Source organism: Rana temporaria, chromosome 1, assembly GCF_905171775.1.
Source record: "Rana temporaria chromosome 1, aRanTem1.1, whole genome shotgun sequence".
Lineage (NCBI taxonomy): Eukaryota > Metazoa > Chordata > Amphibia > Anura > Ranidae > Rana > Rana temporaria.
Window position 1 is genome coordinate 254,602,453 of NC_053489.1, and position 72,089 is coordinate 254,674,541.

At 43.9% G+C, this 72,089-nt stretch overlaps 1 protein-coding gene and 1 long non-coding RNA gene across 3 annotated transcripts; both read right to left on the minus strand.

Annotated features, from left to right (window-relative positions):
* Window positions 1-9,750: 9,750 nt before the first annotated feature.
* LOC120941051 lies at window positions 9,751-11,772 on the minus strand. The gene is made up of 2 exons (XR_005749508.1): window positions 10,660-11,772; window positions 9,751-10,509 (listed from the first exon to the last, which is right to left on the minus strand). It is a non-coding gene; the product is annotated as an uncharacterized LOC120941051 (long non-coding RNA).
* Window positions 11,773-16,837: 5,065 nt separating this feature from the next.
* REM2 (RRAD and GEM like GTPase 2) lies at window positions 16,838-40,478 on the minus strand. Of its 2 annotated transcripts, XM_040354299.1 has the most exons (7): window positions 40,344-40,478; window positions 36,995-37,054; window positions 36,290-36,382; window positions 35,389-35,715; window positions 35,225-35,298; window positions 34,880-35,087; window positions 16,838-17,428 (listed from the first exon to the last, which is right to left on the minus strand). In XM_040354299.1, exons 1-7 carry the CDS (start codon window positions 40,429-40,431, stop codon window positions 17,151-17,153), a joined length of 1,128 nt encoding a protein of 375 aa, XP_040210233.1. In that variant the 5' UTR covers window positions 40,432-40,478; the 3' UTR covers window positions 16,838-17,150. The 2 variants fall into 2 exon arrangements, with proteins under 2 accessions (XP_040210233.1, XP_040210230.1); XM_040354296.1 differs by lacking the exon at window positions 36,290-36,382 and having other exon boundaries at window positions 40,344-40,473.
* Window positions 40,479-72,089: the final 31,611 nt, after the last annotated feature.

A 72,089-nucleotide genomic window follows, 5' to 3' on the forward strand; every position in this document is an offset into this window, starting at 1 on the left:
ATACGCCTGAATTTTGCCAAGGTACGACCGACGTAAGTCTCTTACGCCGTCGTATCTTGGGTGCATATTTACGCTGGCCGCAAGGGGCGCTTCTGTTGATTTACGCGTTGAATATGTAAATGAGCTCGATACGCCGATTCACGAACGTACTTGCGCCCGTCGATCTAATCTACGTAAGGCGTTTTTCCGGCGTAAAGTTAAACCACCAAAAAGCTGGTCTAAGTCGTTTAGGGTATGGACGTCGGAAGTGCCGTCGGTTTTTACGTCGTTTACGTAAGTCGTACGTGAATGGGGCTGGGCGTAAGTGAGGTTTCACGTCGTACGCATTGAGACGTCGTATCGTGATTCTGAGCATGCGCCGTTCGTTCGGCCATGCATTCACATGGGGTCACGATTAATTTCAATACAACACACCCACTACCAGCCTACTTTGAATTACGCAGGCTTATGCCGGCCCATTTACGCTACGCCGCTGTAACTTAGGGAGTAAGTACTTTGTGAAGACTGTACTTGCCTCTCTATGTTAAGTCGGCGTTGCGCATATGAGATGCGCTACGCCCGCTTAAACATACGCCGCTCTACGTGAATCTGGCTGAGAGTGTTTATCACTGGCCAGAGCTCTGCTTTCATCTTGTCTGAGATCCTGACAGTCTGGCTACCGAAGTGAGCTCAACCGCAGGTCACAAAACACTACTTAATAGTAGTATGAACCTTCTTCATCTCCACATCCATTCGCTGTCCCCGGGTCTCTGAAAAGGATATTGCTTTTATGCTGACAGAATGACACCCCTGGCTAATCTGATGAAGCCCGTTTGGCCGGCTGCTTTTGAGGTAGAGGTAACCTTTAAACGACTTAGTTGTTTGATTAGCTTCGTACCTGAGCATTATTGAATAGAGATCCACACAGTCAGTTTGGACAGAGTTAAATCATCCACTTTTTGCTTCTGATATGCCAACTTGCAATAGCAACTTCCTAGAAGCAAGCTAAGGCTGACCCATCTAGTCTGTCTGATAAAGACTCCCTGGCCAAGTGCTTCTGAGGTAGAGGTTGCCTTTAAATAAACTCAGATGTTTGATTAGGCTTGGTATGGAACCATTAGTGACTGTAGGCCTTCTCAGTCTATGCCCATTTGCCACTATCTCTGGCCTGCAACTTGGCTTGCATTTTTGTCCGACACTCCAGTTACTACCAATTCACTGTGATTATTGTAGAAATTTCCTTAGTCTGCCTCTTCTGGCAGTTAAATACATATAGCTGGATTCAGGTAGGGCGGCTTACTTTTGAGGCGGCGTAGCTTATCGCATATACGCTACGCCGCCGTAAGTCAGAGAGGCAATTGCTGTATTCACAAAGCACTTGCCTCCTAAGTTACGGCAGCGTAGCGTAAATGGGCCGGCCTAAGCACGCCTAATTCAAATGTGGAACAGGGGGCGTGTTTTATGTTAATGACTGGTGACCCGACGTGATTGACGTTTTCAACGAACGGCGCATGCGCCGTCCGTGGACATATCCCAGTGTGCATTGCTCCAAAGTACGCCGTTTCGACGTGAACGTAAATTACGTCCAGCCCGATTCGCGTACGACTTACGCAAACAACGTAAAAAGATAGGCCTGTTCCGACGTCCATACCTTGCATGGGCTGCGCCACCTAGGGAGCAGCTTTATCTTTACGCCGACGTATCTCTAACGTAAACGGCGTAACTAATTGCGACGGGCGCACGTACGTTCGTGAATCGGCGTATCTTGCTCATTTGCATATTCAACGCTGCAAACAACGGAAGTGCCACCTAGCGGCCAGCGTAAATATACACCCTAAGATATGACGGCGTAGGAGACTTAAGCCGTTCGTATCTTAGCCTAATTTAAGCGTATCTGGTTTCCAGAATACGCTTAAATTTACGACGGCGTAGATTCAGAGTTACGACAGCGTATCTACTGATACGTCGCCGTAACTCTTTGTGAATCTAGCTAATAGTGGTTCCTTCAGGGCTAAAGAGGACATGTCCCTGTTGCAGAAGCAGGTTGATTCTCATCTTCCACCTGCCCTCAACTTATTGAACGTTGCTGGTCTCTAGGAAGGCCGATTGGTACTGGTCCACGGATGAGTTGAAAGCCTGGAGTCATGGAGTATTTGTTAAAAAAACATCAATAGTAACCACTACAAGCAGCAAACCACATATCCCTCTGGGGTGCACTACAAATAACAGAAGCAATTACACATTGCTAACAGGTAAAGGACTAAGGAAATGTAACTAAGATCCTGACTTTCATTTTAGCATCAAGGTCAGCATGTAAATGCATAGTGATAAACGCATAGCAGTCATTAGTACTGTATAGTCAATGTAATCACAGGCAAGCAGCGCAAGTTAATAGTCCTACCTTAGACACATGTACCGCAAAAGGTCCATACTACAACCAAGCATTAATACATAGTAAGGCTCAGTGCCACCTGTTATCAGCCTAAGCATTAGCAATACCCCAGACACAGACCACAACCTGTGAAGCATTAGTAATCAGAGTGGCGCTATGGACAGCCAGCAAGATTCACATATGTGATATATGCTTTCAGCAGTGCAAGCTACCAGCATACCTGCAGACAATAAGTCAAGCCTGTAGGGCCAGGCCTTGCTGAGTTAGGCCCCTTTCACACTGAGGAGTTTTTTAGGCGGTATAGCGCTAAAAATATCGCATAAATACTGCCTGAAAAACTTCTGCAAGGGCTTTCACACTGGGGCAATGCACTGGCAGGAGAGAAAAAAATCTCCTGCAAGCAGCATCTTTGGAGCGGTGAGAGTAGTGTGTATACCACTCCTTCACCGCTCCTTCCCATTTAAAACAATGGGAAACCGCGGTAATACCGCCCGCAATGCGCCTCTGCAGAGACGCATTGCAGGCGGTATTAACCCTTTTTCGGCCGCTAGCGGGGGTTAATACCGCACCGAATCCCGCGGCAATTCCGACGGTATAGCGCCGCTATTTTTAAAAACGATATACCGCCACCGCACCTCCCGCCCTAGTGTGAAAGGGGCCTTAATAGGAAGGCTTCAGCCCAGCACAGCATACCTGCTATTAGCATTATTGCAGACACAAACCACAACCTGTGAGGCAATAGTAAACAGATTGAAACTATGGACAAGCCAGAAAAGTTCACATGTGTGACCTATGCTTTCAGAGATGCAAGCTAACAACATACTTGCAGTAGTAACTGAATACTATGGATTTGTGCACCGTGTGGTGCATTACCACCTGCACACTTCATGGCCAAATAGGAAGTCCACTGAATGTCCATCCACAGAGTCATTATGAATGAGCAATCTCTAGAGACCAGATGCCCTCACCCCCCTCATCCTGGATCCTGAGAGGGGTGGCAGAGACTAATGAACAAATTCTACTACCAAGTCTGTGGCAGAGACTTGTCTTTAGATCAAGCTTCACACCGGCTGTTAGGACAGTGAGAGTGGGCCTATCCGGTGGTTGCTGAGTCCAGCGTGGAGACAGCTGTTCCTCTGGACCTAGGAGAATATTTGTGACCTGCAAGTAAAATACCTGAGTCCTCCCCATCCCTCTATACCTCTGTTGGAAAGTTTGTTCAATAAAACCCTTGAAAGAGACTTGTGTTGGTGCAGACATTTCTTCCAGATAACTCTTCAAGGAGATCCCCTGAGACAAACGCAAGGAACAGTAAGGTAACGGTAGGCCCCAATCTAAGCCAGCAGCTCCTTCTGGGGTAGTGCTACACTAATATAAGGGGGAAACCTTTATATCAGTGCCCCCTTACATTATTGTATTCACTCCCCTCCATAATCAGTGACCCCCCCTCAGACTGGCCTGGCGGCGCTGTCACTGGCCTCCTCTCAGGTGCACTGTGCAGGGCTCAGTCAGACGTCTCCAGCTTGGTGGCTCTGATCTCCTCTCCACAGTCCACACGTGTGTTTCTTCCCGTAACCCCCATCCCGGCACTCCCACTCTTGACTCCTTTCTAGGATCCCCTCAGAGACTGCAGACATGATAAAAGACAGGAAATGGTCAGAGGCTGCCGACAGAATACAGGAAGTGGACAGAGGCTGCAGACATACTGCAGGAGGTGGACAGAGGCTGCGGACATACTGCAGGAGGTGGACAGAGGCTGCAGACATACTGCAGGAGGTGGAAAGAGGCTGCGGACATACTGCAGGAGGTGGACAGAGGCTGCAGACATACTGCAGGAGGTGGAAAGAGGCTGCGGTCTGCAGACATACTGCAGGTGGTGGAAAGAGGCTGCGGACATACTGCAGGAGGTGGAAAGAGGCTGCGGACATACTGCAGGAGGTGTAAAGAGGCTGCGGACATACTGCAGGAGGTGGAAAGAGGCTGCGGTCTGCGGACATACTGCAGGAGGTGGAAAGAGACTGCAGACATACTGCAGGAGGTGGAAAGAGGCTGCGGTCTGCGGACCTACTGAAGGAGGTGGAAAGAGGCTGCAGGCATACTGTAGGAGGTGGAAAGAGGCTGCGGTCTGCGGAAATACTGCAGGAGGTGGAAAGAGGCTGCACATATACTGCAGGAGGTGAACAGAGGCTGCGGTCTGCAGACATACTGCAGGAGGTGGAAAAAGGCTGCGGTCTGCGGACATACTGCAGGAGGTGGAAAGAGGCTGCGGATATACTGCAGGAGGTGGACAGAGGCTGCGGACATACTGCAGGAGGTGGACAAAGGCTGCAGACATACTGCAGGAGGTGGACAGAGGCTGCAGTCTGCGGACATACTGCAGAAGGTGGAAAGAGGCTGCGGTCTGCGGACATACTGCAGGAGGTGGAAAGAGGCTGCGGATATACTGCAGGAGGTGGACAGAGGCTGCGGACATACTGCAGGAGGTGGACAGAGGCTGCGGTCTGCAGACATACTGAAGGAGGTGGAAAGAGGCTGCAGATATACTGCAGGAGGTGGGCAGAGGCTGCGGACATACTGCGGGAGGTGGACAGAGGCTGCGGTCTGCGAACATACTGCAGGGGGTGGAAAGAGGCTGCGGTCTGCGGACATACTGCAGGAGGTGGAAAGAGGCTGCGGACATACTGCAGGAGGTGGGCAGAGGCTGTGGACATACTGCAGGAGGTGGACAGAGGCTGCGAATATGATAGTGTCCTCCTTAACCCCTCACAATAGCCTCCTCCTCTGTCCACCATCATATTACTTCTCCACATCATCAGTATGCTGTATCCTCCTCCTGTGCCCCTTTCACTTCTCCACAGGTCAGGGCAGCACAATGACCAGGGACTACCATAGTGTCCAGTGTCCCGAAGTCCCAAACGTCTATTCAAAAATGGCACCGGGTGGCGCCATTACGTTACTGCGCTTGCACCACCCGGCCAAGTGCATATGAGCTTTCCCAAGCCTGGCCGGCTTCGGAACGGCGCATGCGCCGTTGCATGGTCGGCTCGTGGTCATCTTTTTTTTGGGCACCCGATGCCTGTAACAGACACCCCGAAAAGGGGGTTAAATTTTTGGGCTGCCTGTAAATTTACGGATGGTTGGCAACACTGGTGTGGAGCAAAGCGCCGCAGCAAAAGTTGGGTGTGATTTTCATTGTGCTGTAATTCCACAAACTGTCACCTGATTGTGGTTTTCCCAATCAGAGTGAAATCCCTTCTTTCTGAGATTGGTAGTGGCAACCAAACGAGTCAGCTTCCTCCAGGTGGTGGACGGGGCTAGCAGGACTGTGATTGGTTTATCAATAGCCAATGACAGTCCTCCTCCTAGAAACAGGGACCACCCCCCCCCATATCAGAACTGCACCCAATCTCTTCCCCATCACAAAAGCTGACGATCGCAGCTACAGCAAAGTTAGAGAACCAAACAATGTTTCCCATCTTTTACAATGTGTGTGGGCACAGTGCCTCCCCCTCAGTGCAGGTGCGGTGAACTCTGAAATTGGAATGCATTAGTCTCACTGACACTTCCCTGTGCTGCTCTGCTGATGGGGAGGGAGTTGAATGCCGGCAAAAGAGGCTTTGAGTGCCGCTTTCAATCATGAAACCTAATGTGAAGGCTTGGCTTGATTTGATATTGTCAATTGCAAAGGGTTAACATGCTGCACAAAGAACTGTGGTCTCAGCTGTCCCATTACTTTAAAGGGGAGTTCCACCCAAAAATGTAACTTTCGGTTTTCCGGTTCCTCCCCCCCTCCAGTATCACATTTGGCACCTTTCAGGGGGGAGGGGAGAGGGGAGAGCAGATCCAACAGATTCTGCGGCGATCTACGCCATGTCCGGCCCCCCTCCGCTGTCTTCTGGGAGACACACAGGTCCCAGAAGACAGCAGGGACCAGTAAGGACGTGCAGCGTGACTCGCGCATGCGCAGTAGGGAACTTCCTGATTCCCTTGCTGAAGATGCCGGCGCTTGCACCCGGGAGCCGAGGGACAGATCAGCTTCGGGGGAGGACATAATATTAAAAGTCAGCAGCTGTAGTATTTGTAGCTGCTGATTTTTTTTTTAGGCGGAACTCCGCTTTAAGTGAAGTTGGATCTTCGTATGATGATGTGGGCGTTAGCAAGTCCTTCAATTGGGCTTTCATGCTATGTTTGTGTGTATATATACCATGTTACTATATTCATGATTTAGCTATGATTAAGCACCAGTGAGAGCGGTGTAAAACGTGTTAGCAGTTTGCATTTTATCCAGTTTTTTTATGGACTGAGTCTTCAATAAAGGAATTTTCTTGGTGTGCGGCTATCCGGATCCATAGATACTGAGCTGGCACCCTTTGGCAGGGAAGGTGATATCTAGGAAAAGACACCTGAAGGGGGTTTTCTCCTTACCCGCCCCAAAGATGCTGCTTGCAGGACTTTTCTGAATGTCCCGCAAGCGCACCACCCGGGTGTGAAAGCACCTATTGAGAAGAATGGGAGGCAGTTTTTAGGCGCTTTGCAGGCGCTATTTCTAGGGCTGAAAACTGCCTCAGTGTGAAAGGGGTCTAAAGGGATGCAGGCCCAGCAGCTTTCCTCATTAGTGCTTTGCAGGTGCACAGCTGATTGATAATTATGAAACCACTCCTATTAGACTCACTGTGCACATGGACACAGACAAATGAACAGGGATTTCTTCAGAATAACAAAGGAACCTGCAACAAAGTTTGATAAAATCCTTACAGTGTACATAGATCACCCAGAGGGGAATGTAATGTTTTTTTCTCAATAAAAGTGGAGCTACACTTTAATGTCTAGATATAGCTAATGAAGTGGCAATTCAGAGTACTTAGGGCCTAATCCACAAAGCAGATGCGCCGACTTAACTCGAGATACGCGGCGTAATTAAAATTTACACGGCGCGTATCTTTGCGCCTGATCCTCAAAACGAGATACGCCTTAAAATCATGTTTTTCCGTCCTACCTAAAATAATTACACCGGCGCTTTTTCGTGCGCAAATTAGGCTAGACACGCCGCTGTTTTGATAGGCAAAGATGCAAATGAGGGAGATAGGGCGATCCACAAAATTAAGTGTGTGCGCCGTAGATTACGCCCTGTGCGCTTCTGTTAGTTTCAATGTGTAAATTTACACTTTATAAAAGCAGCCCTAATTTTACACATGCCGTGTAAAGGTCTGCTAAAGCAACACCATTAAGGAAGAGCTGAGCACACACACTTGCTGGACTACAATCTGTATGCCAACATGCCAGGGGAATCCATGCGCATAGCTAGACTAGTGACTTCAGTGACAGAGGGTACCCCCTCTTCTGAGGGAACAGCAGCCAGGAGACGCCTCGCAGAATGCATCTTTGCACAGTAAACACACACATTAATTATGTCACAATGAGAATGCATGAATGCACACCCACTGTGGTCCCTAGCACAGACACATCACATGCACATCTAATTGGATTAGATCCAAGTACCCCCCCCCCCATTGGTACTTGGGAGCAGTAACGCCACGCCACGGCTCCAATTCTGTTACTGTGCATTCATACACCATTCAGGGACCTGGGATCACTTCTCCCTGGTCCTGGGGATCCCTTCTCCACCAAAACTGAGGGTGACACCCTTATTTAATCAGGAATGCCACCCCCCCACATTAACACATCATTCACACACATAAACCAAATCATAAGTACAGTATAATAAACAAAATCATAAAAATATAAAAAAAAATCATAAAAATAAAAAATAAAAAGTACCCCTGCAAATTAATTGCGGCGGTGATTGCTCCGTCTGGGCTGCCCACGGGCACGGACACTGCCACGGCCACGACCAACCGGAGGATCTTCATGGGGGGGAGTGTTAGCAGGGGAGGGAGTATCTTCGTGGGGGGGGGTGTTAGCAGGGGAGGGAGTATCTTCATGGGGGGGGTGTGAGCAGGGGAAGGAGGAGCCTCTCCTGGTGACTGTCCTCTTGCTGGCCTGCCCTCCAAGGCCACTGCTATCCTTGTCAGACAGAGAGTGAGGGCAGCCGTATTGGCCTGGCCAGCCCTGGTATTGTCCTGCACAGCCTGGTTCAGGGCAGTGACCTCCTGGGCCACGCCTGTTGTGGCGGTCTGCAGCTCACACAAACATGTGATGACCGCCAATGAGTTGGTGGCCACATCACCGAGTGACTCCTTCATTGCAACCAGGCTGTGCTCCATCTGGGTCAGAGTCTCTTTTATCTGACCCAGATGGCGGGTCTGCCGGGCATTATCCTTCTGCAGATTGGCTGGCAGATGCTCGGCCACCCCCCTGGTCTCGCTGTAGCGTTGGACCTGCACAGCTGTAAGCTTTCACCTCAGAGTGCACGCCGACGCACAGTGCTTAAGGAAGCCTGCCAAATAAAATCAAATGCCAGGCTTCCCCTGTGCTGCAAGTTTGGGCACATAGCAGCACAGACTCCTGGAAACGCAGGTGGGTGCCGCCTTCAGCACCAGGCCCATAATACCCTTAATCCAGCCCTGTCTTCGGGCCTCTTCATTGGCGAGCGCAGGATGGCGTAACTCCTGCACATGTGCAGGAGCCAGTCCTCCCGTCACTCAGAAACCTGCACAATGCTGTAAGCTGAGCTACGTATGCACGGTTCAGTTTACAGCACTTGACATGACAGCGAGCAGACACGTAGAGGCATTTTATGGCAGAAGATACGTTGCAAGTCTCTTCTGCTATAAAAGCCTGCCTGCTCACTGTTTATTTTTACAGCGGAACTTTAATTTGGCTTTAATATATTCATGTAAAATGACATTGTATAGTATATGTTTGCTATCAGTAAACATGTGGCACTAATTCCCCCAGATGCTTTATAACAGGTCCTTGATTCTGTGCGCTTTCAGAAAGAGCTTCATCGCCTTTCCTGCAACATAATCTGATAACGTACATGAGCCAGCAACACAAGGCCTTGAGATGACTGCTTACAGAGTAATTTGGTTATTTGTGTTCCTCTCACTCTTATCACAATAGCCTTCTCTGTGGTATGGGGTGCCGTGTATGAGTCTCCATGGCAACGTCTCCCCCAGATACAGGGGGAGCTATGGAATATAGTTGGTTTGTAGTCTCCATGGTAACAAAGCCTGTTCGGATGAATTTCTCCTTTTAAGGTTGGAAGACAGGAAAATTGCTTTGGGGAGGGGGTAGGAGTAAGGTAATTCTCAGAGGAAAAGGTAGTATGAAGACAGGGTGACAGAGAGGTGGGTGAAGAAAAGCCATAAATATAATCTATTTTATGTTGTCTATTCCGATAGTTAGGTCCTGTCAGTTTATGCAGAATCTCTTACTGTACACCATGCTGGTAAAGCATTTCTTTTACACACACTTGCTGATGTGAAATGTGTTTATTCGTTGCTTTAACATTACATTACCATCATTCTCAAGGCATGCTAGAACACACCAAACTGTTCCAATTTTCGGCAAAGCCACAAAAAAGAAAACAAGAAAACAGCCATCCCTCCCGTCCTAAGTGCTCTTTTCACCTTTACCAGAGATGACATTGTAACCTACATTACCATTATTCTCACGGCATGCTAAAACACACCTTGAAAAGCCAAATCTGTTCAGATTTTTAGGATAGCCCAAAAAAAAAAAAAAAACACCATCCCTCCCTCCCGTCCTAAGTGCTCTTTTCACCTTTACCAGAAATGACATACATTACCATTATTCTCAGGGCATGCTAAAACACACCTTGAAAAGCCAAATCTGTTCAGATTTTTGGCATAGCCCAAAACAAATAAAACTACCATCCCTCCCTCCCGTCCTAAGTGCTCTTTTCACCTTTACCAGAGATGACATTGTTATCTACATTACCATTATTCTCAGGGCATGCTAAAAACACACCTTGACACACCAAATCTGTTCAGATTTTCGGAATAGCCAAAAAAAATTTAATAAACAGCCACCCCTCCCGTCCTAAGTGCTCTTTTCACCTTTACCAGAGATGACATTGTTATCTACCGTACATTACCATCATTCTCAGGGCATGCTAAAAACACACCTTGACACCAAATCTGTTCAGATTTTCGGCATAGCCAAAAAAAATAAAAATAAACAGCCATCCCTCCCGTCCTAAGTGCTCTTTTCACCTTTTCCAGAGATTACATTGTTATCTACATTACCATCATTCTCAGGGCATGCTATAAACACACCTTGACACCAAATCTGTTCAGATTTTCGGCATAGCCAAAAAAATAAAAATAAACAGCCTTCCCTCCCGTCCTAAGTGCTCTTTTCACCTTTACCAGAGATGACATTGTTATCTACCGTACATTACCATCATTCTCAGGGCATGCTAAAAACACACCTTGACACACCAAATCTGTTTAGATTTTCGGCATAGCCAAAAAAATAGAAAAATAAACAGCCATCCCTCCCGTCCTAAGTGCTCTTTTCACCTTTACCAGAGATGACATTGAATGTCTTGGAAGTATTGAATCATAAAAAGACAAATGACAACGGTTGCTGTCATTTCTTTTACGTTTCGTTTTATACTGCTTTCCTAACATACAAGTCTAAATGGCGCCACTTTTGTGTGACTGAACAACACGGTCCTTTCTATCCCGCTGCCAAACCATTCTATGTAAGCATTATGAGTCATGTTCTGTGAGTTTATGTTGTGTCTGGTGCAATGACTGAAATGTAGGCAGAATGCAGTAATAGAGCAATAAATAGGTACAAGCTGGTGGTTGTTTGAAAGGCATCTGGTTGAAGCCCATGGAATATGAAAAAGCTCAGCACTGGCCACATGATCTGTGTGTAGCACTACCATATATTCAGGCCTAAATCATGCCTTACTGATTCATGGCTCATTCCTGAAGTCAGTGCTGTCTTTAACACAGGGCAAAAGGGCAGCTGCCCCGGATCCAGTCATTGTTGTGGGGCCCCAAGCAGCTGCCCCTTGAGACCCCCTTCCTACCAATAGTTGATAAGTAGATTCAGGAAGGCCCAAGAAAATGTTTACCCAGGGTCCAATAAATATTAAAGACAGCCCTGCCTGAAGTTAGGTCTTTGACACAGTGGTGACCTAACTGATAAGAAATGGAGCTTGACAATGAACAATTCTAATGGCATATTTAACTTTCTCTTATAGCATATAGAGAACACCTGTCTTTTACACGGATCACTGAGCAGAATAGTATAAGATGCTGTAGATGGCTTTTTTTTATTTTATTATAAAGACATACCTGCCAGTTTAAAAAGTGTGTTAAACACATTATGGTTGGCCAAGGAAAACTGGATTAGAAGAATAAAGCTACAATAAAGTCCTGTCTGAGTGGTTAACACTCTTCCCTTGTAGTGCTTGTTCCTTGGTTCAACTTCCTTTTGGGATACAGCATGAAGTTTGGACGTCTTATGCCTCGTACACACGGGCAAACATGTACGATGAAAACGGTCCGCCGGACCGTTTTCAGCGGACATGCCCGCCCGGAGATTTCTGTATGATGGCTGTACACACCATCATACAGAAATGAGAGACAATCCGCGCGGACAGACAGCGCGGTGACGTGTTCACGCCGTCGCCGCGGCGACGTGCACGACGCTGAAAGGTCAATGCTTCCACGCATGCGTCAAAGTCATTCGACGCATGCGAGGGATGGCGGCCGCTCGGACATGTACGGTAAGTCTGTACAGACGACCGAACATGTCCGACGGACAGGATTCCAGCGGGCATGTTTCTAAGCAAGTTTAGAAACATTTGTCCGCTCGAAAACGGTCTGGCGGGCAAATGTATACTGGAATCCTGTCCGATCGGCCGTACACACGACCGAACATGTCTGCTGAAACTGGTCCGCGGACCAGTTTCAGCAGACATGTTCGGTCGTGTGTACGGGGCATGCCCGCCCGGAGATTTCTGTATGATGGCTGTACACACCATCATACAGAAATGAGAGACAATCCGCGCGGACAGACAGCGCGGTGACGTGTTCACGCCGTCGCCGCGGCGACGTGAACGACGCTGAAAGGTCAATGCTTCCACGCATGCGTCGAAGTCATTCGACGCATGCGAGGGATGGCGGCCGCTCGGACATGTACGGTAAGTCTGTACAGACGACCGAACATGTCCGACTGACAGGATTCCAGCGGGCATGTTTCTAAGCAAGTTTAGAAACATTTGTCCGCTCGAAAACGGTCTGGCGGGCAAATGTATACTGGAATCCTGTCCGATCGGCCGTACACGCGACCGAACATGTCTGCTGAAACTGGTCCGCGGACCAGTTTCAGCAGACATGTTCGGTCGTGTGTACGGGGCCTTATTTGTTGTTTGCTTCACACAGCCCAAAAACATGGTGGGGTTAACTGGGATTTGGGCAAATCGGAATATCCTACTCAATTACAGCTCATCAGAAGCCTATGAGCTGGCCATACACTGTGAGATTTCTCGGGTAGGGTTGCCACCTCATCCCTTTAAACACAAACACATATAAATTACACGGGTTCTGAGGCTAATTTATTGCAGGTAAGGCACCAAGTAGGTTTAATTACCACTTTAATCAGCCACAGAACCCATGTAATTAATATGTGTTCAGGTTTAATGGGATGAGGTGGCAACCCTACTTATGGGCCAAACAAGTGAAATCTTATGATTCCCTTATCCATCCTAAACAGCATGAAAGGATGAATCTCCCCTGCCGGCGATTGTATTCTGACAGCCAGCAGAATACCCCAACAGCGGCTGCACCTGATTGGATACAGCTGCTGTTCAGCCAACCATTTTCCATCTGGATCCTTTGATTTTTAGATCGAAGGATGGAGGGGGTTGCCGATAGGACCACCCACATCAGTCCGGCTAAACTTCACTCTGTGTATGGCCAGCTTTATTTGGAAAGCAGGAGGTTGAGTGCTGAGCTAGCAACTTGGGCCATAAAAACCAATAACCACTAAAGAAACAGCCCAACCCAAGCCTTGTGTACCCAGCAGCATAAACAAAACCAATACATATTTGATTTTTCTTTCTCTATGATCTCAAAATATGGTTAATTAAATATCAGAAAACATGTTATTTGTACTGGACATATAAGTTCATGTATAGCTGTAACATATACATAAAAAGCCTTATCAAGGGCCTTCCCTTATGTAATGGCATTGTTTTATTCACATTCTCATATGTGGTGACTGCATTTTTTTTTTTTTCATCTGATGATCCAAACTTTAAGGCCACTTTCACACTGAGGCGTTTTTGCGCTAAAATTAGCAGCTGAAAAGCGCCTGTAAACTGCCTCTTCTGCAGCCATAGTGTGAAAGCCCGAGTGCTTCCACACTGGGGCGGTGCACTTGCAGGACAGAAAAAAAAAATCCTGCAAGCAGCATCTTTTGGGCAGTTTAGAAGCGGTGTATACATCACTCCCAAAATGCCCCTACCATTGAATTCAATGGCCAGTGCTGCTGAAGCACCTGCAAAGCGCTTTGGCAGCGGCACTTTGCGGGCACTTTTAACCCTTTTCCAGCCACTAGCGGGGGGGTTAAAAGCGCCCCGCTAGTGGCCCGAAAATCACTGCTAAAATGATGGTAAAGCGCAGCTAAAACTAGCGGCGCTTTACCATCAACGCAGCCAGCGCCTCAGTGTGAAAGTGGCCTACCACACTTCCTGTGTTAGGGTAGCTACATTCAGCCCTCCACTGTATTTATGGAGGAGCACAGTAGTCACAGTGGTCAACATGTGGAGAGGGTAGTGTTCAATGAACTAATACATTTGTATGAACGTTAGATGAGTGACTAACCAATTAACTTTGAACTCCAGCTAACATATTTTTGGCAGTTACAATTTAGGCCAGTCCTACACTGTGCGAATTTCTTTCCTCCAACTACGGGTTGCAGGAAAGAAAGGTGAAGAATCCCTCCTGCTGAGCAATTGTATGCTCCCAGTGGTGGAAGTTGTCCCCGCCGGGAGAAGACACGGATTATCGCTAGCGGCTATAGCAGCAGCTAGCAATAGTCGCAAGAGGATCCTGCAGGCTGGTTGTACCCAAGTTGATCGATTGATCAATTTGGTACATTCAGCCTGCCTATTAACGATTCAAATCCTGGCCGGTACCTGCTGAACTGGCCAAGATTCAAACCATGTATGGCCGGCCTTCGTTTCTGCTTTTGGGATAAGGGTTTTAAATAAATTGATAAAAGCTGGCCATTGTAAGCACCCCTGTCAGTGGTAAATGCCTTGTCTTAATGCTCTTTAACTCACTAACATCCACTTTTTTCTAGACAGCTTGGTCTGTTAAAGGATGTAAAAATAAATAAATAAATAACCGACTTACTGGCCAGATCACAGGTAATAAAACGACGTTGCAGGGTGGACACAGGAAAACAAACACTGCTGTGCTAATGCCTTTGATAGATTGCATCATATATGTGTATTTTGATTTTTCCCATTGTTCTGCTTTAAAGTGGTTGTAAACCTCAGACATGAAATCCCAGAAAGAATGTATTTCTATAGTGTTTACTTGCCTCTCTCCAAAGCACTAATTGTCATTTCTTTCTGCTGTCTAGTTCCTCTGTTATCTGCTTTGGACTAATTTCCTGACACCAAGAGAAAAAAGGTGACAAGGGAGGAAGCTTATTCACTTCCATACCGCCGAACGTCATAGGACGTCCTCGGCTTTCAGTGGTGATATCTGAATAATGCTTGCAGCTACATGCATCCTTCAGGTATCATTTTTTTCAGCCGGCAATTCGCTTCACTGTAACAACAATTATAGCGGCTGTTCAGTGGCATGATCGTTCTTACAGGCGGCAGGAGGGAAGCCCCCCCCCCTTCGGTGCTTCTCTGGGCTCGCCAGTGCAATCGGCGAGCCGAAGCAGGAATCCGCCGACACCTGAAGAAAGTCATAAACAAATCCGAGGGACAGATGCTTCCTGGCAATCTCTATGACTCTTGGAGGCTCAGGCGTGACCTAAAGACATCACGTCTGGGCGGCGGAAGTAAGCAATGCCGGGCATTTGGCAGGAAAGCCTGAGATCATTCTTTTTTTTTTTATCTCAGCCTTTCCTGCCTGGAGGAGAGATGTGGGGTCTTATAGACCCCACATCTCTCCATAAAGATGACCTGTCACGCACTATTCCTATTACAAGGGATGTTTACATAGGAATAAAAGTGATGAAAAAAATTTTAAATGGAAAGTGTAAATGTTTTTTTTAATAAAATAAACATAAAAAAAAATGTAAGCGTCCTTGTCCCCGCGTGCTCGCACACAGAAGCGAACGCATACGTAGGTTGCGCACACTAATGTAATCAACGTTTAAACCACACTTGTGAGCTATCACCGCGAACATTAGAGCGAGAGCAATAATTCTAGTCCCAGACCTCCTCTGCAACTCTAAACATGTAACCTGTAAAAAAAACTAAGCGTCGCCTATTGAGATCTTTAAATACCTAAGTTTGGCGCCATATCGCGAGTGTGCGCAATTTTAAACATGACATGTGAGGTATCTTTTTACTCAGCGTACCATCATCTTCCACATTATACAAAACAATTGGGCTAACTTTAATGTTTTTTTTTTTCTTTATTCATGAAAGTGTTTTTTTTTCCCAAAAAATTGCTGCGCAAATACCACGAGACGTAAAAAGTTCCAATGGCCGCCATTTTAATCCGTAGGGTCTCTGCTAAAAATATATATATAATGTTTGAGGGTATTTTGAGTAATTTTCTAGCAAAAATATTATGATTTTTACAGTAGGAGAGGAGTGCTGGAATTTGCGCAATATGGAAGTGGCTATGCAGATTAACAGTCTCAACTCTGTTCCTGTGTGCTGTGTGAAGGGGCGTGTCCCCTTTTCATCCAATCAGCTCTCAGAGCTCTTGTACCTGCAGCTGCAGCTCTCTGCCCCCTGCTATGAAAAATCATTTTCCTCTCTGAGTTTTACAAGGATGTTAAGGACAAATGAATGCAGCTAAACAGGTACAACTAGGAGGATTTGTTTTACCTCTGTGTATCACCTATAGTCACGTCACTAGGTATAGTGAAGAGTTTACAACCACTTTAAGCCCTCCTTTGGAACACAAGTATTCTTTACTTGTATTCTTGTGGACATATTGTTACAGTCTTGGTAAACATACAGTAAAAGGCTCCATTCACACTAATGCTTTTTTTTTTGCATTTTGCAGTAATGCAAGGAATTTTTTTAACATTGGTTTCTATGGAACATGTTCACATCAATGCTTTTTTGTGCCTCTGCATTTTTGGAAAGGGTCAGGGACTTTTTTTTTCAGCAAAAAGCAGCGTTTTGCATGCAATAGAATTCAATGGACCTGCATCCAAAACAAATTTTGCCGCGATTCACGTTTTGCGTTTTTTTTTAAAAACCTGTTCATAGCTGGTTGTTAAAGGAAATGTAAAAAAATAAAAATTACTGGCTAAAAAAAAAAAAAACGCAAAACGCAAATCTCGATAAAAAGTAAAAAAATGCAGCAAGCACCGCAAAAAGCATTGCAAAAACGCTCATAAGCAACATGCATAGGTGTGAATCGAGCCTAAGAGCCTTTGGAGATTTTATACATCATTTTTCAATAGGGTTATACCAGGTAGTGTGCTTCATCTATAAGTTTTCTTATAGTGTTGCTGTTATTTTGTCTCAGATTGGGGTTCATAGAAATATCATTTTAATGCGGACCATGTTCTGTTCATATGGTTCCATATAAGATAGTCAAAAGTTTTGCGACTTCTGTGGCAGGCACAAGTTCATGTGGCCAGTCCGAGTTCCTTATGGCACATGGACAAGATAGTTCACTAGTCACAGGACAGAAAGGTCATGGCATGATTTCGACCTCTGCTTGAAGAAACCTTTATGTTTTCCCATAATCCCCTGCAAAACACGCCTTGCTCTTTTGGTCAGACTCTCTCTGCGACCTGGTGGTAGGAGGGTGGCTGGCTGGGGATTGTGTTGTACGTCATCTTTTCGAAGGCGAATCTGTCTGACAACCCCCTCAAGCAACTCCTGTGTGTTATGGTGAAGGGCAGCAGATGTCTCTGTGTACTTACAGCTTAGCATGCCTGCCAGGGAGCGTCCCTCTGAAAGAAAAAAAGAGAATACAGTGTACACAACGGCATCAAACAAAGTTGGAGTATGGCACAATATGAGCTGACTCTCTAATGTCCATGGTGACAGATTAAATAGGAGCCCAATTCGTCTGAATATGCCTTTTTTTTATTTCTGTAAGCAGGCGTAAGATATTCATATAAGAACCTCATCGAAAGACTATACTCTTCAGCTCTGGAAATATTTAAATCTATTCCAGCTGTAGTCAAGCCGAGAACACAGCTGTGCTCATTTCATTTGCACCAAAATTGTTACATATATATTTATATTGTTACCTATATTGTGCAAGCCCATTTATTATGTATGCCAGCATCTAACGGCTACTTTCTCTTTAACCACTTGACCTCTGGAAGATTTACCCCCCTTCATGATCAGACCATTTTTTGCGATACAGAACTGCGATACTTTAACTGAAAATTGCGCTGTCGTGCGTCAATGTACCCCAAAAAAATTGATGTCCTTTTTTTTTCCACAATTAGAACTTTCTTTTGTTGGTATTTGATCACCATATTTGTTTGCGCTATAAACAAAAAAGACCGACAATTTTTTAAAAAATAATTTTTTTAATTTCTTCATAAATTTAGGCCAATATGTATTCTGCTACATGTTTTTGGTAAAGAAATACCAATAATTGTATATTGATTGGTTTACAAGAACATTATAGCATCTACAAACTATGGGATATTTTATGGAATTTTTTTTTATACTCGTAATGGCAGCGATCAGCGACTTATTGCGGGACTGCGATATTGTGGCGGACATTGACACTAACTGACACTTTTGACACTTTGTCTGGAACCAGTGCTAAAAATACTGTATGCGCGGTACTTATCACACTGGCTAGGAAGGGGTTAACATCTAGGCCGATCAAGGGGTTAACTGTGTGCCTAGCCAGTGTTTGTGTGCTAACTGTGTGCTGCTTTTACTAGGGGAAGTAATGGATTTGTATCTGTTTGCAGGAGCATAGAATCTATTCTTCCCCCACTGTCAGAACTGAGATATGCCTTGTTTACATATGGCATATGTACATATATGTACATACATAAGGCATATCCCAATTCCCTGTGTATTGCCGACGATTGGTGGGTGCCGGAGGACATCGAACACCCGGCACCTGCAGATCGGCTTTTGCTGTGAACTATTATAGCAGAAGCAGCCCGCTGGTGCCGCGTACGCGTCTGTGCTGGCGGAAGTCCCCAATCACGTATATATACTGTACGTGATCCGGCGCACAGCTGCCACCCAATAGCAGTTTTACTATAGGGCAAGTCGACAAGCGGTTAAAGAGAGGAGAAAATACAAGAGCATTTTTAAACTAAGCTTTGTTTTTGCAATAGTTGATTACTTAGATTAGTGCACTGTGCTGCTGTGCGGTGACATTAACAAAGTGTCACTATGTGCATTTCAAATAAAGTTGGCATGAAAAAAAAATGAACCGTGTAATGTGCTGAAATGCGCATCACACCTCCCCCCACCGCTGACTCGCTGCTGCCTGGAGCGGACAGCTGCCTGCATACTAAACCGCTGCTGTTTAGTGTGCAGGCATATGAATGGGCCCTTAAACATGACAGGTGAATGCTGCAGAGGTTCTCATAAGCCATTGTTTACACCGGAACATGGGCGTCCACTCCATAGGGCAAGGGGGGTCGTTTGCCCCCCCTGGAATCGCCAGGGAGAGCCAGGAGCAGGGCCGAACTGGCCCTGGGGCCGATTTAAGCGGTGACTGCATCGCTACCCTCCCCTCTAGTTGTCCCTTATTTAGAGTGCCTGTCCCTCTTCTGGAATCAAATCCATTTGTCCCTCATTCCAAAAGGTTCCTCTTTTAGACCTGAAATAAATATACTGTCAATATAGTGTAGTGTTTCAGTCAAGGGAAAGGGGGGGGTGCTGTGTAATGTAAAGGGGTCCAGAGGTGAAGGGTGCTGTGTAATGTAAAGGGGGCCAGTGATGCAGGGTGCTGTGTAATGTAAAGGGGGCCAGAGCTATGGGATGCTGTGTAATGTAAAGGGGTCCAGAGCTGTGGGGTGCTGTGTAATGTAAAGGGGTCCAGAGGTGCAGTTGTGGAGAGGGGGTACACAGTAGTGACAAAGAGATATTGAAAGATGCAGGGGGCACAGTGGGGTGTTTTTACATTTTAACGTGGGGGGGGGCGCTTTTAACCCCCGCTGGCGGTCAAAGAAAGGGTAAAATGCGACTGTGTATCGCCGCTGCCGAAGCGCCCCCCTCTGGAAAAATTTCAGCGGATGCCCATGCATCGGAATTGCTTTTCTTGCAAAAGTAACTCAAGCAAACCAAGAAGTAACACAAAAGGCCAGCAAATTAGAAGTCAAATTAATTTAGAAATACCTGAAAGTTAATTGATTTTGACCTGCTTGTGAGTCTGATGCAAAGATAAATGAGAACACCTCTACTTGGGCTATTTCTTCCTCAACAATTCAGGCTTATTAGTTATTGTAAGTAATGTAAGTTCATTACTCTTGTCAAACAAACTTAGATATTAATAAAATATTGTGTGAACATGCTGTCATTGTTTTTAATCGCCTACTACAATGCAAGCAATTTGTATTATACTTGGAATACACCGTATCATACTAGTTAAAGTGTTTGTAACAGTTTATTTTTTATTTTTATGGATCCTGTTCCTTTAAAGCATGTTATACAGCACAGTGCTTGTGCTGTGTGATTTGGCCCCCTGTATCACCTGAAATATCTGGCTGACCCTGCCTGGTTCGGCTCTCCCCCCTCTAAACTGACCACGGTTTATCATGGCTGCTGAGCCGTGTCACTGTGGTCAGTTTACGCGCCTCTGTCATCCGCAGCTCTCCTCTGTTCTCTCTTCCTCCTCTTACCTGCCTGTCAGCTAATGACAGCGCCCACCCCTCCCATCCTGCTGCTATCGTATCTGTGTCATATGTTTTAAAAAAAAATAAGCCACTGCATACCTTTTTCATAGCACCGTTCGGCGTTAACGTGACCGCCCGCTTCTCCCCTCCTCTCCTCTCCTTCTCCCAACTGACGTTAGTGGGGGGTTTTCAGCCCCTCCTGCTATAGCTGTCAGATTGGGAGAGGGAGCAGCGAGCAGTCACGTGAGCGCCAATCGACGCTACAAAATAAGGTAGAAATTGGCATATTTTTTTACAAAGAATATACACTGGAGCATAGAACGTTATCTAACAGAGGGGATTTTTTGTACTTTACAAAGTGGTTTTACAACCACTTAAAGTACAATTTACTGGTAAACTAGAATCTGATTTGATAAAAGTTTCCATTCATTATAGTGAAGTGTAAACTTGAACTCAAGTTTACAAATATATAAACTGGTGTTTTATAGCATTTTATCAACACAGAGTGTATCCATGGCACTCAGTTTACAAAGCATGCTGAACGTGCAATACTTTCATGATTGTTGTGTAAAATTGACTGAGACAGATGTTCTATCTCTGCTAGGATAAATAAAATAGGCTATAGTTAGCTGTACTCTAGCTTGGAGCTCTCTACCATGGGGCTAGTATGTGATAAGTATTAAATATTCATATTTAATATATGCCAGATTAAAAAGAAACAACACAATATGCTTTAACAATTTTTTAGTACAGTACTGAAACATAGTAATTTATTTTAAAAAAAGGATCTATACTTACTACCTCTGAGTCATTAAAAAGCTTCCTTTCGTAAAGCCATCCTCTGTTGTAAATTAAACGCATAGGTAAACCCCAAAAATAAACTTCTCTTGTTTTCTCCCATTTGGTCTGTTAAAGGCAAATACCATTGACAGTGTATTGTGGATTATTTTTTATAACTGAAAAAAAAAAATCCCAATGGTCCTGACAAAAATCTACAAGACACCATCCTGCTATATTATAGAGAGGATAGGGGTAGAGGGGTAGGTGTTATTCAGTCCTAATAGACTTTCTCTCTTACGGTGACAATACTCCACCTCCAGTCCACCATAGAACAATGAGTGAGAACTGTCATTCTAGGACAGGAAGTGTGTTAATGGCAGAATCACCAGCTAAAAATAAAGCAAAAAATAAAAAATAAATAAAATTAATGCAGCCAACAAATCCAAGGACTGGTACGCAACAATATACACTGATCAGACATACAGTATATCACAAAAGCGAGTATCTTTTCATGTGACAACACTGAAGAAATAACACTTTGCTACAATGTAAAGTAGTGAGGGTACAGCTTGTATAACAGTGTAAATTTGCTGTCCCCTCAAAATAACACAACATACCTACAGCTAGCTATCAATGTCCAAGTTGGGCCCAATTAGCCATTTTCCCTCCCCAGTGTCATGTGCTCTCTCTCTGCTCTCTCACTCTCTCATACTTGCCACTGGAAGTTCAACATGGCACCTCAAGAACTCTCTGAGGATCTGAAAAAAAGACTGTTCTACATAAAGATGGCCTAGGCTATAAGAATATTGCCAAGACCCTGAAACTGAGCTGCAGCACGGTGGCCAAGACCATACAGCGGTTTAACAGGAGGAGTTCCACTCAGAACAGGCCTTGCCATGGTCGATCAAAGAAGTTGAGTGCACGTGCTCAGCGTCATATCCAGAGGATGTTTTTGGGAAATAGACGTATGAGTGCTGCCAGCATTGCTGCAGAGGTTGAAGAGGTAGGGGGTAAGCCTGTCAGTGCTCAGACCATATGCTGCACACTGCATCAAATTGGTCTGCATGGCTGTCGTCTCAGAATGAAGCCTCTTCTAAAAATGATGCACAATAAAAGCCCCCAAACAGTTTGCTGAAGACAAGCAAGCAGCAAACATGGATTACCGGAACCATGTTCTGTGGTCTGATGAGACCAAGATAAACGTATTTGGTTCAGATGGTGTCAAGCGTGTGTGGTGGCAACCAGGTGAGGAGTACAAAGACAAGTGTGTACAAAGTCAAGCATGGTGGTGGGAGTGTCATGGTCTGGGACTGTATGAGTGCTGCCGGTGATTTGACGATATGGTTCCTCCCATCGAGATGGTTCCTGTCTTGACTGTGCAGGCACAATCCTTGCTGGCGGAAATCACCGAACCTCCAGGGCGACGTGGAATTTGAGGTAAGTGGCCGGTCGGCCTCATGTCCTCGCTTCGCTCGGACAGCTCGCTGCACTCGCTCGGCCTCCTGGCTCTTTTTTTTAACATCCTCCAATCCACGGGGATATTAAGGAATGAGCCTGGATGCCGCCCGAGGTTCGGAGATTTCCTTGGGCTTTGTCTGCAGCTGTGCAGTCAGGCACGGAACCATCTCGATAGGGGAACCATATCTACAAGACACCAGCACTGGGGAGCTACAGCTCATTGAGGGAACCACGAATGCCAACATGTACTGTGACATACTGCAGCAAAGCATGATTATTATTATTATTATACACGATTTATATAGCGCCAACAGTTTACGCAGCGCTTTACAATGTAGAGGGGGGGAAAGCACAATTACAGTACAGTTCACTACAGAAGGTACAGGAGGGCTCTGCTCGTAGAGCTTACATTCTAAAGGGAGGGGGTGGTGGTACAAAAGGTAATAGCTGCAGAGAATGATTTGATGGAAGTGTCTCAGGGACAGTTGTTAGGTGGGTGTGGGATAGGCTTCCCTGAATAAATTTGTTTTCCGCGATAGAGGTTAGGGGCTGATCGGACATACCAAGGCATGATCCCCTCCCTTCGGAGACTGGGCCACAGGGCAGTATTCCAACATGATAACGACCCCAAACGCACCTCCAAGATGACCACTGCCTTGCTAAAGAAGCCGAGGGTAAAGGTGATGGACTGGCTAAGCATGTCTCCAGACCTAAACTCTATTGAGCATCTGTGGGGCATTTTCAAATGGAAGGTGGAGGAGCGCAAGGTCTCTAACATCAACTATCTCTGTAATGTCGTCATGGAGGAGTGGAAGAGGACTCCGGTGGCAACCTGTGAAGCTCTGATGAACTCCATGGCCAAGAGGCCAGTGCTGAAAAATAATGGTGGCCACAGAAAATATTGACACTGTGGGCCCAATTTTGACATTTTCACTTAGGGGTGTACTCACTTTTGTTGCCAGCGGTTTAGACATGAATGGCTGTGTGTTGAGTTATTGAGTGGACAGCAAATGTACACTGTTATACAAGCTGTACACCCACTAGTTTACATTGTAGCAAAGTGTAATTTCTTCAGTTTTGTCACATGAAAAGATATATTAAAATATTTACAAAAATGTGAGGGGTGTACTCACTTTTGTGAGATACTGTAACTCGTTGACCACCCACTTTATATTGAGTTGGTCCCCCTTTTGTCGCCGAAAAAGCCATTACCCATCGAGGCATATATACCACAAGACCTCTGAAGGTATGCTGTGGTATATGGCACCATGATGTCAGTATTAGATCCTTCAGCACATCCCACAGATACTTGATTATAATGAGATCTGCAGAATCAGGAGGCCAGGTCAACAACTTATACTCATTTTGTGTCCCTCAAACTATTCTTGAACCATTTTTGTAGTGTGGCAGGGCACATTCTCCTGTTGAAAGAGGACACTACCATCACAGAATATTGTTTTCTTAAAGTGGTGTGCTTGATTAGCAACAGTGTTTTGGTAGGTGGTGTGTGTCAAAGTAGCATCTACATGAATGACTAGACCAAGGTTTCCTAGCAGAACATTGCCCAAAGCATCACACTGCCTCCTCTTATGCAGTATCCTGGTGCAATTTCTTGAAGAAAACATGATTCATTAGACCAGGCCACCTAATTCCATTGCTCTGTAGTCCAGTTCTGATGCTCACGTTCCCATTGTAGGTGCTTTTGGCTGTGTACACGGGTCAGCATAGGCACCCTGACTGGTCTATAATGAAATATGCAGTCCCATACACAACAAACTGCGATGTACTGTGTATTCTGACGCCTTTCTATCGGATCCAGCATTCACTTTTTCAGCAATTTGAGCTACAGTAGCTCCTTTGTTGGATTGGACTAGACGGGCCAGTTTTCGCTCTCCACGTGGTCGGCCATGACCCTGTCACTGGTTCAATGGTTTTCCTTCCTTGGACCACTTTTGATAGGTCCTGACCAATGTAGACTGGGAACATCCTAAAAGAGCTGCAGTTTGGGAGTTGCTCTGACCCAGTCCTCTTGCCATTACAATTTGACCCTTGTCAAACTCATTAAAATCCTTATTTGAACTTTCTGTGAAAAAAAAATCCTTATTTGAAAATTATTATTTGGTCCCCTGCAGATTTTGTAAGTTTACCCACTTACAAAGAAATGAAGGGTCTATGATGTTTATCATAGGTGTATTTTAAATGATAGAGACGGAATATCAACCAAAAATCCAGAAATACACATGTTACAAATGTTATAAATTGAGATGCAGTTCAGTGAGTAAAATAAGTATTTGATCCCCAAGCAAAAGATGACTTAGTACTTGGTGGAGAAACCCTTGCAGGCAACCACAGAGGTAAGACGTTTCTTGTAGTTAAAGACCAGGTTTGCACACATCTTAGGAGGGATTTTGGTGCACAGATCTTTACAGATCTTCTCTAAATCCTTAAGGTTTCTTGGCTGTCGCTTGGTAACTCGAAGTTTCAGCTCGCTCCATAAATTTTCTATTGGATCAAGGTCTGGAGACTGGCTAGGCCACTCCATGACCTTAATGTGCTTCTTCTTGAGTTACTCCTTTGTTGCCTTGGCAGTATGTTTTGGGTCAATGTCATGCTGAAAGACCCATCCATGACCCATCTTCAGTGTTCTGGCTGAGGGAAGAAGGTTGCAGCAAAGTTGGTCTGTACCTTTAGCAGAGAAACCGCCCCAAATCATAATGTTTCCACCTCCATGCTTGACTGTAAGGATAATGGGCCAGATTCAGGTACATTAGGGCCGGTGTAACGTAAGCCGTTTACGTTACACCGCCGCAAGTTTTCAGTTTTAGTGCCCGATCCACAAAGCACTTACCTGGAAACTTGCGGCGGTGTATCGTAAATACGTCCGGCGCAAGGCGGTCCAAATCGAATGGGCGGGTAACATTTAAATTAGGCGCGCTCACGCGCAGGACCTACTGCGCATGCTCCGTTTCGTTACTCCCACCGTGCTTTGCGCGAAGTGACGTAATTTTTTCGAACGGCGACGCGCGTAGCGTACTTCCGTATTCCCGGACGTGTTACGCAAACGACGTGCAATTTTAAATTTCGACGTGGGAACGACGGCCATACTTTAGACAGCAATACGTTTGCTGACTAAAGTTAGGGCACCAAAAACGACGACTAACTTTGCGACGGGAAACTAGACTAGCGGCGACGTAGCGAACGCAAAAAAACGTGGATCGCCGTAACTCCTAATTTGCATACCCGACGCTGGTTTACGACGCAAACTCCCCCCAGCGGCCTAAGATCCGACAGTGTAAAACAATTACACCTGTCGGATCTTAGGGATATCTATGCGTAACTGGTTCTATGAATCAGTCGCATAGATACTCTGAGAGATACGACGGAGTATCTGAGATACTCCGTCGTATCTCCTTTGTGAATCTGGGCCATTGTTCTTAGGCTCATAGTCAGCATTTTTCTTCCTCCAAACACGGCGAGTCCCCATCCTCAAGAAGGCACATGAACAGTCATGCCAATGAACATTTAAATGATTCAGAGAAGGATTGGGAGAAAGTGCTGTGGTCAGATGAGACCAAAATTGAGCTCTTTGGCATTAACTCGACTCGCCGTGTTTGGAGGAAGTAAAATGCTGACTATGACCCTAAGAACACCATCCCTAAAGTCAAGCACGGAGGTGGAAACATTATGCTTTGGAGCTGTTTTTCTGCTAAAGGTACAGGCTGACTTTTCCGCATTAAGGGGCCAATGGATGGGGCCATGTATTGTAAAATCTTTGATGAGAACCTTCTTCCCTCAGCTAGAACACTTAAGATGGGTCATGGATGGGTCTTCCAGAATGACAATGACCCAAAACATACCGCCAAGGCAACAAAAGGAGTGGCTCAAGAAGAAGCATATTGATCATGGAGTGGCCTAGTGAGTCTCCAGACCTTAATCCTATAGAACATGTATGGAGGGAGCTAAAACTTCGAGTTGTCAAGAGACAGCCAAGAAACCCTAAGGATTTAGAGAAGATCTGTAAAGAAGAGTGGACCAAAATCCCTCCTGAGATTTGTGCAAACCTGATCACCAACTAAAAGAAATGTCTTACCTCTGTGCTTGCCAACAAGGGTTTCTCCACCAAGTACTAAGTCATGTTTTTCTTGGGGATCAAATACTTATTTTACTCACTGAACTACAACATAATTTATAACATTTGTTGTATGTGTTTTTTCAGGATTTTTGGTTGATATTATGTCTCTATTTAAAATACACCTCTGATAAAAATATAGGGCCATATTCTCATACATTTCAGGCGGCGGAACGTATGTACTTTACGTTACGCCGCCGCAAGTTTAAGTGGCAAGTGCCGGATTCCCAAACCACTTACCTGTGAACTTGCGGCGACATCGCGTAAAGTCCACCCGCGTAAGCCATCCTAATTCAAATGATCCAGGCAGGGGGCGTGGATCATTTAAATTAGGCGCGCTCCCGCGCCGATCGTAATGCACATGCTCCGTCGGGTAAATTACCCGACTTGCATTGCGCTAAATGACGTCTCACGGACGTCATTTGTTTAGACTGTAACGTAAATGGCGTCCAGCGCCATTCACGGACGACTTACGTAAACGACGTTCAATTTTGAAATTTCGATGCGGGATCGACGGCCATACTTAACATTGAGTACGCCACCTAGGGGGCATCTTTATCTTTACGCCGCGTATCGCTTACGGAAACGACGTTAAAACACTACGGCGGGCAAGCGTACGTTCGAGAATCGGCGTGACTAGTCATTTGCATATTCTACGCTGACCGCCACCTAGCGGTCAGCGTAAATATTGCAGCCTAAGATACAACGGCGCAGGCTGACGTATCTTAGGCATGTTTAAGTGTATCTCAGTTTGAGAATACACTTAAACATAGGAAACGGACTTACGTAGGCGTATCTGTTGATACGCCTACGTAACTTGTTTGAGAATATGGCCCATAGACCCTTCATTTCTTTGTGGGTAAACTTATAAAATCTTCAGGGGATCAAATAATAATTTTCCCCACTGTAGCTACACCCAGTGCCCTCTCTGTCAAGTGTAACCACCAGTTGGGCTTTTATCCTGTCGTTGTGTCTACACTGTGTGAAGGACTAAACCCATCCATGTCAATGTAATATCATGGTAAATCTTTATATTGTCATTGATAGGCTGCTATATTGGCTTTGTTCCGTGATGTTCAGTGACCTTGCTATCCCCAAGAACTATGTTATGTTACATGTAGAACCTGAAACATCATATGTATATACTATATATGTATATATAATTTCAGTCATTTTTGACTCTTGGTGATTCTATTGACCAACTTCCGAGCACTATGACTGTATTGCCGCGTACACACGATCATTTTTCGGGTTGTAAAAAACAACGTTTTTCAGGCTCTAGAAAAAACGAAGTTTTTTTCAACTTCATCATTAAAACGGCCTTGCCTACACACGATCGTGAAAACAAAAATTCTCTAGCAAAGTGCGGTGACGTACGACGGCACTATAAAGGGGAAGTTCCATTCGGATTGCGCCACCCTTTGGGCTGCTTTAGCTGATTTCGTGTTAGTAAAATACGATTCACGCTTTTCTGTCTGTTACAGTGTGATGAATGTGTTTACTCCATTACGAACGGTAGTTTTACCAGAACGAGCGCTCCCATCTCATAACTTGCTTCTGAGCATGTGCGGATTTTGCACGTCATTAAGGCCCACACACAACCATTTTTTACAACCCGAAAAACGACAACGTTTAAAACGCTGTGAAAAAATAGAGCATGTTAGAAAAAAAATTTGCCCGTTTTTCAGAACCGGAAAAATGCTCTAAAACCCACACACGATCGTTTTTAATGACATAAAAAAAAACATAATTTTTTTACAACCCGAGAAATGATCGTGTGTACGCGGCATTACGCTTGAAAGCATTTTTTCCATAGAATTTGCTTATTGTGACCTGCAGGGTAGATCACAATATCTTTCCTCAACCCTTCCCAATTGCTTGGGATTGGAACTGGCATAAAGACCCAATTTGAACATATATATCAGGGGTATGTAGGATATGTAGGAACCAATTAACATACTATCATTACTTTAGAGTGTGGGAGGCACACTCTAAAAACCATAATGTTGATATGGCCCGTGTTAAAATTGAGTTTGATACCCCTGATCTAGAAGATGCCCCACTTTTTTTATATTTAACCTTGTTTTTGTACCGAGAAACAGCTTTTAGAATAACCTATGACATCATCGCCAGGCTTCAAAATTTCTTGCTGGGGCAGCTGCTTTGAACTAAGTTCTTAATGGCATAGGCACACCCCTAGAACTAGATCGCTCACAAGCCCTTTTCTTACACATAGGTTGATTTACTAAAGGCAACTAGGCTGTTCACTTAGTGAATGAGGTGAAGCTATGCTGACTTTCATCATCCAGTCATGTGCAAACAAAAATAATATATTTTTTTCCTTGCATAATGATTCTTTCTAAACTGAACTTTCACCACATTCACCACATTCACAAAGCTAAGGAAAAATTCCCTTGCAAGCTTACAAATAAGTCAGTATTATCATCTCTCTACAGAAATGTAGAAGCTACTTGACTTCTTGCAGATCAACAAGCATTTGTAGAGGGATAAAACATGGGAAACGTGCATGTACTATACATTTAATGTACACTAGAGCTGCACGATTAATCGTTATTGCAATTTCTTTCCCCCTTGCGAACTTGACAAAGTATTTCCCGATTCTTTCTATGCTAAGAATTCTCTGCTCTGCTGAAGTCGACAGCCGTCTAAAACAAACAAAAAAAAAAACGGGGCAGTCTGCCAAGTATCACAAAATTCTTCAGTAGGGGAACTAAGTATAAACATTGTAACGATTTGTCCTCTAGATCAGCCTTCAAAAAATCCACTCGCCTGCTCGCATTTTGCAAGTGGATTTTAAGGGCTGGCGAGTGTGGGCTGCCTGGGGATGAGACAGGGGGGGGGGGGGGGGCGAGCACCGCCAGCAGCCTGAGTTTGTAGGGGAAGGGAGAGAAAAGGAGAGCTGCCGCCGCTGCTGCTGTCTGGTTTATCAGCGCACGGGGAACATAACAGCTTTCCTTTCATTAGCTGTGTGTTCTCACCTTCACTTACAGACCCTCCCCCTTGTCCGTGCACTTTGATAGACAGATTACCCATCCCAGGAATGGACGGGTGATCTGTCTATCAAAGTACCCGGACAAGGGGGAGAGTCTGTATATGACGGTGAGCGGCAGGGAACACACAGCTATTGAAATGAAAGCTGTTATGTTCCCTGTGCGCTGATAAACCAGACAGCAGCGGCTCTCCTCTCCTCTCTCTTCCCCTACATAGTACACAGAGCTTCATTGGGGACACAGAGCTTCATGGGGGACACGGTGCTTCATGGAGGACACGGTGCTTCATGGAGGACACAGTGCTGCATTGGGGACACAGAGCTGCATTGGGGACACAGAGCTGCATTGGGGACACAGCGCTGCATTGGGGACACGGGGCTGCAATGGGGACACATGGCTGCAATGGCGTGCACAGGGCTGCATTGGGGACACAGGGCTGCACTGGCGGACACAGGGCTGCACTGGCGGACACAAGGCTGCACTGGCGGACACAGGGCTTCACTGGCGGACACAGGGCTGCACTGGCAGACACATAGCTGCATCGGGGACACAGATAATTGTTAATATTTATTTATATAACTTAAAGCTGAATAAAACATTTAAGTGTCATTTCATGAGATAATTTATGAGGGCGTGTTTAGGGGTGGGATTAGGGGTGGGGCATGGTAGGGGTTGGGCGGGGCAACTGGTGGCGAGTAACCCTTGAGACCTGGGTAGTAGCTTAGGACTTGAAATTTTGAGCCCTGCTCTAGATCAAAAGGAATAGACTTCTGTGTGTAAATGAGGGAAGTTTACCCACTTAAACACATAGGCCGGGATTCACATACATCGGTGCATCTTTCTGCCGGCGTAGCGCATCTCATATGCGCTACGCCGACGTAACACAGAGAGGCAAGCACAGTATTCACAAAGCACTTGCTCCCAACGTTGCGCCGGCGTAACGTAATTTCGTAGGCGTAAGCCAGCCTAATTCAAAGTAGGTGGAAGTGGGGGTGATACATTTAAATGAAGCGTGACCCCATGCAAATGATGGGCCGAACGAATGGCGCATGCGCCGTCCCGTGGACGTATCCCAGTGCGCATGCTCAGAATCACGTTGAATATACTCCCTAAGATACGACGGCTCAATGCCTACGACGTGAACGTAACCTACGCCCAGCCCTATTCACGTACTACTACGTAAACGACGTAAAATACGACGGCTGTTCCCTGGTCCATACCTTAACATGACTTACACCTGCTTTATGAGGCTTAACATTACGCCGGACGTATGACTTACGTAAACCACGTATATTAATGCGCCGGGCGCAAGTACGTTCGTGAATCGGCGTATCTCACTCATTCGCATATTTGCAATGAGGCGGCCAGCGTAAATATGCTCCCAAGATACGCCGGCGTAGGAAAGTTACGTCGGTTGGAGGAAGCCTATTTTCAGGCGTATCTAGGTCTATGGGTACAGCGCATAGATACGACGGCGCACATTTACACTTACGCGGCATATCTCGAGATACGTTGGCGTAAGTGCTATGTGAATCCGGGTATAAACCTTTTTATGACATTTGTTGGTTTCAAGTTAAAATCATTATTTTTTGCTAGAAAATTACTTAGAACCCCCAAACATTAAGGGCCAGATTCACGTACGAGCGCGTAACTTTGTGCGAGCGTATCCTATTTACGCTACGTCTCTGCAACTATTCACAAAGCACTTGCTCCGCAAGTTGCGGCTGCGTAGCGTAAATTGGCCGGGCCTAAGCCCACCTAATTCAAAATAGGCTGGTAGGGGGCGTGTTGTATGTAAATGAATCGTGACCCCACGTAAATGACGCGCCTAATGAACGGCGCATGTGCGCGCATGCTCAGTATCACGTCAAATTTACTCCATAAGATAGGCCCAGTGCCTGTGACGTGAACATAACCTACGCACAGCCCCATTCACGTACGACTTCCGTAAACTACGTAAAAAGATACATCCATACTTTGCATTACCTACGCCTCATATAGCAGGGTTAACTTTACGCCGGACGTAAGCCTTACGTAAATGGCGTAGCGGCCGCAAGTACGTTCGTGAATCGGCGTATCTACCTAATTTACATATTCGACACGTAAATCTACGGAAGCGCCCCTTGCGGCCAGCGTAAATATTGCACCCAAGATATGACGGCGTAGGAGACTTACGCCGCTCGTATCTTGGCCAAATCTATGCGTAACTGATTCTAAGAATCAGGCGCATAGATATGACGGCTCACATTCGGACTTACGACGGCGTATGTGGAGATACGCCGTCGTAAGTCCGCTGGGAATCTGGCCCTATATATATATATATTTATATTTAGCAGAGACCCTAGAGAATAAAATAGTGGTTGTTGCAATATTTTATGTTGCACTGTATTTGCACAGCAGTCTTTCAAATGCAATTTTTTGGAAAAAAAATACACTTTAATGAGTAAAAAAATAAAAAATAAAAGTTAACGTTAGCCCAATTTTTTTTGTATAATGTGAAAGATGTTACGCCGCGAGAATCTTGGGAGAATCGTGATCTTTATTCTATTCAAAAAAATTGTGATTCTCATTTTGCCCAGAATCGTGCAGCTCTAATGTATATAATAACTTTTATTTTGCCCAAACATACCCTTTAAAGCGGTGGTTCACCCTCAGTGACACGATTTTACCATCGAGACAGGCATAGTAGCGCGAGCTACAGTATGCCTGTCCCGATTTTTTTACCCCCGTACTCACAGTGTAATCGTACATTATAGATTTCGGCTCCCGCGGGGAATGGGCATGCCTATGGAGAGGGAGGATGATTGAAGGCCGGCCCTGGCACGTCACTCTCCCCGAAGACAGCCGGAGTAGGTCTCGGCTCTTCACGGCGCCTGCGCACAGGCTATGCGCAGGCGCCGTGAAGAGCCAAGCCTATTTCGGCTATTTCCGGAGAAGCGTGACGCGCCAGAGCCGGCCGTCAATCATCCTCCGTCTCCATAGGCACGCCCATTCCCCGAGGGGAGTCGGTATCTTCGATGTACGAGTACACGGTGAGTACGGGGATAAAAAAATCGGGACAGGCATACTGTAGCTCGCACTACAATGCCTGATTTTATGGTAGAAGAAAACATTTTTTTTTTTTTTGGGTTTATAGGGTGAACCCCCGCTTTAAGTAATTGGCATTCTAAACTTCACAAGCTGTTTAACATCAACAAGGTCCACTTTCCCCCCTAATGTACAAATAAAAACATTCAATTCATGCATGTTCTGTACACTTTTTATACAAAATAGCTCTGATCTTTTTTTAATCTGTTTTTTTTTCTTTATCTGTTAATGTTGGAGGTTGCTATCATATTTTCTTACCAGTAAATGGCCCTGCTATCATCCAAACTTGTTGATGTTAAAGGTATCAGATAGTCATCGTTACATGTATTTTATTTTAGCAAATACAGAGGATCTTTACATTCTGATGGTAAGGCTAGTTTTGCATTAATTAGGGGTGCCCATTGTCTTTGCAGCCAGATGAACCAAATGTACTGTTTTGGTTTCTTATGTGACTGTGAAACTGAACTGCCAGATCACTAATCTCAGCCATACTCTGGGAGCTGGTACTGATGCTGCACGGCCCTGGGAATTTTTTGTTTACTAGGGAGTGTTGGAGCACTACTATATAATGTATTTAGAACCACCAGGAACCATACTGATATTTTTTAAAACTCCCTTATTGTACCCACATGTTCTTTCCTAGGCTAACGGGTATTTATGTTTAAAGCCTCGTACACACGCTCGGTTTTCTCAGCAAGAAAGCTCTGACAGCAGTTTTCTTGCTGGTTCTTGCCGAGTAAACTGAGCGTGTGTACGAGGCTTTCAGGTTTCTCGTCTGGAAATCTGTCCAGAATCTCGACGAGAAAAATAGCTAACATGCTCTCTATTTTCTCGTTGAGATTCTTGTCGGCCTGTTTCCCGACGAGAAACCCGAGAGTGTGTATACTTACCTGTCGCCGTGGAATCCCGCGCATGCTCAAAAATTACTTTGACGCATGCGCGGTAGCTTCCACGGCATAGGTAGGGTGAAGCAAGATGGCGGCGACGGAATCGAATGTGACGAGGGCATGCTCGTCGTACACGATGATGTCACCGCGTTCTGGCCTTTCAAGAGAACCGCGGTTCTTTTGAAAGGTCTGTGTTTACACTCGGGCGGCAAGAGATTATTGCCAAGAATCTCGTCGGGAAAAACTACGTTTTTTTCCTGGCGAGATTCTTGTCCGTGTGTACGAGGCCTAAGTGTCAATAAATCCATACTATGAAAAACTCTCATTACATGCTTTTCATGCTATGTTCATACTCACAAGGCCACTAAAGCATTCGTTTTGTGTAGAGTGAAAAATACCTGGTTGATCCTGCCTTTAGCTGTCCCTCCCATATTCCCTGTGTCCCCACTGCAGGTTTAGCTGGTGTCCTCTACTGAATATGCTCAGGTTCAGTTCCCTCATTTCCTCCTTTTTCATATCTGTGCAGCCCACATAACTACAGAGTCACACATGTGGGCGTATACACGGTAATAAATGACACTCCCCTCCCTCTCTCCTCCTCCATGTCCTTCTATTGATAAACACTATTGGTGTGGAATATAGAATGCTGATTAATTACATTCAGTAAGAAACTCACAAAAAAAGCTTAGTTTTTATATAGATCAGTATTAAATATATTTAATGTAATTGCTAATACCTCTAAAGAAAAAAAGAGCCTTGGATGCAGATGCCGTCTGAACAAAATGAAAGCTAGTGGCAATCATCTCCGACTCCGTCTACACCATATTAATGCACAAACAATACACATTTGATGTTCAATAAAGATTTTTTTGGGAGCTATAAATCAGCTATTTTACATTTATAATCTAATTTAAATTGCTCTTCTGAAAAAAATATATATATTTGTGATGCGACTGGCACAGCACCGACCATGGCTGGCCAGACACAAAGTCACACTGTAGAGAGCATTTATCAGCAGAGTAGAAGCCCCCCACAAGGATCTTTCCCTTCAGAATCCAAAGAAACGGGAAAGATCATGTGACCACATAATAGTGCTGCAGAAATAAGGTACTTGGAGGATTTAACAAAAAAACGAAATACAGTGCCATGATATACATGATTTATGTGAATGAATTATGGCAATTATCACTTTTCTGTTTAGTATCACTTAGACTCTGTTTGTCAATACCTTCCATGCTGACCTCTCTGGAGCGAGCTAGATCTCCCTTATTGCCAACAAGAATGACTGGAATGTGGCGGTGTGGACGAGCAGAGCGCAGTTTCAGAAGAAGACCAGGTAGATGCTGAAAGCTACTTCTGTCTGTCACTGAAAAGATTAGAAGGAAGGCATCCCCCATTTCTAGACAGCTTTCTTGCATCCAAGTGTGGGGACCTACCTGGGAAGATAAAGACCACTATGACTAAAAAAGAACATTGTGATTTTGATATAGTAAGTTTACAACCAGCACTACTTTTCTTAAATTAGACTGCAACATTTTAAGGAAGAATATTGGATCTTGGCAAAAATTCTTACCTGTTCCCAGATATCATATACAATTAATGTTGTCTTTTCTCCATCTACCATCAGATCTATCTCATATGTATCCTCTGGAAATGACAAGAAGATCTGTTCACAATCATATCAGGTCAAGAACATACATTTAACCCACACCCCAATAAAATTTTCCCAGAAATCACCTGGATGTTCAGCTTCGTGTGGGAAAGTATCTTTTAGGCCTCCAAATATCCCAGCAAGGGTTGTCTTTCCTACTCCAGTGTCACCAACCAACATGACTTTGTAGGCTCCGGGCTCTGGATTACTGTCTGAGGACCTTACAGAGTCAGATGACCCTGAATGGACACTCGGCCAGTCAAGCTCATCAACAGCTTGTGCACGTCTCAGCTGGTGTTTGTAGGGCAGGGGCATACTGCCACGCCGGTGTGAGTCTACAGAAATTGGAAGACTTCCTCGATGTTGCCGTAGACCACCCAGCTTCTCTATTTTGTTTAGTGTCATGGTAGGGGCTGTAATCGAATCAACAAAACAAACCATTAGTAGTATAACAAAATTAGCAAATCCATGCTTAAAAAAAACATTCTAGCCTGCCAAAATTAAAATAGTTTAATGTCATAAACTCCACTAAACCTTAAGATCAATTATAGTTATGGGGAATGTGAGGCCTGGTACACAATATAGGATTGTACAGTATGTGTGAAATGTTTTTTTCACAATCCAATTTGTCAATCTTTAAAAAGAACTGGACTCTTTCCTAAAATGTTCATAATATAACTGGATACTAACCTTTATAGGTAAAGTTGATCCAGAGAATATCCAATTTCCTCTTGGGGGATCAGGAATGATTTTGTTCCCCTGCTGGAGCAAATTAGATCGTGCTTTGCTGTTTTTTTTTTTGCCTTCCTCTGGATCAACTGTGGGTATAGGATTGTGTATATGGGATCGTGTCATATATCCCCCCCCCCCCTTTTATAGGTTGAACTAGATGGACTTGTGTCTTTTTTTCAGCCAGACTAACTATGTAACTGTAAACACTTTCAGTAGAATTGATTAACCCTTGGGGAGTATGTTACTAAAACTTACATTTCTTTTGCAGGGGGTGCCGCAAATCTGACTTATCCTTTGGGAAATCAGGAGAAGCAGGAAATGACATTGTTGGGGAAGTTCCCGAGGTTGCTATATTACATTGAATTTTACAAAAAAAAAATATATATAAATTGAAAAGGAAAGGTAATTTTTATTAACATTAACTGACAGCATGACTACTTTAGGAATTGTATATGATAAATTCTTTTAATTTGCTTTTTCCAACAAAAGTGGAGTTACCCTTTAAAAATATCATGGACATTTTAAGTAGAAATTAACTTTTCTATTTGTGTTTTGACATAATTAGCTTAGCTAACAGTTTTGCATAGAGTCACACCCTGCTAATGCTAAGTCATTGTGGTTAAATTCATGGAACAGCCTGATTGTATAAGCAAAGTCATCTTTTAGCCATTGTTAAAACTAAATTCAGCTGGTTTAAATCTTGATAAGAAAATACTGACTTTGTATAATATTTACAGACATACGCATTAATATACAGCCCCTCCTATCTTTCTTCTGTATATAAGTCACTCTGTGAGAATACATTTTAGAGATCTAATGAACAGCACATAAGTCTCTGTGTCATTTGTCTCTCCGGATCCTTGGGTCATTGAAGCTCTTCTTTCATTAACTGAAGTACACCTGGGTGGCCGTATTACCTCTATAGAAACTACACAAGAAAACACATTTTTGTGTACCTACTTTTCACAACAGAATTCAGTTGAAGTGTGATATAGACTGATCCGAGAAGAGTTGCTGAAGCTGGGAAAGGTTAGAAGAAAAAAAAATCATAAAATTTGGGTCTTAATCTCTAGATCAATTACAACGGAAGATATTTAGCACCACTGTCACTCACACTGGAAGCTGACATCTAGCAAAGATCAATACAAAAGCATCTTCAAATGAGTAACAACCCTAGGGTGACAGCTAAGAATCTATCAGCATCTCTTGGTATTGACAACAATCTGCTCTCATTTGGAGTTTTACATAACGAAAACCCACTGTGTTAAAAGAAAATCCTGCTACCCATTCCAAATTTTCTAAAGATGTGGATGTTTTGCATCACCACTGCAACAATATTTTGTTGTCACCTGAAACACAGGCTTGGAAATGTTTTTCTCACGGCAGCGTTGAGTATAGGAATCCCTTGCTTATTTCCCATGCCTTATTTTTCTACACACTGATATCCATGCCAAGCTGTTCAGCAAGAGCTAACGGGGGTTGGCACAAACTATACACTTCTGGGGTGTTGAACAGTTGCAGCAATAGTGTTTAAAAAAAAAATTCATTTGGAAATAAAAGGTCACTGCAGGAAGCATCTTTGCCAGGGCATAGTTAGTCCCCAGCCCCTGTCACTTTTGCTGAACGGTTTGGTCTGCATGTAAAGGTTACAAACAATATAAAGAAATGTGAAATATAAAGGAGACAGAATATGTAAATATAATACATAATAATATACATGTATTAATTGCATACAGTTATCAAAATACACATTTTTTCACTAAAATACAGAGCTCTTTTTCTCAGAAAATAGGTGCAGGAACTCAACCACGACCCCGTTCAGATTTCAAAAACAGTAGAAGGGTCTTAAAGGGGCATTAAATACTGGATTGCATTACATACAGAATGCAGAGTTCAGGGGGGTTACACACAGAGTGCAGAGCTGACACTTGTAAACACAGAAACCAGACTTCTGTGTTTACAAGTGATTGTGGTGAGCAGACACCAAAGGGTCTGAGCCAGAGGTGGTGGAACTGAGTTCCCCCAAGTTCCCCCTGAAAAAAAGCCCTGCTAAAATATATACATTTTGTAGATATAAGGTGCCCATATATTTTTACTTTCCCACCAGTGAGATGTGTCATTATCTTTGAAAAAGCAGTCAGTGGGAAACTATTAAGTTAGTATGTCAAAAAGATATGTTATGCACATTGACCTTAAAAAATGCCATTATCGTGAGCTCTACTTTTAGCAGTTCAAAGCTTGTAAAGAAGAAATACCCTGATAAGGAATATTATGCACTCTGCTAATAATGTTATCTACAGACTAACTATTCCTCACTATTACTGTAATACCATAGAATTATATAATCACACTTCTGCCTCCTTTTAATCCAGGATGATCTCCAATCAGTATCCAGGACAAACAGAGATTACATACTCAAATCCTATAAATGTAGTGGGTATCTATTTTGAGGAAAGCATCATTTTTGTATTTTCGAAAATGCAATATAAGGGTACAGTTGCATAAAAACTGCTGTTTTTAATGCTGGGCATCCATTAAACAGTCAATTATAATGTGTTATGAGACCATTTTATTAGAGATACAGGTACTTTTAACAACCAAAGCGGTTGTTTGATTCTTTGATCTTAATTTTTTTTTGTTATTACAATTGCTGTTGAAGAATATCATTTTTTATTTTTTATTTCAGGGAATGAGATCTTAAATACTTATCAATCAAATTTTATTGACTGTTCTCTGGATTATTTGTGAGTATAATAATGTGCAATGTATAAACCTAAATTTAATATTATACGCCCTCCCTATTAGATTCTAAGCTGTCACCACCAGGGCCCTCTTAGCCCTCCTATCTTGATATCTTGAATTATGTTGTAACTCTACCATCTCTCTTGTAAAGTGCTGCGCAGACTGCGCAATCTGTAATAATAATGACACATTATTTTAAAATTGAATATATATATATATATATATATAAATAAAAAAAAATTGTACGTTATGTGCATTGTTCCTTACACCAACAACATTTAGCAGGTATCATACTTCTAAGGTGATCATGGTCCATCCACACATGAATGGTCTCTTTTCAATATCCAATTATGCTAAGGGTGGGCACCTGCCAAAGCAACGTGTTCTGTGCATGTGACATCTCTGCAGCAGCAGCACTGTCAGTCGTGCCACTCAGCAATTTAGTCAAATTTGTTCCTTTCGATAGAATGAAGGTGATATGTGCAACTCATTGTCATTGACTACATGGTGTCTAAAAGTTAGCAAGAGTTGAACCTTAAACTCACCACATATGTTGCAATCTGATTGTACAGTTTTCTTTGGATCAACCAACAACTATGTGGTGTAGATGCCTGTCTAATTGTATTGATTGGTTAGATCCTCATATTCAATACTATTGGTAGATTTTTATTTGATTGTATAATAAGTGTATTGCAAGAATGTAATGTGTACGTTGGACCTTAGGCTCTGCATCAGCCTTAGCTCCTTTGGGAGCATCGGTTAGTAGAATCAGAGGATCAGTTTCCTCTAAGGAATCTGCAAACTGGTGGATAATTGATTCTTTGCCACCAGCATTTACTAAAACTATCCTTATCCTGGGAGCGCTCTGCATACCATTGCTAGGCTTATTGACATGCACATTTCCATCTCCTATGATAAAAGCATTGATGAAAGGCACAGTCTTCGTGCAATAATAATTGCCATCATTAACTACTTCGCTGCCTGAGCACATTATAGCCGATTAGGCAGCTACTCCCTTCCATGCTAGACATCCAAGCGATTACAGTGTTTAATACATTTCCAGCTGTGAGGATCTATCATTTCTAATGGTGATATTGTATAGATCATCGTGCCAGTCTTTACAATAGTCTGGCACTAATCCCTGCTATTAGAGTTGCAAACTATTTCTATGTCACAAAACCCAACAATGCTGATCAGCCATGATGCCTGGGAAAAAAAAAAATTGCTCCAATTTACGCTTTTGTCACATACATCTCTTTCCCAGGGATGTACTGAATAATCACATCGCCTAGAACGACTGGCAGCCATTAACCCCTTACTTCCCCAATGAGCATCCTTTAACTTTAAAGTGTCTTTTGTACACTATTGCATGCAATATTTTCAGTGTTCTATATTGAACAGGTTTAGGTTGATGCAAAACTCTGTATGCAAAGAATGTGTAGACTTGGTCTTAGTCTACGGTGATTTGTAAAATCAGATTAACTCAGGGATTACACAGCAAACCCTGCAAACACCAACTGGCACTGTCTCACTACATATGCTTCTATAATATATCTGTGCCACCTACCTGTATTGCTCAATGTTCTCCCCCTGGCTCTGACACTAAAGCCCTGTCTTCTGCCTGGGTCTTCTCTGTGACAGATGCTCGCCTCCATCTGCTCTGTCCCTCCCCATCCCTTTAAATATTCCCCACTAGACACACACCATGGGCTGGGGAGACCCTCCCTCTGCTGATGATATATATGGAAATCAGGCAGTGACGTCAAAGGGATTCCCCTCCACACACCACATGATGCTCCCTGTCCCCCGCACTAGCCCTGTGCTGGGTACCTTTCCTGCCAACTGTCCAGATGTGACTGGGGGTGCAGCTGTTAGTGCACACTAAGAGGAAGGGGACACAGCTGCTCTGGCAGAAAGGTTGAAATTTCTATGAACCTGACCACTGCTGCTTACAGCTCCACAATAGCCCGTGTTAAGCTATAATTGCTATTTTTTTTTTTCATTTACAGTATGTGCTGAAACAGAAGTAATATCCTTTATAACCCAGCCTGTACCCCTGCTGCTCCACATCAAAGTTTCTTCTCTGAGCTACAAACTCGTTTTTATATATCAGGATAAATCTTTCTTTTTTGTATAAACATACACACTCATACATATATATATATATATATATATATATATATATATATACAGTGCAGATTTATAAGGGGGGCCAAAGGGGGCTATTGCCCAGGTCCCCTGCCATAAGGAAAAAATCGAAATGCAATAATTAAGTAATAAGATAATTTGCGTGAAGTAGAACTGCCAGTTCTGTTGACCCTGGGGGGCAATCAGGGATTCCCTCACTGGAGGGATTTTTTCTCTTTTCCAGTTATAGAGGCAGTGAAGGGAAATCTCCCCAATGGAACACAGATGATAAAAAAGACACAGTTTAAAACCCTCCGTTACTTTATCTAAAATAAAAAATAAAGAAGTTATGTCTGCTTTATAACTGGCCTTGGGAATGAATATGTTGGCCCGGATTCTTAAAGCACTTACGCCGACGTATATCTTATCTACTGATGCGCCGCGTAAGTGCAGGGATGCGCCGTCGTATCTATGCGCCTGATTCTTTATACAAGATATGCCTGAAATTTGGCTTCATCCGACCGACGTAAGTTTCCTACGTCGTCGGAGCCTGGGCGCATATTTACGCTGGCCGCAAGGGGCGCTTCCATTGATTTACGCGTCGAATATGCAAATGACCGAGATACGCTGATTCACGAACATACTTGCGCCCGTCGCAGTAGTATACGCAGTTTACGCAAGGTATGGACGACGGAACAGCCGTCGTATTTTACGTTGTTTACGTAAGTTGTACGTGAATGGGGCTGGGCGTAGGTTACGTTCACGTCGTAGGTATTGAGCCGTCGTATCTTAGGGAGTATGTTCGACGTGATTCTGAGCATGCGCGCGAATGCGCCGTTCGTTCGGACCATCATTTGCATGGGGTCACGGTTCATTTAAATGAATCACGCCCACCGTCCACCTACTTTGAATTAGGCAGGCTTACGCCGAATGATTTACGTTACGCTAGCGCAACGTAGGGAGCGAGTGCTTTGTGAATACTCAGCTTGCCTCTCTGGGATACGTTGGTGTAGCGCATATGAGATGCGCTACACCGGAACAAAGATGTGCCGATCTACCTGAATCCGGGCCGTTGTGTGCAATTATCTTTAAAAAATTTTTTACTTTGGTATATTGTATCAGTTTTAAGTGATCTCTGGTAGATAAAATACAAAAAAAGGAAAAGTTAGGGCTCTTTCACACGGGCGGATCGTTCAGGTCCGCCTGCCAGTTTTTCAGGCGGACCTGAACAGGCGCTCCGTGCTCTTCTATGGAGCCACGGATGTCAGCGGTGACATGCCAGCTGACATACGACCCGCTCCGATCCGCCAAAGTGTGACGGAGGAAAATCCTACTTTTCCATCCGTCTGGCAGATCGGATGAAGGTTGAAATTTCTATGAACCTGACCACTGCTGCTTACAGCTCCACAATAGCCCTTGTTAAGCTGTAATTGCTATTTGAACATAGGATGAACACGGACAGACGGTCCGTGTTCATCCTATCCCCCTATAGGGGAGAGCGGAGAAAAGACAGGGCGGTCCCTGCACAGTGTGCGGGGACCGCCCTGTCATCCGCCGGCTCAGCGGGGATCAACGGAGCGATCCCCGCTGAGCAAGCGGAGGTTCACGGGGTGGATCATTACTGATCCACCCTGTGTGAAAGGGGCCTTACTCGAGAAACAGTAATTGATGGTCGGACTTTAGAGGCAAGACGGGAATATCAAAAAATATACATTTTATTACAAAAGAGAGAAAATATACAAAGCAGATCAATAAATAACCATATAGGATATATGATATGGAAAATATCCTTTGTGCATCGTCTTGACAGATACGTATCGACAACTGCGCATGCGCCATCCCGTGTCAACTGCGCATGCGCCGGCTTGTGTTCCCTACTGCAGCCCTTTGCATGGATGCTGCCGAGTTACACCTCCTTTATTGGGCATAACTTTACGCCGGCTGTATGACTTTACGCACACTGCGTCGGACGGACGGACGGACGTTTGTGAATCGGCGTATCTCCCTAATTTGCATATGTGAATAGAAAATCAATGAGAGCGCCAAATACGTCCAGCGTAAATATGCGCCCACTCTACCCCGGCGTAGGCAAGTTACGTCGGTCGGATGAAGCCTATTTTCAGGCGTTTCTAGTTTTGTGGGCACGGCGCACAGATACGACGGCGCATATTTGCACTTACGTGGCGTATATCGAGATACGTCGGCGCAAGTGCTTTGTGAATCCGGGCCTATATGTTTTTTTTTTTCCTCAAATAGAGCTTTTGTTTGGTGGTAATTGATCACCTCTGCGGTTTTTATCTTTTGCGCAATAAACAAAAGAAGAGCGACACTTTTGAAAAAAACACAATATTTTTTACTTTTTAATTTAATATATACATGTTTTTCCTCAGTTTAGGCCGATTTGTATTCTTCTACAAAAAAATATCAATAACCGTATATTGATTGGTTTGCGCAAAAGTTATAGCGTCTACAAAATAGGGGATAGATTTATTGCATTTTTCTTTATTTAAATTTTTTTACTAGTAATTGCGGCGATCTGCGATTTTTATTGTGGCGGTGACATATCGGACACTTTTGACACATTTTTGGGACCATTCACATTTATACAGCGATTAGTGCTATAAAACTGCACTGATTACTGTGTAAATGTGACTGGCAGGGAAGGGGTTAACACTAGGGGTGATCATGGGGTTAAATATGTTCCCTAACTGTAGGTGGCGGGGACTCACAAGGGGAGGAGACCGATCTGTGTTCCTCTGTACTGGGAACACACATTGGTCTCCTCACCTCTGACAGGACGTGGATCTGTGTGTTTACACACACAGATCCATGGTCCTGCCGTGATCACGGGCGATTGCGTGCACGCCTCCTAGAAGGCCGGGAAGCCCAGGATGTCATATGACGTCCACCCAGGATGGGAGATCCCTCCTATGGACGTCATATGACTATGGGCAGGTATTGAAGTGATTAAATATAAAAAACAAAAAAATTACATGTACATAAGTATTCCCAACCTTTGCCAGGACACTCAAAATTGAGCTCCGGTGCATCCTGTTTCCACTGATCATTTTTGTGATTTTTCTACAATTTGATTGGAGTCCACCTGTGGTAAATTCAGTTGATTGGACATGCTTTGGAAAGGCACATGCCTGTCTATTTAGCAGTGAATGTCAGAGCACAAACCAATGTATGAAGCCAAGGAATTGTTTGTAGACCTCCGAGACAGGATTGTATTGAGGCACAGATCTGGGGAAGGATACAGAAATATGTCTGCAGCATTGAAGGAGGTGAAGGGCCTTAGTCAGGGAGGTGACCAAGAACCTGATGGTGACTCTGACAGAGCTCCAGAATTTCCTTGTGGAGAGAGGAGAACCTTCCAGAAGAACACCATCTCTGCAGCATTCCACCAATTGCCCAGGGCAAAGATGCCAAACAGCGCCCCCCTCCCCCGTTCATGATGTGAAGCTTAGAGGGTCATACACCCTGTAAACCGTTGCGCCCAGGGCAACCGTCCCTCCGGCCCACCCCTTCTCCCGGCCATGACCAGACGGAAGCCAGTCCTCAGTAAAAGGCACAAAGGCACCTGAAGGACTCTTAGGCCCCGTACACACGAGGGGATCTCCGCTGGAAACGGTCCGCCGGACCGTTTCCAGCGGAGATTCCTCCTCCGGATTTTGATCCGATGGCTTGTACACACCATCGGATCAAAATCCGCGCGGAATACATCCGTGGTGACGTGTCGCGCCGCGACGATGACACAGCGACGTGCGCGACGCTGGAAGGTAAGTACTTCCACGCATGCGTCGAATCATTACGATGCATGCGAGGGAGGGGAGCGGACGGATTGATCCGGTGAGTCTGTACAGACGACCGGATCAATCAGCTGGACCGGATTCATGCGGATAGATTTCTTAGCATGCTAAGAAATTTCTATCCGCTTGAAATCGATCGGCCGGAGGAATCTCCGCGGATAAATATCTGCTAGGCCGTACAGACGACCGGATTTGTCCGCTGGAACTGATCCGCGGATCAATCCCAGCGGATAGATCCGGTCGTGTGTATGAGGCCTTAGACCATGAGAAATAAAATTCTCTGGTCTGTTGAAACAAAGATTGAACTCTTTGGCCTGAATGGCAAGCGTCATGTCTGGAAGAAACCAGGCGCTGCTCATCTCCTGGCCAAAACCATCCCTACAGTGAAGCATGGTGGTGGCAGCATCATGCTGTGGAGATGTTTTTCAGTGACAGGAACTGGGAGACTAGTCAGGATCGAGGGAAAGATGAATGCAGTAATGTTCAGAGACATCCTTGATGAAAACCTGCTCCAGAGTGCTCTGGACCTCAGACAGGGGTGAAGGTTCACTGTCCCAGCCAGAGCCCAGACTTTAACCCGATTGAACATCTCTGAAGAGATCTGAAAATGGCTGTGCACCGATGCTTCCCATCAAATCTGATGGAGCTTGAGAGGTTCTGCAAAGAAGAATGGGAGAAACTGCACAAAAATGTGCCAAGCTTGTAGCATTATACTCCAAAAGACTTGAGGCTGTAATTGATGCCAAAGGTGAGCAAAGGCTGTGAATTCTTATGTACATGTGTTTTCTATTTTTATAAATTTTAATAAATTTGCAAAGATTTCAAACAAATTGTTGTCATTATGGGGTATTATTTGTAGAATTTTAAGGAAAATAATGAACCTAATCCATTTTTGAATAAGGCTATAACATAACAAAATGTGGAAACAAATGAAAGGTTTAGCACTGTAAAACACTTTTTGATATATAAGTAGTGCATTTTATATACAACTATATAAATCAGACCAAAATGAGGGACAAATGAGGAGGAAAGAGGAACAGAGGGACTTTGTTCCAAATGAGGGACAGTCTCTCGAAATCAGGGACAGTTGGGAGCTATGTACAGAACAGGCCTCTGGATGGTCGACCAAAGAAGTTGAGTGCACGTGCTCAGCGTCATATCCAGAGGTTGTCTTTGGGAAATAGACGTATGAGTGCTGCCAGCATTGCTGCAGAGGTTGAAGGGGTGGGGGGGTCAGCCTGTCAGTGCTCAGACCATACGCCGCACACTACATCAAATTGGTCTGCATGTCTGTCATCCCAGAAGGAAGTCTCTTCTAAAGATGATGCACAAGAAAGCCTGCAAACAGTTTTTTCCGAAGACAAGCAGACTAAGGACATGGATTACTGGAACCATGTCCTGTGGTCTGATGAGACCAAGATAAACTTATTTGGTTCAGATGGTGTCAAGCCTGTTTGGTGGCAACCAGGTGAGGAATACAATGACAAGTGTGTGTGTTGCCTACAGTCAAGCATGATGGTGGGAGTGTCATGGTCTGGGGCTGCATGAGTGCTGCCGACACTGTGGAGCTACATTTCATTGAGGGAACCATGAATGCCAACATGTGAAAGGTAAGGATCTTGCGCCAACTAAATATATAAAATGAATTAACGTGCAAAATAAAAATGGTGAATAGTATTAACTCATAAATACATAAATAATAGGCTGCTCCCCAAAAAAACAGTGAACTGAATTGAATGGTGAATGTTGACATACTGAAGCAGATCATTACCCCCTCCCTTTGGAGACTGCTCCGCAGGGCAGTATTCCAGCATGATAATGACCCCAACACACCGCCAAGACAACCACTGCCTTGCTAAAGAAGCTGAGGGTAAAGGTGATGGACTGGTCAAGCATGTCTCCAGACCTAAACCCTATTGAGCATCTGTGGGGCATCCTCAAACAGAAGGTGGAGGAGCGCAAGGTCTCTAACATCCACCAGCTCTGTTATGTCATCATGGAGGAATGAAGAACTCCAGTGGCAACCTGTGACGCTCTGGTTAACTCCATGCCCAAGTGGGTTAAGGCAGTGCTGGAAAATAATGGTGGCCACACAAACTATTGACACTTTGGGCCCAATTTGGACATTTTCACTTAGGGGTGTACTGACTTTTGTTGCCAGTGGTTAGACATTAACCACTTAAGGACCCATTCACGCCGATATACGTCGGCAGAATGGCACGGCTGGGCACAATCACGTACCTGTACGTGTCTCTTTAAGCCCAGCCGTGGGGTCGCGAGCGCGCCACTGCCAGCAAGCCAGCATCCCGGTTCGAAGCTCCGTGACCGCGCCCGCGGGACCCACGGACTTGATCGCCGCCGGTGTCCCGCGATCGGTCACCGGAGCTAAAGAACAGGGAGAGGTGTGTGTAAACACACCTTCCCCGTTCTTCATTGTGGCAGTGTCAGTGATCGTCTGTTCCCTGATATAGGGAAAGACGATCATTGACGTCACACGGTCAGCCCCGCCCCCCTACAGTTAGAAACACATATGAGGTCACACTTAACCCCTACAGTGCCCCCTAGTGGTTAACTCCTAAACTGCAATTGTCATTTTCACAGTAAACAGTGCATTTTTATAGCACTTTTTGCTGTGAAAATGACAATGGTCCAAAAATGTGTCAAAATTGTGCGATGTGTCCGCCATAATGTCGCTGTCACGAAAAAAAAATCGCTGATCGACGCCATTAGTAGTAAAAAAAAAAAAATATTAATAAAAATGCAATAAAACTATCCCCTATTTTGTAAACGCTATAAATTTTGCGCAAACCAAATCGATAAACGCTTATTGTGATTGTTTTTTTACCAAAAATAGGTAGAAGAATACATATCGGCCTTAACTGAGGAAAAAAAAATTTTTTTTTTTATATATATTTTTGGGGGATATGTATTATAGCAAAAAGTAAAACATTTGTTTATAGCGCAAAAAATTAAAACCGCAGAGGTGATCAAATACCACCAAAAGAAAACCCTATTTGTGGGGGAAAAAAGGACGCCAATTTTGTTTGGGAGCCACGTCGCACGACCGCGCAATTGTCATTTTAAGTGACACAGTGCCGAATCGCAAAAAGGGGCAAGGTCCTTAACCTGCATAATCGTCCGGGTCTTAAGTGGTTAATGGCTGTGTGTTGAGTTATTTTGAAAGGACAGCAAATGTACACTGTTATACAAGCTGTACACTCACTACTTTACATTGTAGCAAAGTGTAATTTCTTCAGTGTTCTCACATTAAAAGATATAATAAAATATTTACAAAAATGTGAGGGGTGTACTCACTTTTGTGAGATACTGTATATACCAGCCCCTTCTACCACTCTCCATCCTGAAACATTCCCTGCAGCAGCTGGGTAAAGAGGACACGTGGGAAGCCAGCAGCACTGTGGGGCAGGGAAGCCTGGGCAGTAGGGGGAGTAAGCACTGCACATAGTGATTAGGGTGTGCCCAGGCACACCTGGCACACCCCCTGAAAAAAGCTCTTGCACATGCATGTCCTGTATAGTCCTGTAAATATGTCCACTGCATTTCCATATTTTCCACACTGGTTGTGTTCCCCTCCTCGTGAGTAAATAACAGATAATGCCACCACAGCCACTGGATAATGTGCCCCTCCTCAGGATAATATGCCCTATAATGTAGGGTGACCAGACATCCCCGGTTTCCAGGGACAGTCCCCGAATTGAGGACACTGTCCCTGGAGCCAGTCTGTCCCCAGATTTGTCCCCTGTTGGCAGTGGCATGGAGGGGGGTATCTGGTACTCTCGCCACGGGTGCAACATTTGGGGGGCACAAAATCATTACTGTGCTCCCAAGTGTGCTGTGTTGCCCCCCCTGCCCTGGGACTCCTGTATTCCAGCCTGTCCCCCATGATTCCTCTGTTGTGGGCGGCTGTGTGTGTGTGTGAGGTAGTGGTCAGTATAGAACTCAGGTAGGTCAGTGTAGTGGTCAGTATAGGAGTCAGGTAGGTCAGTGTGGTGGATAGTACAGGAATCAGGTAGGTTAGTGTAGTGATCAGTGTAGGAATCAGGTAGGTCAGTGTAGGGATAATGTAGGTCAGTGTAGTGGTCAGTATAGGAATCAGGTAGGTTGGTCAGTGTAGGGATCAGGTAGTTTTTAGGAATCAGCTTGGTCAGTGTAGGAATCAGGTAGGTTAGTGTAGTGGATAGTACAGGAATCAGGTAGGTTAGTGTAGTGATCAGTGTAGGAATCAGGCAGGTCAGTGTAGGGATAATGTAGGTCAGTGTAGTGGTCAGTGTAGTGGTCAGCTAGGTCAGTGTAGGAATCCGGTAGATCAGTGAAGAAATCGGGTAGGTCAGTGTAGCAATCAAGTTGGTCAAATGTCTTGCCTTGTCCTGGGCGCTGACAACCCTCGCTACACCACTGACTTCATATATAATTTGAGGAAAAATGTGTATAAAATATTTTACCATTTGCCAATTAAAAAAAAAATATGTCCCCGGATTTAATTAAAAAAATATGGTCACCTTACTATAATGTCTCTGTGGTCACTGCACATGCCTTTCCTATATACTCCTCCCTGGATGTATTGCCCCTCCTCCGGAGTACATGTCCCATAATCACGCCCACTGCATGTACATGCCCTGTCTTATCCTCCCTGATTGCGTTCTCCCTCCTTGAGACTATATTTCCTATAATGCCACTGACCACCACACATGTATGTTTCATATATTCCTCCCTGGCTGCCTTCCTCCTCCTCAGGAGTACATGTCCCATAATGCCACTTTGATCACTGCCCATGCGTGTCTTTTTCTCCCTGACTGTGTTCCCCCTTCTTGGGACTATATATCCCATAATGCCACCGAGGCCACTGCTTATGCATGCCCTGTCTTTTCTTCCCTGACTGTGTTCCCCCTTCTTGGGACTATATATCTCATAATGCCACCGAGGCCACTGCTTATGCATGCCCTGTCTTTTCCTCCCTGACTGGGTTCCTCTTCCTTGGAACAATATGTGGATCTAGATGTACTTGGAGTTTTTCTGACATGTATTTAGATGTATACACGTAATTACATTAGATTTATAACGTATTTAACCTTTCTAATGTATATAATGTATATTGACATATATTTGACATATATTTATGTCAATTCCAGTGACATGCAATAAATGGCCTTAACCCTTTCACTGCCACTGTTGTATGCCACATGTCAGCAGCAGCGAGGGGGGGGATGGGGGGTACATACACTCCAGGCTGCTATAGCAGCTGGGAAAGTGTAAATATGACAAGCCGATGGTAGCTGTTCTATCTCGTCCACACACCCTAGTAAAGGTTAGATTTCCCTTCCCCGTGTATCCCCACCATGTTTCCCAGGCTCCGTAATTTTATCAGTGGACCCAGGGGCGGCATGGCAGGTATAGTTGGGTAGAAGAGAGGGAGATCAGCAAACATCTGTTGACTATAAAACGAATAAGTGCACTTTAAAAGGGTAGAATTTTTTTTTACCTAAATGCATTCTCTGTAAAAAAAAAACTTTCATGGTCAGCCCCCCTTCCTCAGCCCCTGCTAAATACTTACCTAAGCTCGGACTTAATCCAGTGGTGTCCTCCGTTAGCAGCGGTGCTGCCCTCTCCTCACTGGGCATGGAGGCAGCAGTGGGAGCCATTGGCTCTTGCTCTTATCAAAATCCTGCGAGGAGGGATCAGGGGGTGGGGCCAAGCCGTGCTGTGTGTGTCAATAGGTGCACACAACTCGGCTTTGGATCAAGCCCACGTAAGTGTCTCCATAACTACTGGCTTGCTATGGGGCACTTGGAAGGGAGGAAGAGCCAAGAGCACCTGCGGGGAACCTCAGATTAGGAGTTTCTGGGTCACTCTGTGCAAAACCATTACATGTTTATTAAAAAAATTAAATAACTTTACAATCAAATTGAAGCTAAACTATGCAGATATAAAATGTTCTGCCCCAACATTTTTCTGTGTTGCATTGCATAGTTATTATTGTTAATTAGTATGCTGACATCTAGTGGCAGTTTTTGGCCACTACAACTAGTTTACAATGTAAAATCTTCCTCTGTCTCCCCCTCCTCTTTAGTGGTAGTTAGTTTTGTCCAAGCTAGACCCTTCCTATTTCTTCTGTGTTCCCTCAGTCAGTGTTCATTTTTTAACAGAGACAGGGCTTATGAAAGACATTGTCTTTGTACATGTCAAAATACTGGAAAAACATCCTCTGTACGGCAATTAGATGAAGCAAATTTGCGTTAGATTTATTTATTTATTTTTGTGTCTTATTGAAGAGTTAAGCTGCCTGTGTATAGTGCCAAGTTAGCAGGGGACCATACAGTTTGGGCAGACCGGGTCTAAGGAGATATGTGTAAGGTGGTATTTGAAACCAGTGGCGGCTGGTGGTATATTTTTTTTGGGGGGGGCAGAAAACAATCCCCTGCGTTTCCTCCGTCCTCCTCATTAGCTGCCAATAGGATCGCTTCACTTCTCGGCCAATCAGGTGACAGGTCTCAGGACCCTTTTCCTGATTGGCCGGGAGGAGAATCAGGACGACAAGAGCTAATATTAATTTGCTATTGTCACACAACTGGGTGGCCTCAGGGCACAGTGCTCTGCCCCCCGAGCCCACCCTTTATTAAAGCCTATTAGAGCCTCTGGCTCTAATCACATGTTTTAAAAATAAAAATAAAACATTGGAATCCATGCATCAGGCGCCCCACATGTAGATTAGGGGGCCAGGCGGATTAGAGGGGCAGCAGGGGCTCTGCATTACAGGCCGCCACTGTTTGAAACAGAACATAAAAGACACAAATATACGTATGTAATATTGTTTCATAGCAAATTTAAATACCTGAATTTGACTTGTTATCAGCCTCTTGCAATCCTCTGTACAGTAGAGCTCAGACTAGCACAATGAGTCAGTCAGCTGCATAGACAAGAAAACAAAGTCTGCAGTAGAATTGTGACAAGTTCCCTAGGATGCTTGGAACAACCTGCCAATGCCATGTGAGTACCTTTCAGAATCTGCATACAAGTATTCCTAAGACTGCTGTTTTCTAAGACAAAGGGTGGAAACAAAGTATATTTTCTTTTTAATTAATTTTCTGTTAATTGTACTAATTGATAGCATATTTTAAAGCACTCACAGTATATTAGGAATTTTGTAGCACTAGGCAGCCATATTTGTTCATTAGATAGACTTTGTTTAATGCCTAGTAGTGCCGTACACCTTTTGCCTCTCAGTGCAAATATACGGATCAGATGCGACATCAATGGAAACAATGCACTTTCTATCCTGTAGACAGGCTTTGCCTTCTTTGCATGTGACTTTCATTTGAAGTGCACTTAATCACAAGTCTGCAGATCCCTAGTTACTTTAATCATGAGGCTGGAATGACGGTTGCAGGATGCATTAGATAGTGAGATGATATCTGTTTACATTGCAAGCAAAAATCAAGTCAAACTCACCCCAAGTGAATCTGCTTTAGAATGTAAAATGAAGGATTCATGAGCAAAGCGCATCTACGAAAAATTGATTTTATTTCAATAGATGTAACGCACGGTTGCTATTCACAATTCCTGATATAGTGAATGCCACTAGAGGGTGCAATTAGATATAGGAATAGGAATACATTAACAATGCAACAAAAAGAAAGTAAACAAAAAAAATAAAAAAATAATCATAATCGCCATAACCAGTCAACGCTCCAAAACCGATGATATATGGCATTTGGTTACTATGGGTTAGGATAACTAGGATAGGATAAGCAATGCACTATTCACAAATAATGTGGTCAGTTGACTGTTCAAGGTTTACAAATGTTTCTGCTTTTTTTCAGTGGGAACTTGGTGGAACCCACCACCTCTGGCTTAGACCCTTGGGGGGGGGGGGGGCTGCTCACCATTGCTGAAGCTTGATTAAAGTTTATTGCACAACATTTAGACAAGCCTGTGAAACACTGGGAGAATATAGTCTGGTCAGATGAGACCAAAATTTAACTCTTTGGAGGCCATAATACACACCATGTTTGGAGGTCAAATGGCACTGCACATCACCCCAATACCAACAGTGAAGTTTGGAGGTGGGAACATCATGGTGTGGGGCTGTTTTTCAGCATACGGTACTGGCAAACCTAATTTCATTGGAGGAAGGATGAATGGAAAAATGTTCCAAGACATTCTTGATAAAAATCTGCTGCCCTCTACCAGGATGATGAAGATGAAACGAGGCTGGACATTTCAGCAAGACAATGATCCCAAACACAAAGCCAAGGAAACTCTCAATTGGTTTCAAAGAAAGAAAATCAAGATGCTAGAATGGCCCAGCCAATCACCTGACTTGAATCCAATAGAATATCTATGGAAAGAACTAAAAATCAGAGTTCATAGAAGAGGCCCACGGGACCTTTAAGATTTGAAGATTATTTTTGTGGAAGAATGGGCCAAAATCACACCTAATCAATGCATGCGACTAGATTCTCCATACAGGAGGTGTCTTGAAGCGGTAATTACCAACACAGGATTTTGTACGAATGTAGCACCCTGTAGCTTAGGCAGAGAGCTTCTCACAAATTTACTTGCCAGGAGTAGTTTTCCTGGTTGATTGATAGAGATCTATTGATTTCTCCCTAATTTTGACCTTCTACCACTAGGTGGCCAGGTACTTGGTGGTACTAGATATGAGAGGACAACCCAAGGTCAGGTTATGGGTATATGGAGTATCTTAGCCAATGGGCAGGGGTTTTCTTGAATCCCTTGGCCTGCTGGGAACACCTATATATTTGGGTGGATTCAGGTGATCTGTGCCACCTGGACGGTTGTCTGGGTGGATGTGTGTCGTACACCCCCGGGCTGCTAGGCTGGAGATTGGGCCTTTTCCGGAGGAATCTGGCTGTCAGGCTGTGTGAGGGCTTATCCAGAAGTAAGAGGGCAGCGCAGGGTTGGGATTGCAGCTTACAATCCAACCAAGAGTGCCGGTTTTGTCGGCCGGAGAACCTGTCAGTGGTCGGAGGTAGAAGGGAAGCTGTCACCACTAAGGGACTATAGAAATAAACAAAAACCAAAAGGTTGACGCTGCGCTAAATTAAATATTGAATTATAAATGTAAATAGCTGCTAGCACTAAATTGTGTACAACAACTTGGTAACATAAAAAAGAAAAAAACAGTGCAGCGCTAGTGAGTGATATTGTGCTCATATAAATTAATAATAAACAAAAAAAGTCATTCTGGAATAAACTGAAAATATAGCCAGAATAGGAAAAAACATAAAAATGCAGATGGATATATGAAGAAAAAGTCTTAAAAAGCCACGAAACAAAGTTCATATGACTCTATCCAGTAATTTTCCTTGTGAAAGAGAAGTGGATTGTGCAGACAATGTGAAAGACTCTTGATTGATGTGAGGTAAGCAGTCACCAATACACCCGTGAGGAAGGATAAGATTGCCTGCTTACCAGATGAAAAGACTGTTTTGCATCAGTCTAATAGGGCCTGTGGGAAGTCTGGTCTCCCAATACCTTAGCCGTCAAGATAACCACGGTATAGCTCAGCATACAATCCGAAGAGTCATAAACCAAAAAAAAGAGAAGAAGGACCTCTCATAGCGTATAACGTTTAAAAATAAAAGAGGGTTTAATAAAAATTGCACTTACAATTAGGCAATATAAATACAGCATGGATAGCAAAACGTCTCCGATCTCTTGTTCCGATGCTTCTCGCTACTCGGTCAGGAAAACACAGCCGGCGTTCAGGACGGAACGCGATGACGTCACGGCACCCTACGATCGTTTCGTCGCTAATGGACTTCAACGGGGGAGTAAGACGGATGTTGACGTCAGCGCGCTAGGTGTTTAAATACCCACGGGTTCCATACTGGAAAACTCGGGGAGAGTCCTCATAGTGACTGAGGGCAAAATAATTGAGTAGCGAGAAATGGAAAAGTGTTCTAATCATGTTGTACATAACGTATCAGATTAAATAACGATATATATTAGTACAGAACGCGGGGGTGTTTAATAACTGGTAGCGGAGCATCGAATAATGAAAATAAGATCGGAGGTTAACAATATATGCAAAAAGATTGTATCATAAATTTGCATAATCATAAAAATCAATCTATATTTAATTAGAAAAGATCTATATCATAAAAATCATCTATATTTAATTAGAGAAGATCTATAAATTAATTTAAATTTTGATAATGATTATGATAATTAAAATTGGAATAAAAAATTAATAAAATTTTTTTTTTTTTTTTTTTTTTTTTATTATGAATTATTTAAAAAGCAGTTTATATCCCAATCTACGTTAAGTCCGAACGGAATAAAAGATTTCATAGAAAAAATCCAGCGAGTTTCGAGCCTAGATATGGCCCGAACCATATTAGTACCACGCCAATGAGGACGAATGTTATCTATGGCAAAAAAACTTGTCCCCTTTAATTGTCTCCCATGGAATTTATCGTAATGTTTCGAGAGGTTATGTTTAGGGAACCCGCTTTTGATCCTGCCCACATGCTCACTAAGACGTATATGCAGTTCTCTCTTAGTACGGCCGATATATTGCTTTGAGCATGGACATTGAATCATGTAAACAACGTATTTTGTTGAGCAAGTCATAAATGAATCTATGTCATAAATTGTACCAGTAGCTGTTGATTGAAAATTAGTACATTTCCGTTCCCTAAAGGAATTTACCTTGCAGATATTACATCTGCGACATGGGAAAAAACCTTTAAGGGACTGGAAAAATGACATAGTTCTTGGTGGATCTATAGCATTTGGTGCAATTTTTAGCCTTAAAGCAGGTGCCCCCTTAAAAATCACGATTGGATTATCAGGGATAAGTGATCCAATAATCTTATCACTTTTAAGAATGTCCCAATGCTTTTTTAAGATTTTTTTAATTGAAAAATGCTGATTTGAATATTTGGTAGTTAGGGACCAGCTAAATTTTTCTGAAGGAATAGGGTTCTTACTACTGTTTTTTACCAATAAGGATTCTCTATCCATCTGTTCCACCTTTCTCATGGTTTCGTTAATCAAAACTTCTTGATATCCTTTAGTCAAAAATCTTTGTTTCAGAACGTGTGCTTGTTCATGGTAGTCCTTAATATCAGTGCAGTTCCTCCTTATGCGTTGAAATTGACCTTTAGGTACTGCGGCTAACCATGAGCTATGATGACAGCTTGTGACAGGAATAAAAGCGTTCCTATCTGTCTCTTTGAAGAACGTGTTGGTAATCAGTTTATCTTCTTTTACATAAATGTTTAGATCCAAAAAATGGATGTGGGAGGTGCTAATATCATATTGAAGAGAAATACCCCTCGTATTGGAATTTAATTTAAAAAAGAATTCCTCAAGTGATGTTGTGTCTCCCTCCCATATGACTAACACGTCATCTATATAGCGTTTCCAAAGTCGTAATTGTGAGGGTGGTTGATCATCAATAGCTTCTCGTTCCCAATGAGCCATAAATAAATTGGCTAGGCTGGGGGCGAATTTAGCCCCCATCGCCACGCCACAGATCTGAAGAAAAAAGGTACCACCGAACCAAAAATAGTTATGTGTAGTTGCAAATCTTAACAACTCCAAAATAAACTCCTTCTGTAAGGGTGGTATATCAGATTCTTGCTGGAGGTAAAAGTCCACTGCCTGCAGACCATGTTGATGTGAGATAACCGTGTATAAAGAAGCCACATCAGCAGTGGCAAGGATATAGCCATCCTTCCATTGGACCTCTTTTAATAGATTCAAGACTTCAGTGGTGTCTCTAAGGAAAGCAGGAGTCGATTTCACTAAGGGTTGTAAAAAACTATCTACATATTTACCTATCCTGGCCGTGACGGAATCTATTCCGCTTATAATTGGACGGCCAGGGGGTTTAACTAAACTTTTATGAAGTTTAGGTAAATAGTATATCACCGGTACTCGCGGTGTGATGGGTATAAGATGGGCATGTTCTTTTTTGTTAAGAATCCCCTTATGTAGGCCTTGATCCACAAGATTGGATAACAACTTCCTATATTTTACTGTAGGATTCGAAGGTAGGGGGGTGTATGTTGAACTATCAGACAATTGTCGATTCATTTCTTCAACATACTGGGACTTGTCTAAAATGACAATCCCCCCCCCTTTGTCTGCAGGTCTAATTACTATCTCATTCCGCTGACAGATCTTCTTGATGTTAGTCTGAATAGGGAAAACACCTCTAGGTTTAGTAATTTTAAGAGACAGAAGATCTTTTGTAACCAGTTCTTTAAATACTTGTATCGCAGGAGCAACAAAGCCTGGTGGATTGAATAGTGATGCATTCCTCAGATTGCTATGTTGAATAGGAGCACAAATGGTAGGTGGAACGTCGCCTGAATTGACTCCAGATCGTCGAATAGAAGATGGGGGAATCCTATGGATAACCTGAGTGCCATTTCCAATTGGATTTAAAATGAAATGTCTTTTAATATTCATCTTGCGGATGAATTTGTTAACATCAATAAAGGTCTCAAATTTATTGAGTTGATGTGGGGGGGCATATTTAAGACCGTGACTCAAAACATTTTGCTCGCCAACTGTTAATGAGGCTGAGCTAAGATTGAAAATACCAGCTAGGTCCGTGGTTTTCCTCTCTTTGGCCCGAATTCGCCTCCCCCCTCTGATGCCTCTCTGTCGTCGTACTCCTTTTTGCTCTGACTCCGTGTCATGGGAAAAAAACGAGGAGGACTAGTAATCCCATACTCCCGTGGAGATTCAATATAGTAGTCTCTCTGAACTGGGAGGCTATTTTGATATTCCGGATGCTGAGTAATAACATAATTATCTTCATATGTATCCAATTGATGGTTGGAGAGCGCAGCAAAGCGGTTTTCGAGGGGAATGCATCCTGGAGTTTGATTTCTTCCTTCAGCTCTTTGATCCCTATATCCCTGTATTGCTGGTTTGAGGTTCCAGCGATCCCGTGGATCTGTATGATAGTCTCTGGAATCATTAACTGAATTGGTGGAATTATAGGGATGAGGTCTAAAATGCCAGGTGCCTCTAACTTCTCCCCTCTGTTCTGAAGAATTCAGATGTGGCTGAGATTCTCTAGGGACATAGTAGCCATTATGAACATTGTCTCTAAAGTTAGGATCTCTCCCTGTAGGAGGTCCCTTAGGGCGAGCCCCTTGAGGAGGGCCCTGTGGATAACCCTTTTTGGTTAGTTTAGGAGGTTTGGATGAAAAAGGAGCATTACCAGTCGTCTGATTTTTGTTATTTATTGGGCCCTGTGTTGGTCCACGGGGAGGGGGTCGGTTATCAATAGAGGAAGCAGGTTGCCGGGAAGAGGCTCCACTTTCAACTTTATTGATTTCTGCATTCTCCAAATTGGTCTGCCATTTAAAGACCACCTTGTTAGAATAATCCGACAGATCGCGGTTAAATTTCTTCTTTTTCTTATTTTTTTGGTCCAAACCTTCCTTCTCTATAATTTCTCTCAGTTGATCAGATTTGGATATATATAAATCCTGATCCTTGAATAGATTGAGTTTAGTTTTTATTCCCCCAATTTCTTCATTCAGGGATTTTATTTTATTTTTTTCCACTAAGGGACTAACCACCTTTACCAGGGATCACCGTGAGTGAAGCAAGTACTGGAGCAGTATTCTCATTGAATGGGCATGGTGGAGAATCTGGAAACCTAAAGCGGTGATCAAGTCAGGGACCCAACCAGCGGAGGTGACGCTTGCAGTGCAGCCTTGTGTATCAAGCCAGGGACTGAGCCAGTCAGCAGGGGTGAAGCTTGAGGAATATCTGGAGTGCCAAGCTAGGGACCCATCAAGAAAGAGTGGGTGACGCTTGAGGAAGATACCACTGCAAAGATTGGAGGAGCTCAAGGAAATCAGAGTCAGTGAATCAGTGGGTCTAGTGAGAAACCGGGAGCTCAGTGTTGAACAACTACAAGAAGCAGTTGTAAGGAAGCTGAAGGAACTGTTACGTTTGAGTTAGGAACTGTTAGGCCCCGTACACACGACCGAGTTTCTCGGCAGAATTCAGCCAGAAACTCGATCGGAGCTGGATTCTGCCGAGAAACTCGGTCGTGTGTACACTTTTCAGCGACGAAGCCGACGAGGAACTCGTCGGGCCAAATAGAGAACATGTTCTCTATTTCCTCGTTGTTCAATGAGGAAAGTCGGCCCGCCGAGATCCTCGGCGGCTTCAACACTTAACTCGACGAGGAACTCGATGTGTTTGGCACGTCGAGTTCCTCGGACGTGTGTACGGGGCCTTAAAGACTGTTGCCAAAGGAGACAGCATTTCTGTATGTGCAGATTGGCGCCTTTCAGGGGCCTTTCCCTGCACGTCTGTCCTACTATTGAAGTCTCAAAATCTGCCAATTGAATCTACAGCTTTCAACTTTTGTCTCACGAGTCCAAAAAATATTTACCCAAAAGTTTTGTGGATAAAATAAACAAGTTTTTTGGTAATTATGAGATGAGCCTTTGTGTAGTTTTTGGTCAGCAGTTGGTTTCGTCTTGGAATTCTCCTATGGGTGCCATTTTTTCCCAGTCTCTTTCTTATTGTTGAATCATGAACCTTAACTAAGGCAAGTGAGGCCTGCAGTTCTTTAGATGTTGTTCTGGGTTCTTTATGATCTCCTGGATGAGTCGTCTTTGTGCTCTTGGAGTAATTTTGGTAGGTCGGCCATTCCTGGGAAGGTTCACCACTGGTCTAAGTTTTCTCCATTTGTGGATAATGGCTGTCACTGTGGTTTACGGGAGTCCCAAAGCCTTATGCCGCGTACACACGATCATTTTTCGGCATGTAGAAAAAAACAATGTTTTTCCAACTTCATCATTAAAACGACGTTGCCCACACACCATCGTTTTAAAAAAATGCTCTAGCAAAGTGCGGTGACGTACAACACGCATGGCGGCACTATAAAGGGTAAATTCCATTCGCCTTTGGGCTGCTTTAGCTGATTCCGTGTTAGTAAAAGACGATTCGCGCTTTTCTGTCTGTTACAGCGTGATGAATGTGCTTACTCCATTATGAGCGCTCCCGTCTCATAACTTGCTTCTGAGCATGCGCAGGTTTTTAACGTCGTTTTAGCCCACACACGATCATTTTTTACAACCTGAAAAACGACATAGTTTAAAACAACGTTAAAAAATGCAGCATGTTCGAAAAAAAATGTTGTCGTTTTTCAGAACCCGAAAAATTATGTGAAGCCCACACACGATCATTTTAAATGACATTTTTTAAAAACGACGTTTTTTTCATGCCGAAAAATTATCGTGTGTATGCTGCATCAGAAATGGCTTTGTAACCCTTCCCAGACTGATACATGTCAATTACATTGTTTCTCATCCGTTCTTGAATTTCTTTAGATCGTGGCACAATGTGTTGCTTCTTGAGATCTTAGCGTGCTTCACTTTGTCAGATAGCTTTTTTTTTTTAAGTGATTTCTTGATTCAACAGGTCTGGCAGTAGTCAGTAAAACAATATATATTGGTGGTGTTCTCATACTAATACAGCCAGGGAGCTGCAGTATTTTCATTTTGTGTACTGTGTCCTTTGCACAGTGTGCACCTAAAGCTACCTGAATACAATTGCTGGTGTTCTCTTACTAATAATACTACAGGCAGGCAGTTGATTCTGCTAGCGGCAGTATAATCTATATATATATATATATATATATATATATATATATATATATATATATATAATGTATATACATCCCAGCTTTGTGCAGCTACATCTCCCTGCAGGCCATTAATATGTCTGGAATGACAACAAGGAGAGGCAAACAGTCACAAGTCGATAAAAGAAGGCAAGCAGGCTCTGTGTCTAGAGGCAACAGTGCTGGTCGTGGACACGGTGCATCCTCATCAGCACAGGGCCGTGGGACATGCTTGTCCTTTTTTTCGGCAGCTGGCCGCATTGAGCCGCAACATGCCGAAGACTTGGTAGAGTGGATGACCAAGCCGTCCTCATGGTCCGGGGCGTAAGTGGTTAAAGTAATATTTCACTTTTTTTTTCACTTTAAACATCATTAAAATCACTGCTCCCGAAAAAACTGCAGTTTTTAAAACTTTTTTTTGTATTGATACATGTCCCCTGGGGCAGGACCCGGATCCCCAAACACTTTTTAGGACAATAACTTGCATATTAGCTGTTAAAATTAGCCCTTTTGATTTTGAACATTCGAGTGCCATAGACTTTAACAGGGTTCTAATGTTCGCGCAAACTTTCGGTCTGTTTGCAGGTTCTGGTGCGAACCGAACCGGGGGGTGTTCGGTTCGCACCAGAACCTGTGTAATGAGGCAATCAATGTCATGATGTCAGCTGGGCATTTTGTGGCAGGGCTGAAATGCAGTGGAAATTTTTTATTTTTTTGGGGGGGATTAAGTTAATTTTCATGGCAAAGAGGGACTTTGCAATTAATTGAAATTCATCTGATCATTCTTCATGACATTCTGGAGCATATGCAAATTGCCCTCATAAAAACGGAGGCAGCAGAATTTGTGAAAATTAATATTTGTGTCATTCTCAAAACTTTTGGCCATGTCTGTACAATTACATGCATGGGCCCAGGATCTCCACATGGGCCTTATGCAGCGTACACACGACCGTTTTTCGGGTTCTAAAGAATGACGTTTTTTTTAATGTCATTAAAAACGATCGTGTGTGGGCTCCAGAGCATTTTTCACGATCTAAAAAATTGGCCATAAAAAATTTCAAACATGCTCTATTTTTTCATAACGTTTTTAACGTTGTAGTTTTTAAGGTTGTAAAAAATGGTCGTGTGTGGGCTTTAACGACATGAAAAAAACATGCATACTCAGAAGCAAATTATGAGACGAGAGCGCTCGTTCTGGTAAAACTAGCGTTCGTAATGGAGTAAGCACATTCATCACGCTGTAACAGACTGAAAAGCGCGAATCATCTTTTACTAACACGAAATCAGCAAAAGCAGCCCCAAGGGTGGCGCCATCCGAATGAAACTTTATAGTGCCGTCGTACGCGTTGTACGTCACCGCGCTTTGCTAGAGCATTTTTTTTTTTCACGATCATGTGTAGGCAAGGCCGGTTTAATGATTGGGTTGAAAAAAACTTTGTTTTTTCTAGATACTTAAAAACGTAATTTTTTAGAACCCGAAAAACGGTCGTGTAAGATTTGAACACTAAAACAAATACTTGCAGGTCTCAGAGGATTAGGGAATAATAGCAGAACTGTTATCTTTTTACAATTTTAGGCAATTGCAGGTTCATGTATAGTTGCATGAAGCATTTCTTTTTGTCTTATGCCGCGTACACACGGACGTTTTTTGTGATGAAAAAAAACAACATTTTTAAAAACGTCATTTAAAATGACCGTGTGTGGGGAAAACGTTGTTTTATGTCTTCTGAAAAACGACAAAAAAAAAAATTCGAACATGCTTCAATTTTTTATGTTGTTTTTTGTGTCATAAAAAATGACCGTGTGTAGGCTAAAACGACGTTTAAAACAAAGTTTTTAAACCCGCGCATGCTCAGAAGCAAGTTTTGAAGCAAGCTTCAATGGAAAAGAGTGCTGAACGTAACCGCGCTTTGCTAGAGCATTTTGAATAAACGATGGTGTGTAGACAACGTCGTTTTTTAAAATGAAGTTTGAAAAACGTATTTTTTTCATGCTAAAAAATTACGTTTTTTTTCATCACAAAAAACGACCGTGTACACGGCATTACAAGGTACAATATTTCTACTTTCATATCTGTATGAATTTCTAAATGGCACGGTCTTAAACTAAATGATGTAATTTAAAATAAATTACCTTGCTCATTTTGCATGAAAGGACTGGAATTATGATCAAACTACCGAAATGTTTTTTGTTTTTTTTAACAAATATATGCAACATTGTCACAGTGCTACTGTCATTATTATGCCGTGATTTCAGCAATGTGTGAAAAAAACATTTTACACCGATCAACAAATATGTGCTATCTGCTTAGTTAATTAGACTTTAGTGTCTCACAGGTGCTTAAGTACCTCACGCTCATTTACTTAAAGGACTGTCTCCTATCACTAATTGGGAACAAGAAATAATAAGACAATTAGCAAAAACAAGAAAAAATGATGCTCTAATAGGCATGAAATTACAGAAGTAATAGAGATAGAAGGATGTGGAAACAGATACAAGGGTTATGAAAAAGACCCACTATTTATCTAACATTATTGAAATGGCCAAATTGTAGAAGCTACATAATCCTTCAATGCCTCTATACAGTACATGGAGGGAATATGGCATCATTTGTTTTTCATGGAATTGAAAAAGTTACTTTGGGGGGGATAAAGGTGGAGGTTTAAAGGATAAGTTCACTTTTGTGAAAGTATAAGAACAACAAGCAAAAAACTGATGTACCTCAAGCGGAGGTCCACCCTAAAAAAAAAATATAGCCAAAAAGGCTACAAAAAATTAGAAGTGGCTGTTACTAGGCAGCTCGTCCTAATCTGCCACTCCCTTATTTCTTCTCCTCCTCTTGCTGCCTCCTCTGAAATGGGGAGCGGTGTCTTCTGGGATCTTTTGTGTGTCCCAGGAGACATCCGCCCATTCACATAGCGCCGCGTGACTCATGCGCAGTAGGGAACCGGGCAGTGAAGCCGCAAATCTTCACTTCCTGATTCCCTCACCGAGGATGGCGGTGGGGCAGCCGAGACCCGAGCGATTGCTCGACTTCGGCTGCCGACATCGCGGGCACCCTGGACAGGTAAGTTTCCTTATTATAAGTCAGCAGCGACAGTGTTTGTAGCTGCTGACTTTAATTGTTTTATTTAAACGCCGGACCTCCGCTTTCAGCCAAACGCTGTGTAACATGTCCTAGGACTAAATTATTGGATTGCTGCCACCTTTCCAGGACAAGCCTCCTTCCTCTGATCTAAGCTCCGAGGTAGAGGGATTGTCCCCTGAAAGGCATCAGTCATCCAATCGTTTGGCCCTAGAACAAGTTACAACACGTTTGGCTGAAGTACACCAGTTTTTTGCTTGTTCTTATCCTTTCACAAAATGTAACTATCAATTAAACCAGTGTTTTTCAACCTTTTTTCAGTCAAGGCACCCTTTAAAATCATAGATAATCTCGAGGCACCCTCCAAAATGGACAGGCTTGAGTCCCCATTCGCCCCCATTCTAAAAACGATTCTGATAGTTTTACATAATGCAGCAACACTGATACATGTAGGACACCCAATGTTAGATGTGATTTATTCTTCTAAAGTAGGGGTCTCCAAACTGCACCCCGAGGGCCAGATGTGGCCCTTTGCTAGCCTTTAGCTGCCCCTTGGGGCACTATTCGCCCCACTGATACCAACAACGGAGCACTATTTCTTCCACCAATAGCAATGATAGGATCACTATTCCTACCAATTAGGAATACTACTCCTCCTCCTATTGACCACCAGGCCATATTTATTCTCACTGATGTCAGTCCCGGGACAGTTTCTGCCCCCGCTGGGCACAATACAGCCCTCCTAAAGTCTGAAGGACAATAAACTGGCCCTTTGTTTGAAAAGTTTTAAAGCAAATATACATTTGCAAACTGGTACTGACTAGTATTCCAATGTTTCTCTTCCCTCTCAGTTTTTCCCCATCACTTAGCTAATGAGACTCCAAAGCTAAAGGACAGAGGCAAGGGAGGGTCAAAGAAGGATGATATGCTGGCAACTGACATCCTTCTTATCAATTGATGATGTCATTAGTCGTTAGTAGGTTGGCTGCAAGAAAGATTGTAGTGGTGCACAATGGAAACCTGTGGCTTTGTGTAACTAAAAGGCAGGTTTCATCCACCCACTGGCTTGTATACAATTTTGGGCCAATTTTTAGGCATTTTGCCAAGGCACCATGGTTGAAAAAGGCTGCTTTAAACCTCCACATTATGCCCATTTTAGCATATTGATCATCTTTTGTAAACTCTGGATCACTTGCCTTTTAACCAATAAAGTTTATTAAGGTTCAGAACATCCAAAAAATATAAAAATAAATAAACATTTCGGAGAAAGTATGACTTTATTACACAATTCTACAAATCATCAGAGCCTTATTCCTTCCACCCGGTGCAGACAGGAATCACACCAAAAAATAAAAAAATAAAGCCCCTCCCTACTCACTTTCTCTCAAGTGAATTACAAATGGTCTTACACACATCAATGCACCATGGTTCTGTATAGATGGAAAAGGTGCCTATTGTAGAAGAGTCATTGAAAAGTGTTACCAAAGTATTTCCATACTTCCACATCCTCCATTGTTTCAGCCCGGCACAGATGCAGAGTGAAATATTTGTGGAAGAACCATAGCTGTCAGGACTTTGCGGCCATTGGATAATTAGTGTTTGATACAAGTATGGCAATTTGCCCCCAAAATGCAGCGTTACAGATTTCATTCTACTGAAGCCATGACACTTTCCATGCTGAGAGCTGAGACTGACTGGTATAGTCATCATTAATGCAGTCCTACAAGCATAACCTAACCAAAGAATAAAATTGTAATATATTCCAGTTTACTAGTTGTGCTGTGTACTAGTTAGCTGTGGTGTTTGCTTCAGTGTTCATTTTTCAGACTAAGAACTTTTTCAGCGAGTACAGAAAATACCTGTTGATGTTTCTCAGAAGTTGCCCTTGTAACTTCCTGAAAAATATACTGAAAGAAAAAATGTTGTTATCTGGTTTGCATAAACTACACATTTCCCCATCCTTAATGTAATAGAGAACAACAAAGGCAAAACAAGTTGTAGTCCATAGTTCAGTGAGCATAGCACCCAGGTACAAGAGGTTTGCTCTTTGCCATTGGCTCCCGCTGCTGTCAATCACAGCAAGTGGGCCAATGAGACGAGAGAGGGGGGGTGGGGCCAAGCGGTTCCGCCGCTTGATCGTTCTTATAGGCGGCGGGAGGGGACATCCCCCCCTCCCGCCGCTTCTCCGAGCTTTCTTTATGACTGTCAGAGGTCCGGGCGCGATGTGATGACGTCACGCCCGCAATTGCGGCTAGTAAGCATGAGATCGGTGAATTTTTTTTCACAATCTCATGCTTTCCAGCCTGGAGGAGAGATGTGGGGTCTTATTGACCCTGCATCTCTCCTTAAAGAGGACCTGTCACACACCTTTCCTATTAAAAGGGATGTTTACATTCCTTGTAATAGGAATAAACGTGATAACAAAAAAAAAAAAGTGTAAAATAAATAAATAAAAGTAAAATAAAATAAAAAAAAAAATTTTAAAACGCCCCTGTCCCCTGTAGCTCGCGCTCAGAAGCGAACGCACACTTAAGTCCCACCCACTTATGTAAACGTCGTTCAAACCACATATGTGAGGTATCGCCGCGTGCGTTAAAGCGTGTGCAACAATTCTAGCACTAGACCTCCTCTGTAACTCTAAACTAGTAACCTGTACATTTTTTCAAAGCGTCGCCTATGGAGATTTTTAAGTAACGAAGTTTGGCACCATTCCATGAGTGTGCGCAATTTTAAAGCGTGACATGTTAGGTATCTTTTTACTTGGCGTAACATCATCTTTCATATTTTACAAACAAATTGGCTAACTTTACTGTTTTGTTATTTTTTAATTAATGAAACCATAAAAAAAAAGGCGTTTGAAAAATTATTGCGCAAATACCGTGCAAGATAAAAAGTTGCAATGACCACCATTTTATTCCCTAGGGTGTCTGCTAAAAAAAAAAAATGCTTGGGTGTTCTGAGTAATTTTCTAGCAAAATAATGATGATTTGTACATGTAGGAGAGAAGTGCCAGAATAGGCCCGGTATGGAGGTGGGTATAAAAGCCCTGTATTGAAGGGGTTAAAACAAAAAATTGCAAACTGGAAGGTATTTTATTATTAGGACAGACATACTACAGTGTTTCGCCAAAAATAAGCCCGGGTCTTATTATATATTAATTTTGGACACCAAAAACACTCTAGGGCTTATTTTCGGGGTAGGGCTTGCCATGCAGGAATTCCAAGTATGAAAATACCAGTAAAAGGATCATATAATGCGAAAGATGCTGCTGCAATACAACTGTGCAAACACCATTACCATATATCGCCGCTCGGCGCTTCCATCGCCTGCTCCAAGCCGTCTTCTCTGTTTTGAACACTGCAGGGAGGGGGGCCTAGATCCCCCGCTGACCCAAGCCATCTTCTCTGCACTGAACACTGCAGTGAGGGGGGCCCACGAGATCCCTCGACACCCGGCGCTTCCATGGCCAACCCCAAGCTCTGTACTTCACTCTGAACACTGCAAGGAGGGGGGCAGAAATCCCCGCCGAAAGCCAGGAGATCGGAGACACACAGCACACCACCGTAACAGAGGATTATACAATGTTTCCCCAAAAAGCACTTCAAACTAGGGCTTATTTTCGTGGTAGGGCCTATATTGCAGCCCTTCTGGAAAATAGCGCTAGATCTTATTTTCAGGGAAACACAGTATCATATACAGTGATGAAAATAAGTATTTGAACACCCTGCTATTTTGCAAGTTCTCCCACTTGGAAATCATGGAGGGGTCTGAAATTGTCATCGTAGGTGCATGTCCACTGTGAGAGACATAATCAAAAAGAAAAAATCCAGAAATCACAATGTATGATTTTTTTAACTATTTATTTGTATGATACAGCTGCAAATAAGTATTTGAACACCTGAGAAAATCAATGTTAATATTTGGTACAGTAGCCTTTGTTTGCAATTACAGAGGTCAAACGTTTCTTGTAGTTTTTCACCAGGTTTGCACACACTGGAGGAGGGATTTTGGCCCACTCCTCCACACAGATCTTCTCTAGATCAGTCAGGTTTCTGGGCTGTCGCTGAGAAACACGGAGTTTGAGCTCCCTCCAAAGATTCTCTATTGGGTTTAGGTCTGGAGACTGGCTAGGCCACGCCAGAACCTTGATATGCTTCTTACAGAGCCACTCCTTGGTTATCCTGGCTGTGTGCTTCCGGTCATTGTCATGTTGGAAGACCCAGCCTCGACCCATCTTCAAAGCTCTAAATGAGGGAAGGAGGTTGTTGCCCAAAATCTCGCAATACATGGCCCCGGTCATCCTCTCCTTAATACAGTGCAGTCGCCCTGTCCCATGTGCAGAAAAACACCCCCAAAGCATGATGCTACCACCCCCATGCTTCACAGTAGGGATGGTGTTCTTGGGATGGTACTCATCATTCTTCTTCCTCCAAACACGGTTAGTGGAATTATGACCAAAAAGTTCTATTTTGGTCTCATCTGACCACATGACTTTCTCCCATGACTCCTCTGGATCATCCAAATGGTCATTGGCAAACTTAAGACGGGCCTTGACATGTGCTGGTTTAAGCAGGGGAAGCTTCCGTGCCATGCATGATTTCAAACCCTGACGTCTTAGTGTATTACCAACAGTAACCTTGGAAACGGTGGTCCCAGCTCTTTTCAGGTCATTGACCAGCTCCTCCCGTGTAGTCCTGGGCTGATTTCTCACCTTTCTTAGGATCATTGAGACCCCACGAGGTGAGATTTTGCATGGAGCCCCAGTCCGAGGGAGATTGACAGTCATGTTTAGCTTCTTCCATTTTCTAATGATTGCTCCAACAGTGGACCTTTTTTCACCAAGCTGCTTGGCAATTTCCCCGTAGCCCTTTCCAGCCTTGTGGAGGTGTACCATTTTGTCTCTAGTGTCTTTGGACAGCTCTTTGGTCTTGGCCATGTTAGTAGTTGGATTCTTACTGATTGTATGGGGTTGACAGGTGTCTTTATGCAGCTAATGACCTCAAACAGGTGCATCTAATTTAGGATAATAAATGGAGTGGAGGTGGACATTTTAAAGGCAGACTAACAGGTCTTTGAGGGTCAGAATTCTAGCTGATAGACAGGTGTTCAAATACTTATTTGCAGCTGTATCATACTATAATACAATAATAGTTAAAAAATCATAAATTGTGATTTCTGGAATTTTTTTTTTTGATTATGTCTCTCACAGTGGACATGCACCTACGATGACAATTTCAGACCCCTCCATGATTTCCAAGTGGGAGAACTTGCAAAATAGCAGGGTGTTCAAATACTTATTTTCCTCACTGTCTCTTCTGTAATAAAAGCTTTGTTGCTTCATCCTCACAATTTTTTTTTACACTGTACACTTTGTATGCATATTCCAGCATCTGCCACGTGTTAGGATGCATTATCTATCATGCCCATGTGCAGGAGTTACATCATCCCACACCAGCCAATCAAAATGGCCAAAGACTTCACACTTGGAAGAAGTTTAGGAGCCTGTGAATGTTGCATTGCACAAGGAGAAAGCCGGGGGTTACCCAATGACGTGGATGGTTGACCCCTGCCCCCTCTTACACATCATGGGGGTTTCGTTCCTTGCTGGAGACTGGAGCATCGCTGGACATGGAAAGATGGGATTACATCGCTGGACATCGAGAGACCGGATTACATCGCTGGAATTTATTTTATTATTTTTAATGAAGGACTTGTCCCAAACTGTCTTCTGTCATTTTTAACATTTTCACACTTTTTCTTTGTGAAATGGTAGGGGTACAATGTACCCCTTACCAATTCACATGGGGGGGGGCAGCGTCTGGTTGTTCCCTTTGTTTAAGGGGGCTTCCAGATTCCGAAACCCCCCCCTACAACCACCGGGCAAAGGTTGTAGGGATGAGGCCCTTGTCCCCATCAGCATGGGGACATCCTCCCCATGTTGAGGGCATGTGGCCTGGTATGGTTCAGGAGGGGGGGGGGGAGGCGCTCTTATCCCCCCCCTCTTTTCCTGCGGCCTGCCAGGTTGCTCGCTCGGATAAGGGTCTGGTATGGATTTTTGAGAGGAACCCCACGCCATTTTTTTTTTTTACATTTTGGCGCAGGGTTCCCCTTAATATCCATACCCGACATAATTTTTTTTTGGTTGGGGGGGGGGGGGGGGGACCCCTGCCGTTTTTTCCAGTGACTTTATTGCCGGTACCCGACAATTCATGAATAGCCGTGAGTAGTTTTAAAGCGGATCTCCACCCTAAAGTGAAGTCGCGCTGATCGGCACCCTCCCCCCCTCCGGTGTCACATTTGACACCTTTCAGGGGGAGGGGGGTGCAGATACCTGTCTAAAGACAGGTATTTGCACCCACTTCCGGCCACACGTCACGGGCAAAAGACGTGTTTTTTCTGACATCCCGTCCGTCCCCCGTTGTGTGCTGGGAAGACTCGACTCCCAGCACACAGTGGGAGCCAATCGGCGGGCGCAACGCGACTCGCGCATGCACCGTAGGGAACCGGGCAGTGAAGCCGGAGCGCTTCACTTCCTGGTTCCCTCACTGTGGATGGAGGGGGGAGCAGCAGGGTGACGAGCGATCGCTCGTCCTCTGCTGCGGACGCCTCTGGACTCCAGATAAGGTAAGTGTCCTAATATTAAAAGTCAGCAGCTGCAGTATTTGTAGCTGCTGGCTTTTAATAATAGGATTTTTATAACAGCTTACCTGTAAAATCCTTTTCTTGAAGTACATCACGGGACACAGAGGAGCATAGTAATTACTATGTGGGTTATAGAGAGTACCTTCAGGTGTGGACACTGGCACGCCCTTAAGGCAAGAAGTTCCCTCCCCTATATAACCCCTCCCATACCGGGAGTACCTCAGTTTTGTAGCAAGCAATAAGTGTCCCAAATACCCTAAAAGAGGGGCGGGTGCTCTGTGTCCCGTGATGTACTTCAAGAAAAGGATTTTACAGGTAAGCGGTTATAAAAATCCTATTTTCTTTATCGTACATCATGGGACACAGAGGAGCATAGTAATTACTATGTGGGACGTCCTAAAGCAATGCTATGAGGGGAGGGAGACCCCAAGAAATAAGCCGGGCGCCATCAGACATGAGGAATCAAACTGCAGCCTGCAGCACACTGCGCCCAAAGGCGCTCTCCTCATTCTTTCTTATGTCCAATTGATAACATTTAGTGAAAGTATGGACAGACGACCATGTCGCGGCCTTGCAGACTTGAGCCATGGAGGCTTGATGATGCACTGCCCAGGAAGTACCCACCGCTCTAGTGGAATGTGCTTTAACCTTAAACGGGGGAACCTTTCCCCTCAAGCCATAGGCTTGAGTAATGACCTGCCGAATCCATTTGGAGATAGTGGACTTCGACGCTGCCTGCCCACATCTGGGACCTTCTGGCAGGATAAACAATGTATCAGTTTTCCGGACCTGAGCAGTAGCCTTAAGATAGATCTTAACTGCTCTTAATACGTCTAGCGTATGCAAAGACTTCTCCCTTGCAGAACTAGGTTCTGAGAAAAAAAGAAGGGAGAACAAGATCCCGATTCAAATGAAATTTTGAAACAACTTTAGGTAGGAAAGCCGGGCGGGGCCGTAGGACCACTCTATCCTTATGGAATATAAGGTACGGTTCCTTACAAGATAAGGCCGCCAACTCCGAAACCCTCCTAGCGGAGGTTATGGCTACCAAAAATATCACCTTCCTGGTCAGAAGGACCAAAGGAATATGAGCCAAGGGCTCAAACGGTTGTTTCTGTAAGACAGAAAGGACCAGATTCAAATCCCATGGGCACAAGGGAATCTTGACTGGTGGACTAAGCCGGATCACACCTTGCAAAAAGGTTTTGATCAGGGAATGTGTAGCTAGTGGCCTTTGGAAAAAAAAATCGAAAAGGCCGAGATCTGGCCCTTAATGGTGCTTAGGGCCAACTTCATGTCTGCCCCTAACTGCAGAAACTCCAGATACCTCCGGGGATGCCAACCCCTGGTCTCGCACCAGGCCACATAAGATTTCCAGACTCTGTAATAAATGAGTCTGGATGCCGGTTTTCTGGCATTAATCAAAGTAGATGCCACCGCATTAGAGAGACCCCTTTTCTTTAAGATATGGGACTCAATAGCCAAACCGTCAAATTCAGAGACGGTAAGGAAGGATGGAATATTGGCCCCTGGGACAATAGGTCTGGCCGAAGCGGAAGGGACCACGGTTGCCCCACGGACATTCTTACAATGTCCGCGAACCAGGCCCTTCTGGGCCACGCTGGAGCCACCATAATCACTGGTCTTCCTTCCGACTTTACCCTGCGAAGAAGACGGGGTAACAATTGCAGCGGAGGAAACGCATACATTAGGGAGAACTGGTCCCATGGGAACACCAGTGCATCCGTGCCGTAAGCAAGTGGATCCCTTGTCCGGGACAGAAAGTTGCCCACCCTTGCATTGAACCTCGATGCAAAGAGATCGACATCTGGTGTTCCCCACCTCTGACAAATGCTCTGGAAGATGTCGGGGTGAAGAGTCCATTCCCCCGGAAGCACCTGTTGGCGGCTTAGGTAGTCTGCTCGCCAATTGTCTATACCCGGAATGAACACTGCAGATATGTATGGGACATATTTCTCTGCCCAGGTCAGG

What these genes read in the sequence shown, in the direction of transcription:
- REM2 (XM_040354299.1), bottom strand. Translation starts at nt 40,431, where the DNA reads ATGGAGGCGAGCATCTGTCACAGAGAAGACCCAGGCAGAAGACAGGGC. An exon ending in ACTGAATTCTGTTGTGAAAA is followed by an intron (nt 36,383 to 36,994) that starts GTAGGTACACAA and finishes AATGTAATATAG; the next exon opens with CAACCTCGGGAACTTCCCCA. An exon ending in CAGAGAGGTCAGCATGGAAG is followed by an intron (nt 17,429 to 34,879) that starts GTATTGACAAAC and finishes TTTTTCTTTCAG; the next exon opens with AGGGACGCTCCCTGGCAGGC.